General features: G+C 38.4%; 4 protein-coding genes and 1 long non-coding RNA gene across 5 annotated transcripts; 2 read left to right on the top strand and 3 right to left on the bottom strand.

The window, feature by feature from the left end:
- Positions 1-17,649: 17,649 nt before the first annotated feature.
- Positions 17,650-19,009, bottom strand: foxi3b (forkhead box I3b). Its single transcript, XM_041798123.1, has 2 exons — positions 18,409-19,009; positions 17,650-18,230 (listed from the first exon to the last, which is right to left on the bottom strand). The coding sequence occupies exons 1-2, from the start codon at positions 19,007-19,009 to the stop codon at positions 17,650-17,652; spliced, it is 1,182 nt and encodes a 393-aa protein (XP_041654057.1).
- Positions 19,010-22,119: 3,110 nt separating this feature from the next.
- Positions 22,120-23,270, top strand: syce3 (synaptonemal complex central element protein 3). Its single transcript, XM_041797914.1, has 3 exons — positions 22,120-22,248; positions 22,545-22,644; positions 22,784-23,270. The coding sequence occupies exons 2-3, from the start codon at positions 22,545-22,547 to the stop codon at positions 22,936-22,938; spliced, it is 255 nt and encodes an 84-aa protein (XP_041653848.1). The 5' UTR covers positions 22,120-22,248; the 3' UTR covers positions 22,939-23,270.
- Positions 23,271-23,465: 195 nt separating this feature from the next.
- On the top strand, positions 23,466-27,716 carry LOC121516566. Its single transcript, XR_005992490.1, has 3 exons — positions 23,466-23,571; positions 26,336-26,475; positions 27,293-27,716. It is a non-coding gene; the product is annotated as an uncharacterized LOC121516566 (long non-coding RNA).
- Positions 27,717-41,601: 13,885 nt separating this feature from the next.
- LOC121516632 (protein Wnt-8-like) lies at positions 41,602-45,615 on the bottom strand. Its single transcript, XM_041798004.1, has 6 exons — positions 45,548-45,615; positions 45,431-45,464; positions 45,206-45,335; positions 44,788-44,913; positions 42,238-42,380; positions 41,602-42,156 (listed from the first exon to the last, which is right to left on the bottom strand). The coding sequence occupies exons 1-6, from the start codon at positions 45,613-45,615 to the stop codon at positions 41,602-41,604; spliced, it is 1,056 nt and encodes a 351-aa protein (XP_041653938.1).
- A 350-nt stretch (positions 45,616-45,965) lies between these two features.
- LOC121516538 (protein Wnt-8a-like) lies at positions 45,966-49,845 on the bottom strand. The gene is made up of 7 exons (XM_041797878.1): positions 49,787-49,845; positions 47,893-48,143; positions 47,760-47,793; positions 47,485-47,623; positions 47,101-47,226; positions 46,866-47,008; positions 45,966-46,746 (listed from the first exon to the last, which is right to left on the bottom strand). The coding sequence occupies exons 2-7, from the start codon at positions 47,961-47,963 to the stop codon at positions 46,180-46,182; spliced, it is 1,080 nt and encodes a 359-aa protein (XP_041653812.1). The 5' UTR covers positions 47,964-48,143; positions 49,787-49,845; the 3' UTR covers positions 45,966-46,179.
- Between the last annotated feature and the right edge of the window lie 22,244 nt (positions 49,846-72,089).

Here is a 72,089-nt window from a genome sequence, read left to right as displayed (position 1 = left end):
TTGACCAAACAGATACAGTTCTCAGAATGCATGCTTAAATATAGCCTCATAAAGTCGGTGCAATTTAGCTGGCATCCAGAGGAACTGAATGTAATCAGCTGGGTTTAAACACAGGCCATAACAAGATTTGTTTTTAATCCAGAAGGAATAATATTCAATTATGCTGCCTGAGAACAATAATGATGCCACTTCTTATTAAATATTCTGCCGTGTCTTTTCTCAGGGAAGTCACCAGGTAATACAGGGGAGCCACAGTATATTATCATAAGCAATAACTCAAGATACTGAATATAAAACCAGCTCACTTTGATGTAATCTCATACTGTATTACGTCCACAAAAATCTTCATCTGGATTACACTCTACAGGAATGATTTAGGAGATCTGCTGAGACTACTCGATGTTCTCACTCTCAGTTCTTATTGTCATTCATGATGTAGTGACAAAATTTCACTTTTTCCGACACATCTCTCAGACTCTGTCTACACTCAGGCAGGAAAGTTCCCTTTTTGGAAAACTATGGGAAAACCGGTTTCACCTGTTTCATTCCACTGTAATGCACTTTTGTTTAAATGGAGAAGGCATCCAAGCGTGTGCTGGTGTCAGTGATGCTAACTTGACTTTTGACAAACTTAAACACAAACACATAGAGCTGCTCTCCCACTATGCTGACGAACAGTGACACCTAAATGGACTATAGAGGTCACTGCTGCTTCATACAACACTCTCAAGACACAAACCCAAATTCAAGACAACAAATGGTCATTGTAGAGGAACAGTTTTTTTGCATGTCAAGGACATCTTTTCTGAGTGAGCTTCTTGGCCCAAACAGTGAAGGATGAACTAGACAGTGCATTCTTGAGTCTTCATGTGGACAAAGATGCTTTTGAGAATGTAATGTGTGAGGATGGGATTATTTTTGGAAACTTTAAAGTGACTGACCTAATTCAACAGAGGTCCAGCCAATTGGTGCTAGTACTAGTCACCTGAGTGCAGTGAATGTGTCTCAAGAGATTGTAGTATTAAGACACGTGAAAAGTCTGGTCACAGGAGAATCAATATTCCTGGCTATCATTACACCGTGAAACAAAAGAACACTCCAAGCAATTAAGAGACAAGGTTATAGAAAAGTATAAGTCAGAGGATGGAATAGAAAATGTTTTCCAAGGCACCGAACACCCCCCCGGAGTTTTGAAGGAGCAAGAAGGATGTGCAAGAAGGAGACTAGTGAGAGAGGCCACCAAGACACCTATGACTACTCTGAAAGAGTTACAAGCTTCAGCAGCTGAGATGGGAGAAACTCTGCAAGCAACAACTGTTGCCCGGGGTTTTCAGCAGTCAAAGCTTTACGGGAGAGAGGCAAAGAGAAAGCCACAGTTGAAGAAAACTCAGATAAATCTCAACAAGAGTTTGCCAAAAGGCATGTGGGAGACTCCATGGTCAAGTGGAAGAAACTTCCTTGGTCTGATAAGACCAAAATGGTGCTTTTTGGCCATCAGACAAGACGCTATATTTTGCGGACACCAAACACTGCACATAACCACAAACACACCATCCCCACTGTGAAGCACAGTGGTGGCAGCATTATGATGGAGGGATGCTTCTTGGCAGCTGGCCTGGAAGGCTCATAAAGGTAGAGGATAAAATAAATGTGGCAAAATGTAGGAAAATGCTGGAGGACAAACTTATCCAGTCTGCATGGGAACTACAGCTTGGGAGAAGATTTATTTTCCAGCAAGATAATGACCCGAAGTATACAGCAAAAGCTACACAGAAACAGTTTAAAGACAGCAAGGTGACGTCCTAGAGTGGCTGAGTAAGTCAAGACCTCAATCCAATAGAAAATTTGTGGATGGTCTTGAAAAGGGCTGTTTATGCACAATCCTTGTACAACCTGAGAGAACTTTTGCAAAGAAGAATGGAGTAAAATTACAGTTACCAGGTGTGACAGCCTGACTGAGACCAATCCACATGGACTCAGTGCTGTGATTGCAGCCAGAGGTGCTTCTACTAAATACTGACTTAAAGGGGGTGAAAATGTATGCAATCACTTATTTCACTTTACATATTTTTATTTAATTGACAACCTTGTAGAAATCTGTTTTCACTTTAGATTGTTAAAGACTTTTTGGGAAAAAAAAACCTTTGTCCAAAAATTCATATTATACCGACCATGGTTGATTTATAGATTCAGTAAAAGGATAAAACATCCAATGGGGTGAATACTTTTCATAGGACCTGTAGATGTTATGATGGAAAATGGAGGTAAATAAAAAGCACATCATAACAGAAGCCCTGGGATGACCCGATGCATACATTTTGAACATGCTTGTTGAGATCCATGCTGCAGCATTTTTCATCAAAGACACTGGGTGGATGAACAATTTCAGAAATCTGGGTCATGAGTTTTCATGAAAGAGGTGGTAGTGAGTCCTGAGGGTAGACCAGTAAACACAGTTCTGGAGCTAGTGACTCAAAATGTTATGGCAATCTGATGCTTGGAGCCAAATGCTGAAGTCAGAATGCAAACCCATTCACACTTCTAATCCTATTTCCAGTACAATGTTTAACATTTTTATATGTGACCAGCATGTTAAGTTTGCTTTTTTCTTTACATATTAGCTAACTAATGTTCCCTATTAGTACTTAACGCACAAAGTTTTGAACTAATCAAAACTAAACCATGCCTTTACAAAATGTTATGGTAACCCACTCAGTAGTTTTTGAGACATGCTCTAAAGCAGAGTTGTCAAAACTTTTTTCAGTGAGTGCCACATTCAGAAAAATATAAGGCAGACTGGACCACTTTAATAAACCTCACCTTTAGTTTGTTAAAATTAGTCAAACCAATATAATGTGCCAGTAGTTTAAGGTGTGCATGGTAGTTGAATATGCTTGAAGAAGAATAACAATCACATCAAAGGTTGACAAAAGAGCTTACCATCGTCAAGGATTTTGGGCCAGCTGATCAGGTTTCAGGGGGGCCTTAGTTGGCCCTGGCTACCGCTGGATTTGCCTCTGGTCAAGAAGAAAATGAGGCTTCATGCAGCAGGGAGGGAAGACGCTGACAGTTCATCTCCACACACAGACTAAAAAGTATAGTAGAGTCCAGCACAAACTTCATGGTCTACTGTGGACCTTATTACCGCCGCCAAGGAGGTTATGTGATCTGGAGGGTTTGTTCGTTTGTTTGTTAGCAACATAACTTAAAAAGTTAAGGACGGATTTTGATGAAATTTTCAGGAAATGTCAGAAATGGCCTAAGGAAGAACTGATTAGATTTTGGGAGTGATCCAGATCATCGTCTGGTTTCAGGAATTTTTTAAGGATTCTGTACTATTGGGAGATAGGGCTAATGGTGGAGGTCTGCGCTCTCCGAGTGCTTTTCTAGTTTCATTTTATGTCTAGACATTGCTCCAGGCCAATAAAAAGTGGACTGTTGGCCACATTTGGCAACTGGCCATAGTTTGGACACTAGGGGTGCACCGATTGCAATTTTCTGGCCGATCACTGATCACCGATCTTTAAAAAGCCTGACCTGCCAATTCCGATTTTGGCCGATACAGATTTTTTTTTTTATAACTGACAGCATATACCTTCAATGTTCCAATCTTATTTTATTGAAAAACACTGAACAATACCCATGAAACAACACAAACTTGTTGTTATAACTGCACTTGAGGTAGTTCTCTCAAATATAAATGAAAAGTTTAAAGCATTGCTGTCAAAACTACTAAATTATATCAGTTCCTTTAGTCTTTCATTTTTCCCATTTTAGTAGGTAGAGGTACATATGAAACCAATCTTATCCACCAATCTTATCTAAGTATCGGCCAATCACTGATCCCCCAAAATTAAGGAAATCTGCACCGACTCTGATTTTGGCCAATCAATCGGTGCACCCCTATTGGACACCCATCCTCTAAAGTCATAGCCACAGGGATATCTGTTTGAAATCTGATGGCTACCCATTTTGAACAAAACCTCCCCCATTTACATGCAGGAATTTACAAGAAACTCTGAGATTCTTAATCTCAATTAGGTTTTTCTGGTTAAATAGATTTAAGTTAAAAAAGTCTTTATTTGTCATGTGAATATTTCAGAAAATAAGAAGGCAAACATTTTATTTGTAACTAATAACTAACCTATTACTATTATCATTATTAAACAGTTCCAAAAAGGCAGTGTATCTCAGAATTCGAGTCATAGAGGACAAAAGACTAGTTCCTACCACAGCTCAGCAGTATGACCTAAAAATCAACACCAAACTCAACTTACAATTTCAATTATTTACTTTCATGTTTAATATTGCAACATGTAAAAAATGGATGTCAACTAAAATATTGATGAATCAGTAATCAGGAATATTAAATGTGTCAGGAAAATCAAAATGCTTAATTGGTCAGCAGATTGAGTGATCACCCAGCTGTGGTCTGTGAGGGAAGCTCCATGTAGTCAGAGAATTGCCTCTGCTCTTCACTGCACACCTGCTCAAATACATGCCTGTATTTACATGTAAGTTAAGGAGAAGAAAATAAGTGAGCTGGTGCACAAACGATCCAAATGTTGCTTATTCTGACAAGGCTTTCCAACCAGTCTGTCTGTATTCAACCCCAAGGGGGTAATGGTGGAAGTTATTGAAAAAAAAATCCAGATTATATTTTTCTAAATATCTATTTTTACAATGCTACTGATCTCTGATCTCTAAGTATCTCTGCCTGCTAACATATCCAGCATCTAATGTAATGCACATCACTGTGATTAACAATAGGGCTGAACAATCTGGAAACCCCCCCACACACAAACACACACACACAAATATTATGACTGTGATTTAGTATGTGACTATTTTTAAGTTGCTCATTTTATATATTTTTCAACAATCACAAGCAATCAATCAGTCTTCATAAAAACCAACACAATACTGGCTAGATTAAACTAACGAGTGAAAAAAATCAAATTCTGATTATTTTGATGAATGTTGCAAGTAAGATGTGCAGAAAATGGAAGTCCATTTTTATGTCATTCTCAAATTGATTGAGAAAAACATAAAAAAAATATGAGTAAGCAGGAATTTTTGTAAACGATCATAAAAAATGAATGATTGCATGATGTGTAGAGCATAACGTCTGTGCTGCAAAAAGTAAAGAAATATGCGCCTCTTGCAATTTGAAAATTGCTGCAGGCCATATTGTGTTTAAATCTACATTCTGATTAATTGTCCAGCTCTTATTGTCATTGTTTGAATTGTTGATTGTCTATATGTGGCTTACAAAAGTGATTAAGGGCCATATCAGGCCCCCCAAAGCTCCTCATCCAGCCTGCAAAACATGATTACATTTAGAAAATGTGAGGAAGACAATCAATATGTTTTGTGTTTTTAATCCAAACAGCCATTAAATCAACACCCAAACGATCAAGACTGCAACAGTTTGATCAGGAGTGGCTTAATGTTTGATGTTTTTGTTTCTTTTACAGAAATCTACCTGTCAGCCAGTATCAGTAAATATGATGCATGATAAACACATACTCAGCAGTTTAGTCCTGATTAAATCTGCAGTTTTCTGTGTCAACTTTCCACTTCTGGCTCATTTTTTTTTTTTGCCAGATAATCAAAACAAAACACGTGTTTCCTGCATGTGTGTTTTCACCTATCAGGATGCAGGATATTAGCTCCTAGCCCCGTGATGGACAACATAGCAGTCCTAGAATTATGTAGGTTAAATATTTCAATCACCCCCTTGTGGCTGGCTGCAGTATAGGTGATAGGGGCTGATCTCACAGTTAACGCCTAAACATTATTTACATTTTTAAAAGAAATTTAAATAAACAAAATACTTTACTTGTACCAAAATATTTATTTTATTTCAGTTAAGTTGAAAGTCTGGCCCTCAAAGTGTCTATCAGTATAAAATCCGTCCCTTATAAAAACGTAGTTGATGATACAAGTATAGGCAACCCATTCAAGTTTAGCAGATAATCACTTTAATGTGTACAGTTTATCCCCCCTCTTTCCTTCCTCTCCCTCCCTCACTGCTAAGCCCTGCTCATATCACAATGTTTACTTCATGTTGACATGGAAAATATTTTAGGGTGAAATAGTAATGATTCATATATACACACAGTCTCACTGCTCTCTCTGTTTGTCTTTAAACTTCTCTTTTCCCCAATTCGTGTATATAAGCCATGTTTAGGAAGGGAAGATCACTCACTGCTTTGACTTCTGGAGTTGAAACCACAGGGATTTGCCTGTTTTACAAAGAAGGAGCTACTTGTTTTTAACTTTTTCATCAAGAGAAGGAGATGGGTTGAGTTGAGTTGGACTGTGAAGCCAAACTGAGACTTCTGCTATGGACTAAATATGATGGACATTGAAGATGGCGAGTAAATACAGGAATTGCGTTATACTGTTTAAATGTTAATGAGATTTCTGGCATCCTTTAGAGCAATTCTCATGCTGAAAACAAGACTTTTCAAAGAAAGAGTGTTGTATGCCTCTTGACTGCACTTGGATTCAACTGAGAGTCAAATTTAACAATTGTAGTGTTTTCAATTGACCTCTAAAGAGCACAAAAAAGATTGTTCAATGACTTCCAGGATGAAGGGCAAGGTACATGGATCCTGTCATCACCTGTCTGCGTGTGTCTGGAGTGTGTGGATGTTTACACATAACAGCAGGCTGCTAATGCCGAGCTGAAGCACTGGGCATGACGACATGGCTCCAGGCTTGACGTTCTCTGCTGCCGTTTACTAAACAGCCTTGATAGGACATGACTGTTTTAGTAAATACAGAAGGTGTGTGTCTCTCTGTGTGTGTGTGCTTCTTAGTGTGTGTTTTGGGTTGATTTGGTACCAGGACAGTTAGCTTTCCGTTCAGGTAGCATTTATCCTAAGTGAAGTGGAGCATCCCCTCACTAAAGCTGAACAGATTTACTACCTGTCAGTCTTTATAAACCACAGCTGTGAAAGACGTGTGTAATCTTTTTTTTTCCAGTGCAGGAATAAGGACAGTTTCTTACAAACAAAACCCTCTCATGCATAGCAGCTCACATATAATCTTCTCAGTCTAAGTTTATAATATAAACACCACACATACTGTAAGTCCCGCGCCGCACAAACGCGCACACACACGCACGTATCAACAATGTAAGAGTGTGTGAGCGCGTTCCGTTAGATCGACAGGTGTGTGGAAGACTGCCACGAGCCAGGCGGCAGGTGGAGATGAGGATTTATAGATTTTAATCGTATCACTCTGTTGAGCAATAATTCTACTGCCTAAGGGGAGGAAGGTCCATAGCTACAGTAACACTTGATTGATGGATGCTGTGCTGAGTATCCCTGAATCATGGAGGATCTACTGAGTTTCATAATGCATGGATAATGGTGCGGGCTCAAACATAGCATGGCTTAATTGTGGATGTATATGATATAGGGAAAGCAAGCTTTCAGTCTTCTTTCCTACTACACGAACTGGCCACTTTATTAGGTACACCTGTTCAACCACACAGTAAAAAACATGTTATCAGTGGAATGGCAGCAACGCATGCGTTTAGGCATGTAGACATCCTCGAAATTCAGATCAAGCATCAGAACAGGGAAGAAAGGGAATATAAATGACTGTTGTAGTTGCTGCTGGTCTGGCAGGCTTTCATATTCACACTAAATTAAGACCATTTGAATGTCACAGCAGAAATCAAGACTCGTCCAACCAGGCAATGTTCTCCAGACTTCTGCTGCTTAATCATAGAGAGCCTTGTGAATTATATTCTCAGGCCATGTTCACACTGCAGTTAAAAGTGTCCCAGATCTGATTTTTTTGGCCAATATGAGACTTATATCTGTTTTTTTTTTCTGTCAGTGTAAACAGAACAAGTAACTCTGAGTCTGACATTTTTGTAAGAGAATCAGGCCACTTCCATATGAGATGTTAAATCAGATACGTATCTGATCTTTTGGAATTAAACTGCACACTGTAAAACCACACAAGTTGAAACTGCTCACAATCTTTTTACTGGTTACATCAAAGTTTTCAAGAAGTGGAAATACTTTTTTTAGTAATCATTACTTGTACATTTATGTTGGGTTGGTTTTTAAAAGTGCATGTATTTATCAACTCAGTTTTACTTGTACACTTGTGTGATTGTAATGTTCCCTTGTTTCTATCACATACTTTAATCTTGAAATTGAACCCAAAGCAGTCCAACTTAAGTGACAATAAGTGAAAAGTGCACACTGAACCAGGAAGTCCTCTCCCAAACAAACAAATCAAACATTAAGCTATTCCTGACAAAAAATTTCGCGGTTTTAATGTGGTGTGGGGTTGATTTAATAGCTGTAGGGATTAAAAACAATAAAGATACCCTAAAAACAAAGACAATTATTTTTTATCTATTCATCATTTTAAATATTTTTCTGAGTTGAATGAAAACATTTCTAGATGTAAGTAAAAAGTATTCAATCACTTTAAGTGTTTTTTGCAGTGTTAATTTTGGCAGCTAGTGTTAATTTTAGTCTTAATCTTTTGATTACATGTCTTTTAGTTTTAGTCACATTTTAATAATTTCTACCATTTTTAGTTCTAGTCTAATTTCAATCACAAAAAACGTAAGACATTTTGGTCTAGCTTTAGTCCATCAAAAGTCCTGACATTTCAGTCCTTGCTTTTAGTCCATGCAGTTATTCTCTTGCCTAAATCTGATACCAAGTCATGATAATGCGTTCTATGCACGCTTCCAAACCAGGGGTCCCTGCTTTCTACTGCTAAGAGGCAGAAGAGATACAGATGCATTGTGTTTTGACAGATTTACCCACAGCGGAAAATTATCATGGATTTTGAAAATCAGGCGAAAACCAAAATACATTTTAGTCTAGTTTTAGTCATCTCAACAAAAACTTATTTTTTGTCAGCGTTAGTCATCACAGATCAGTTTTGTTAATCTTAGTCTAATTTTTGTCACGGAAACAAGGCTGCCAATTAACATTTTTAGTCATGTTCATTAGACACTTTTGCACCAATGTTGAAGTTACTGACTCAGCGAGAGAAGTCCCACCAGGGGGCAACTATAATATACAATGGATGGTGTACTGACCTTGATGGAAGAGGACTTCCTGGTTAAGTATGTACTTTTCACTAGTGATGGTGAAATGAAGTTTCATGAAGCGTTGAAGCTTTCCAGCAAATCGGTTCAGAAAAGGGTTCATTTCTCGAGGCTTCATGTGCACACGAAACCACCTGCAGGCCAAAGTGTGTAAAATAGGCAGCTGAGATCTTTACCGTGTGTTCTGTGATATACTGTATTATGTGTCAGTATCAGCTGTTTGGGAATTACTTTAAATAACAAAAAAATGTATGACTATAATTTGTTTATATCAATAAAGTGTATTTTCTAGTGAGTTTATAATGACTATGCTATATCATATGCATGTATCATAATAAACATGGGTAGCATCATATAATACATATTGAAGACAGTAGGGGTATTATTCATGTTCTGTGTCACCTTTGACACACTATCCAAAATATACAAACTCAAAACTAACAAAAAATCTCCTCTGTCATAATCACACATTTTGATTGGAATGCATGGGGTTTATATTGCTCTCAAATCTCGCGCAAAGTTCTGAACCACTTGCCGAACCAGTCACGTGGTACAGCCGGGCAGCGAGGCTTTGGACGTCACCAATCACACATCTGAAACGATACAAGCCTCGGTACGCACTTTGCAGAAGGACTTCCTATACTACTCTACTCATGCTTCAAAGCATCAGCACAGCGTGTAATATCACTATTTTTCACTCATTGTCACTTAACGTCCTGAAAGTTGGACTATTTTGGGTCGCATTAATGTTCAAGATTAAAGTGTGTGATAGAAATAAGGGATCCATTTCTAAATAAAATAAAGTAAAAATACAGATAATATGAGGTACAGATACAAGAGAGTAGATCAATCCAATAATTTTGAGCATGAGGTGTTGAAAAACAGGTGATCTGCTATTGTACTTCTTCTATGGCAAATTTTCAGTAGATTTGACCGGTTGGACGATACTCGGCATGTCAGAGCAGTTCTACTCAGATCAAATGTACGATGCATGAGCACGCACATCTGAGTCGGATCACATCTTTCAGTGTCTGTGAAATTTAAAATCTTCAATCAGAATTCATTTATGTGTACATGTGGATGTGCACTGGTTGCTGCAATATGACTGGCTGATTAGACATTTGAGTTAACAAGCAGGTGAACAGGTGTACCTAATGAAGTGGTTGGCGAGTGGAGATAAAAGCAGATAAAAAGATATGCTAGGAGGGACACCAGTTTGTGGTCTTTGTATGATGTAACAGGTAAAAAAATGTAATTATCTTTTACAAGGAACAAACAAACAGACATGGGAAGTTCCACAACACTGAGTGTGTATCAAGTTATGAGTTTCCATTACAGCTCCTTGAAGTTGGTCAGGTACATCCCTCAGGTTTTTACCGTTTCTTATCTGGAAAGCTCCATCTGAAACAGCACCTTTTTCCCTCTGACCCTGTCATCCTCATCCGTGGCGTGATTAACGGCAGCAAATTTGCATCAATTTGAAACTGTCTCAAGAAGACAGCAGAAGGTGATGTGTCTGCTGTTAATGAAGTGACTGACACTAAAGCCCTATAATGTTTCTGTTGGCAGATACACTCAAAGGGAGCTCATGCCACATCGAGGAGGCAAAAGGCCACCCTGGTTTCTTGATGCTACATCTTTCACCTGTCAGTGTAAAGTCTGAGCAAGATAAGGAGAGAAAAACAAACAAAATTGGCAGCACAATCTACTCAAAGTGCCAAGGTGATTAGGGATAGCAGAGTGACATGTTAGGACAGTTAAACTTCTCATATTCACAGTGCTGTGCTCCTTTGTCTTCTCTCTCCCACAGAGTTTCATAAGGAGCTCCTGATCCATTCGGCAGTATCTGCAGGAGAGGATGATCTATTTGCATACAAGTTTGGCAGAGTCATAATTCCCAGAATGAGTGCTGAGGTTTATGGCGCACTCTGAGGCAGGACATTCCACACAGTTAAATCAGATATGTTTCATAAAGCAGGACTTTGTGATCCAAATGCAACCTCATCGCTTGTTTAAATTCAGTTATGCAAATTTTTAACAGGCTGACCTGTTAACCTCCAACCACTAATGCACTTTGCCACTTGTGCCAGATTGTTAAATTCCACTTAATCTAGGTTTGAAGTATGTGCTCTTGCTTTCTTTGTGTTCTTGTGTGTTTCTTTCTCTTCTTGTGTTTAGTGTAAATTACTGTCATGCTGCCTGTGTTTCAGGGTAAATAAAAGCCTGAGGGTGACAATGATCAAAGACCTTTATATTTATTCAAATCACATTTCATAGGACAGCTTCATAAAAAAATAAAACCGAAGTTAATGTCTGGAAATTTCCATTAATGACAGTGTCAACTATCCTTGGATATTTATGTTAGAAATGTTAAAGAAAATGTGCGTTTTATATACTGATAATTCAGAGATTATTAAGTGAACCATGTACTGTAATGGTCATGTGCTTAGTCTAATGTGTTGCAAGTTTTAAATGTTTCATGCAGTCTATATTATTATTGCATTGACATAAACTTCTGTACTGATAAATTTAATCTACTGTATTTAGAAGTTTCATACTGGAATGTCTACTGTAATTTAAAAAAATGACATTTATACTTCCTTTGTTATCTAGACTTGGCACAAAAATTAAGTGATTTAGTGTTTGGTAGATTATTTCTTTGCTGTGCTTCTTGGCAATACATCTTATAAAATGAAATTGTTGTTGCTGTGGATGTGCAGGATGTCACATGAAAAATGCACAGGGATACATGACCTTCTTTTGGAAGATGCTCTGTGCTGGACCATGACTTCCTCTGCCATCAGCTTCAAGTCTATCACCCAAGACCCCAGTACCCTCAACCACCCCACTAACTGATCCCATAATATCATGGCCCGTCTTGACATTTCCATGTCTAGTAGACACACTGCTCAGATTGTCCTCAACTGATGCAAGCAATCCCAGGATGCTCTGTGACCAGTTCGCATCATTAACCAGGAGGGCCACTTTAAACACCTTTTCTCCGTGGTTATGTTAAATTCATTCATGAAACAAAAACAGTGGTTTAGTATATACACAGTATGGAGGGCAGATTTTTTGAACAGAGTTTTCAGTTTTAAAAAGAAAAGCAATGGAAGTGGACAAAGCTGAGCAGTACATCTCTACTTGACATCTTTCATTTTGATTGAGAAGCCCCTGGCAGCAAAATATACATACTGTGCAATTCACAAAAAGTATTTCATGTCATATGTTTATTTTCATTTCACCTAAGGCTACACATTGGACGATTCAAGTACATCACCCATTCACATTAAAATTTTCAAAATAGCTTTGAAATTTTAATTATCTTTTATTTCTGCACACTACTTTAAAGTCATTTTTTAAAGGTTTATTTTGGGCATATTTGTGCCTTTATTTGATAGAGGAGGATAGTGGATAGAGTTGGAAACAGGGACAAGAGTGGGAGAGAGAAATGCGGTAAAGGGCCTCAGGCCGGATTCAAACCCAGGCCGTCCGAGTACATGGGGCGCGCCTTAAACACTCTAATGCTAAAGTCATTTTTTTAGGGGGTGATATAATTATTTTATGGATAGATATGAGCATAGAAGTGAGTAATCATATTAATAGATATGAACATTTCTGCCAGTAGTTAAAGCCAATATTTAGCTCCAGAAATCTGTCTTTATCAGCAGTAATTAAAAAAGGGACCAACGTCAGATGAAGTATTTTCCTTTCCTTTTTTTTTTATCACCACTCCTTATACTTTAAAGTTTGTTTTAACAACTGAAATTTGTTAATTTGTTCATCTTCATCTTAATGCTTTTTTGGCTGAATTTTGATACACAAAATATATTTTGATTTTCTTCAGTAAATACACTGCAATTATATACACTGTTAAAAGTAAATTGGGGAAAAACTTTATAAAATTGCTTTAAGAGGTAACAGCAATAGAATTAAGTTTATTTAACTTAAGTTAACAAGTTGAAACTCAAGTTACCTTTTGCAACTTGCTAACTTGAGTTGAGTGAACTTAAGTCAATCGCTTGTTACCAATTATTTAAAGTTTTGCCCCAAATTCCTCTTTAATTTTTAGCCTTAGACAGCAGTACACTGACTGACATGTACGCCAGAGCCTGGGGAGTAAAATGGCCTGATTTGCTTGAGGAGATGACACATGACAGTTAATCTTAGGTCTTGAGTTGTCTGTTGTGTTTAAGTATCACAAATAAATAAAATGAAAAGGAAAGAGTGGCCTGTTTGAATGTATTTTTTAAAATTGGATGATGTTAGTTTTTCTGGCATTTATGGGTCTAACTGACAAGTATCCCTTATTGCTGAAAAACTCAAAACGAACACTAAAATGTATACATTGCCACAACTGCCCCACAATTCCACTACAGCAGTGTGTGACCAGGATGGTGACCAGCATGAGAAGGAGGTGCCAGGCTGTTGTGGCTCTGTATGGTTCCTCCACACACTACTGAGGCTCCTCTTTGTTAAATGAATACATTTTTAAATTGCTTATAAGTCTGGTTTCTTCAGACTACAATCATCCAATCCAGATAACAACAACAAACAACAGTCAGTGGCTGAATAAGGTGTTTGGCATTGGAAGAGAAGAATTGGCAAATTTTTCATGGGCACAACCAGCATACTCAGCTCTGCTGTTCATCCTACAAATGCAGGTTCCTTACAAATGTGCCTCCATTAAAAGGGAAAAAAAGGTTTCCAACAATGTAAGATATACTGCCAAGAAGCATTGCTACAAAGAAATAATCCACCAAACACAAATATCCTTACTTTTTTTTTGCTTTTTTATATTTGTAGTTTGAATTTTAACATAGCCCTATGAATCATACTGTCTCACACCATATTAGTGTAAAAATGGATTGGTGTTCCACATAGTTCCTAACCATTACTGAAACTACAACAGAAATACACACATAGTAGTGTGATTGTGAATCAACAAGCCATGAATGGTGTCGAGTGATTTTGTTTTCTTTCTATAGTTCATGCTTCAGCGTTTTTCGAGCTTTTAATGGTTTGTCCCTCTCCCCCACTGAGCCAGCGTTGCATCCAGTCAGCAGTATCTGTGCACAGACGAGGTGACAGACAAGGATTTTAGTCTCAAACGTAGCAGAGAGGGGCTGCATGGGAATGTGGATTTTCACCGTTTAGGAGAATCAGTTAACTATCCATCACACAAAGATCAGGTTTCACCGACATGCAGGTTCTACTCGACTGGTCATCGCTTTTCTGACAGGACTGTTTTCTGTCAGTACCTGCTTACTGTCTTGCTTTCACCTTCTGTGTTTACAAGATGGGGTGGGCTGTTTGAGAGAAATCACTAAACAAATCACTCTTTTGAGTGATAATTATTTACAAAAAAAAAAGGACGAAGCAACACTGGAAAAATTCAGACATCTTTTCTGTCTGCGACATATTCTGCAATATGAAAAATACTTAAAGTTACTTAAAATGAATACAGACTCAATTAATATTTGCACCTTGTAATTCTAGTTTAATTCTTTGAATTTAAGAAGCTGCACAGTGGTATAATGGTTAGCTCTGTCACTTCCCAGCATGAAGGTTCCTAAATCATATCTGGTTGGACAGGTACCTTTCTGTGTGGAGTCTATATGTCCCTCCTGTATGCATGCGTTCTCTTAAAGTGCCCTGGCTTCCTCCCACAGTCAAACACATACTCATTTTAGTAAATTGGTGACTCTAAATTCTCTGTAAGAGTACATGTGAGTGCGCCCTGTTGTTTCTCTTTGTATTTCAGCCCTGTGATTGAATGGGAAACAGTCCAGGGTGTACCCCGTCTTTTGCCCAAAGGACAAGCAACTAATGATAATGATGATGGATGAACTTTTAGAGATTTTATCTCAGGCCCACACCCTGAAGAAATAAGAGTGATGTGCATCAATATGTTTGGATATTGTGATAATGATGATCATTAAAGTAGGAACTACATGTTTGATTAGTTTCAATTTTAAAAAGTTAGTTTTCAGATTGTCTTCACTTTTTAAGTAGACTAAACATGAAATGATATGTTCACATAACATTGTATATTTTTAAAAGTACTTCCTGTTCACACCTGTACTGATACAAAAAAAAAATCGCTTATAGATTTAAGGCACTGGCAGTATTGACTGTACAAGGCAGTCATTTTTAATGGCTTATTTTTGTTAGTTGGAAAACTTAACACAAGTCAACTGAAATATTTATTTTTCTTCCTATTTATTCTAAAGGGATGGGGCACATTAATGAACATTATGCCGGCTTTGGCCCAAAACCTCCTATCTTCATTTTTCATATATATATATATTTTTTTTAATCAGTGCATTTGGTTACTTTTTCCATTCATCAGTGTATTTTACAAATTTTAAGCCAATAAAAAGTCTCAAAAAAAATATGTTGATTATGGCCATTAAGTGTTAAGTTGTTTGCAAAATACTGCGTTCTTTTCCCCTTCCCTGAAAAGCGGTGATTTTGGAGATATGAGGTTCTTGCCCGACACCAATTGTAAGTATAAAAGACAACTGTAAACATGCCATACAGGTAAGACATAGAGACAGGACAGCAATACTTACAGTGTGCAAACACCCAATAACAAGATTAATGTAAACTTCTGAAAAAGTGCACAGTATAAAGTGCATGTTCTTCCATGTGTGTGTTGCAGACACAGGGCAAGTGAGAAGAAATCTTTCCACTTTTTGCGAAGTTAAGTGTCAAAAATGAGAGGCATGAGATTTCTGGCTTCACCAGACCAGGACTGAATTTTTCTATTTAATGATCTTTTCATTAAATGTCAAGTGGTGTAAGGAAAAATAAATTTTCTTGGTTATAAATGCTCAAATTTGATTGTTTTTGGTGTAATTAATGCCACTCTTTTATCAATATACAGTGTTTTGATATTTATCACATTTTTGATGCTGCACAGGTGTGCTGAGCTTCTTCTACAGAGTTTAACTATTAAAAAGCAAGTTTATATGTTTTGTCAGGGAAGACTTGTTAAAATAAAGGTGGGCTGCAAGATTCATTCATCCATAGTAGGTCAGGAAAATTAGAGAAAGTTCTGGGGTCCTCCTCCAGGATATTTAGAACACTGAATTCCCTGAATTATGGAGAATATTTATGCAACAATTTGTTGAGGAAGATGATTAAAATCATACAAGGTTGGCTAGAAAACAAAGAATGGATAATAACATGACTTTTTATGGCCTTAAATTTCAAATGTGCAATTTAAGACTATTTAAGACTTTTCAACGATCTGTAGGCATGTGAAAAAGAAGCTTAAAGTAATCATAGATTATAGTAGTTCCCTGAATATGTGTCAAAAGACATGATAGAGTTGACACAGACATAACCATTTAACAATGAAAAAACAAATGAATGAACAATCTAGTGCAGTGTTTACTGCAAGAGCCTTTCAATTAGGAGTTCTCTGGTTCTTTACCAGGTTTGGTCAGGAAGGAAGCTGGACCAGGACAGCTTTTTTGAATAAATATAGAGGTTATTATTTTAAGTTCAGTCAATTTTTAATTTCAAGGCAGCCTGAAAACTAACCTCTTTAAGTAAAAACTGGATTTTCTTCACAATGTAAAGAATCTCTATTAGCTTTAACTAGAGGTTTTTGCAACATGTTTATAGAGAATCCAGAACTAGTAAGCATTTCCTAGCCAATACATTTGCAACAGTTTCCCTGAGGATAGCTGGTAGCTAGCCTTAGTTTCATCTGACTGCATGAAAATGATGTAAGACTGTGTAAAATGTACACACACTGAGTGGGAAAGAAGTGCTTGTTTCTATTAAATAATTTTTCCTGTTTACTGTGATAGATTATGAAATTTGCAATGAGTTTATTGCAAACCCTAAATGATTATTGTGAGGACTCAAAAGACAGGCAACTGTAGGATTCTAAAAGCTTTTATTCATATCAAAAACACATCATACATAGATTAACCATACATTAAAAATCCATTTTGTACAACCAACACCATGATGTAAATGTATAACATTAAAATCCACATTGACATATTTACATAGAACCACTTGTGCATCAGAATGTAAGTGTAACAAATGGATGACTTTTAGCAGACATTTTGCTTTAATTCTTTCAGGACATTGTCTTCACACCTGATGCAGTGTAATTTAACTACTCTTCTAAATGTGCTGTCTGAGCGCTGGAAAGTTGATACCATCAAAGAATCACAGATAGCCGTGTGGAATGACCTGATGTCAGCAGATCAGACCCTGGATCTGTTAATAATGAGTCAGATCTGATAGAGACGAGCTTTACTTAGAATAAAAGCTGACTGAGGATCTGATAGCGTGCCTGACTGCAGTTTCAGGGAGGGACACTTGTAGTCTATAGCTGCTGACTCAGCTGTTCCTGTGGGAATCAAAGCCTTTTTACTCAGCTGTCACACGCTATAGTGACCTCAACTGTCCCAGTCAGCGCAAACAAACTGTGTGTGTGTTTGTGTGTGTCTTCAGGACAAAGCTTCTTTAAAACAAAAGTGACACAACCGGTAGAAAGTCTTCAAACCCTTCCCCTTAATGTCTTACTAAACCTCTGTGCCCTCACGGTGGTAGATGATTCCTGTTGAGCCCAGAGGGGGGTAGAAATGCCCGCTGGAGGTGGAGTACTGACTGAGGATGGGGCTGGAGTAACCAAGAGAAGAATGGGTGGGAGAGGAGGAGAGCACAGGTGGAGCTGGCACTTGTGGCACCCACTCTGGGCCGCCTGAGTTGGGGGAGTAGCTGCTGAAGCTTCCAGGCTGCGGGGGTCGATGAGGCCCATCTAAAGGGAGATTGATCTGCAGGGGTCGGCTTAAACCATCACCCCCAACATCATTAGCTGCCCCGGCTGTCACTCCAGACATTTCCGATAAGAAGCTGCTGAGACACGGTGCAGGACCTGATGATGAAGGGGAGGGGATCCTGTCCGCTGTGGGGGAGATGTTAAGGGAGGAAGGGTTGCCTGAGTGTTTGGGGCTGCCCCTCTCGCTGTCACCTGACTCTACAGCCCCTGGACCGCCATCACCACCAGAGAGGGAATCAGACTTCCTCTTTCTTTTGCGGCGGAAGTTTCCATTGTCAAACATCTTTTCACAGTTTGGGTCAAGTGTCCAGTAGTTGCCTTTGCCTGTAAATCAAAAATAAAGAATTAGGGAAACTAGAACTGACTAGAAAAGATGAAAAATATAGCTTTAAAACATTACAACAAATAAAGAAAAAAAATAAGCACATTCTAGTGGCAAACACTTAGACTGAAAGTGTGATTGAAATTAATTGAATGGATGAATAAACAAACTTAGCCTTACCTGGATCATCCTCATCTCTTGGTACTTTCTTGAAGCAGTCATTGAGTGAAAGGTTGTGTCTGATGGAGTTCTGCCATCCTGCTTTACTCTTGTTATAGAAAGGGAAATTGTCAGCGACGTATTGGTAAATCTGACTCAAGGTCAGTCTCTTGTCCGGCGCTCCGTGGATAGCCATGGCGATGAGAGCGGAGTAGGAGTACGGTGGCCTGACCAGCTTCATAAGGTCTTCCTGTGAGGGCAGAGAGAACCAGCTCAGCTCCCCTCCAGGACCTCCACCCCCAGCAGGACCCAGATATGGCCTCTGCATGCCGTAATGCTGGGGGACAAAAGGAGGGCCGGGGTTGCCAGGCGGGCCGGTGGAGGCCAGGTACGGCGGTGTGTTGAGACCAGAGCCATTGAACCAGAGATAAGGGTTCGGAGAGGAGGTGGTGTAGTCGCTCAGGTCATAGGAGGTTGGCGTGGTGCGCTGAGGACTCGGCAGGGAGGGAGGAGGGTAGTAGCAGTCACTGTACATGCTAAGCTCGGGGGGCTCCTGGCCCAGACTGGGGAACTGCGGGCCACAGCGAGGAGGAGACTGGCCTTGGGCGTCAAAAGAAGACATTGTCAAAGTTTCCCTTCACCTGTGATTGTCTCCTCTTGTCCTCCCTTTCTTTGCCAAACTCTTTTGTTCTCCAAGGCGATTTTGTCAGCCAAGAAAAGCCCTCTTCTTGTTCAGACCTCTCCAGGTATTTGAATGTGAGCAGCTGATCCAAATGATGGTCTCTCTGCTTCCAAGTACTGCTCTCCACCCCTTTCTTGTCCGTTTGCCCTTGCTGTATGTCAAGATGTCACCTGTCATACCTGCTTTATCTGTTTCCCTGGAAACTCCCCCTTGCTTGTGTGATTGGTTGTTGTCTCAGGTGAGTATTCTGCTCGTGCTCTTTCAGTGTTTTTCCTGCTGTCAGCTAATTCAGTTCCTCCAGGGGGTTTAGTTCACCCTCAATTAAATAATTTTCCAGTCAAGCTGTGTCTTCAACATTAATGGAGGCAGGCATTTGTATTTTTGGATGATAATAAAGCAAGTTAAAGCAAACTAATATAATGTTGCTTTCCCCTTCAGAATACACTTTTTATTACTTCTGCATACCATGATGGTTTGCTGACAATGTGAAAACGAATATGTTTCTTTGGCAATAACAAGAAAGAAAAACTTATAATCATTGTGGCTGATGTTTTCTGTCCATAGTATTTTGGATATTGTAATAAAAATATGACATTTAAATAAGCCTTCATCATTGTAATATTTTCAATAAAGCCTGGGTACTTTTAGCCATTTATACAAAGGTTCATATTTTAAATTAGACAATTAAAACACAGCTTTTTAACATAAAAAGGAAAAAAGCAGTACATTTACAAATCAAATGTTCACACTGTAAAACAACAAAGGGGTGTTTAATTAAAATCCTACCTGTATCTTCCTCTCCTCTTTGTACTTCTCAAAGCAGTCAAAGCTGAAGGCAGCGTCTGCTGGAGTCCTGCCTGGCTGCTTTACTCCTGTTGTAGAGACAGAAGTTGTCAGTGGGGTTAGTACTTTTCAGTCTTCTTTGTGGTGCTCCTGAGATAGCCAGGTTGAGCAAAACAACACCAATATTGCAATATCCTCTTTATACAACAGTGTAAGCAGGCTACGGCACAACTTGGCTGTGGATTGCCATAAAAACTACAGGCTGTGTAACTTTTATGAGTTTTAGAATATATTCAGTGGCGGACAGTAACAAAGTACATTTACATCAGTACTATGCTTAAGTATATTTTGTACTTTGAGCATTTTTGGGGAGGAACTTTTTACACATACAGTAATCATCTACATTTCATATGTAAATGCAGTAGGGGAGACCAGGGTGTGTCTTGTGAATTGTTTATCACATTAGGCTGTGTTTCATCATTTTCATTAGGGGTGCACGGATCGATCGGCCAAAATCGGTATTGGCGCCGATTTCCTTAATTTTAGGAGATCGGTGATCGGCCGATTCTTGTAAATAAGATCGGTGGATAAGATCGGCTTCATATGCCTCTATCTAGTAAAATGTGAAAAATGAAAGACTAAAGTAACTGATATAATTTAGAAGTTTGGATAGTAATGCTTTAAACTTTTCATTTATATTTGAGAGAACTACCTCATGTGCAGTTAAAACAACAAGTTTATATTGTTTCACGGGTATTGTTCAAGGTTATTCAATAAAATAAGATTGGAACATTGAAGGTGTATGCTGTCAGTTATAAAAAAAAATCGGTATCGGCCAAAATCGGAATCGGCAGGTCAGGCTTTTTAAAGATCGGTGATCGGCCAGAAAATTGCAATTGGTGCACCCCTAATTTTCATATCAAATATTTGGCCTAATGTCATGCATATTTCTATCTATAATTTTGCAGATAAAACATAAAACACTAAGGTGATAGGACAGATGAAGCTAGTTGTGATTAGTCTCTTAGCTAGAAAAAGTTACATTTTTTCATGTATTTATTTTTCTACTCAAACCCCACTCTTAACTAAAGGAACAATTAACCTCAATCATTGTGACAGTTGCCACACTAGGACAAAGGCTCTTTGATGGGCAGTATCTTGCAGTTACAATAATTTACATAAATGAAAGGGAAAGTCATTTCACCACAAGACCTTAAGCCTCAATCTAATTTAGGCACAATAACTGCCAGGTGTATTAATTTTGTGCCCTAGTGTAGAAAGTAAATCAACTTACCCTGGCCTCCTCTTTTATCTGTACTACAATGTTCCCAAAGCGTGGTCAGGAGCCCCAGAGGACCTGCAGGTGGGCCGCAAGAGGTCAGTCACAACTATAAATGCTAGAAATGTTTTCAAAAATTAAACCACATTTTAAATGTTCATAAAATACAAGTCTGAGAAATGACAAAAGGCTGTCTGAAGTTTTAACTCATGCCACCTTTTTTTTTTATAATTATTTTCTCTGAACCGCTGTCATGATTTAAATGGTATTGGATTAGTTGGTGACACTGTTTAAAATTCTTCTATGCCACTAACTGTATTTTGTTGTCCTCAAACATATTCCAAGTATGTGCATCTCTCTAACAGCCAAGCATTTGCAGTTAATTCTGTTTGTTAAATAGAAATATGAAGGAAAATACTTTTGAATCTCATGTTTTGGTTAACGAGGGTTTTTGTGGGTAGCAGAAGATTTCTAGGTCTCAAACTGGGCTGCAGCATACTTAAGGTTTGGAAAGGCTGCACAAAGTATTTAGATGAATGTTCTCGTTTCTCACTATTTCTGTTCTGAAGACAGAGAGGCATTTGGCTGTAGACCTCAAGTAGACCTCTACACTGGGGCGTTCGGGGTTTATTTGTCAAAGTGGAATGTCATATTTTAAGGTAATCATGTATAACCCCCCCCCCCCCCAGTGTGCAAACAAGCATGCCCACTTCACCACTTTAACTAAAGTAATAGTTTGACTCAGCAATTTGCACTTGTAATGGCGTAAATTCGACCAGGTGATGACGTGTTGTACTTTGTCAACCACTTGTAACATTTTGATATTTTAGCCATATTGAACTTTTGGATAGAGGAGGAGTATTTTTTCCGTTTAACATAGCTTTATTAGTACCTCAGATCTATTATTAAAATATGAAATAATCTAGCCAATATTTTATAATTGTATTAATATTATTGTAATCACAGTATAGAGGTGTGATGTGTTAAACTCACCTGAAATTCGCTGAACGTTGCATCGTCCATTGTTGTACTGAGTCTGCGCGTAACGTCGCCTTTAACTGTCAAGCTAGCCAGCGCGAGACTTTAAAACTGATACACAAAAGGGAGTCTTTCTGTCGTAAGTTTCGAACATTTTAAATAAGATGTTGCCTTTAACTATTGTCAGTTTTTGACAATAAACACAAAATACTTGTAGAAGGCGCTTAAAGCCGTTTAAATACTGCAGTTATTTCAATTTCTACCACTAACTCCGTGACGCTATCAAGCTATTTGTTTCGAACGACACCTAGCTTACTGACGTTACTAGCAACGGACAACATACGTAACCTCAACATCTACGCCACTTACGAAAATTAGTCTATCTAGTATATTTACCGCCTACTAATATAGTGGATATTCTGGGTTTTGATTTAGATGGCTGAGTCATCTCCGCTCCGCAGTCTCCTACGGGACGACAGATTGGAGCTCAACAAGAATTTGGAGAGACTGATAGAAAACGTTGAGAATATGTCAGGTATGTGACGTTGTTTATTTCTGAGCATAACAATTGTGTTCGATATTTTTTACATTTAATATTGAAGTAACTGGAGACTCAGGCGTGCAGCTGCAGTAATAAATTTCACTTTAATCCATATTATTGTGTGCACCTGTAGTTCAGCTGACTTGGATGGCTTATGACATGGTGACACTGCGGACCATACCAGAGCTGGTGTCTTCAATGCAGCAGCTGGAAGAAGCCTATAATAGATGCAGAGCCGCTGTGTGGGGAGACCAGGAGCCAGAGCAAGATCCTGCTCAGACTGCTTAAATATTTCCTCATCAGACTTATTTAATCTACCAGAGTTCTCAGTTCATAAGAGTATTACACTGAAAGGGAGAGGCTTGTTGATACAGTTTATGATGGATACTGCAGTTTTGCTCACTCATGTTCAAGGTACTTTTCACACTATTACAATGGTATTTTATGCAGACGCTAGGTTTTGGACCTCCTTGAGCTGCCTTTACATTAACAAGTATGTTTCTTTCAACTAAGATTGTAAGCTTGTTGATGGTTTGTTTACACAGGCTTGCCGTTTTCTTAGCAGTTTGTAATGTGCCAGACCTGATTTATTGAATAAACTTTGAAGTTACACATGAAAACATTGTGTTGTGTAGTTTTATTTATAGACACGTGCTGACACCTTTTACTTATTGATCATTTTATCACATATTTTCTATTTCAACTATTAAACCAGTATAGAAAGTTGCATTTCGAGTTTGCTAGATTTTAACTGTTGAGTATAATCATGGTTAATGCAGCATGCTTTGTTGTTATGTTCATGATCTTAGATGGAGAACACAGAAAACTACACGGTGCAAGATGCCTCATCTGCCTGCATTGATCTCGATAGCATGCTGAGAGAGCTGGGCTCCCTGTCAAGCTGCATGGATCAACTTTTACGTATGTATGACTGTTTATCCACATCAACTGCCTTTAGAATCCCTATAATGTGTCAGGAAGCATCAACTTTGCCAGCAAATGACCTTGATGATCGATTTGCAAATATGCAAAGCGCATGATGTAACTGTTACGCTAGATCTGAAATAGGATAGGCTTAAGTAGAATTTTTTTCTCACCAACTGTTGTGCACCTTAGCCTTGCTTGTAGATGTCAGTGGAGAAGAGTAACATGATGCTACATGATGTCTGTCAGATCACACTTTGCTGATGGGTAGATAGGAGTAACTGAAGGATTTCACACACAGATGTCCATCAGGTGATTTGATTTGAAGCATGATGTTTCAACTTCTTTTTTGCCAAGGGGGACAGTTGTGGGTAAAGAAGCAGTCAAATCCGCTTGTTGTGCTGTCTTACCTAATCAGAGCTATCTGCTTACTTCAATAGTTCAAAGCCTGAAAGCAATCAAGCGTTGTCTATAATGTGGTTATCATTATGAGACATAATGTTTTATGGTACTTTGACATTTGATATAGTGTTACTGCTTTATTGTATAGTGTTTTAGTGTACACATGCACCGCAGTGCTGCAGGGATGATGTGTTTTCGTAGGCCAACCCAGAAGATTTGAATTGATTTTTGGATAAAAACTGTTGTGGAAAAAATGAGTTAATGACACTTGCACATTGTTCATCAAGATAATCTTCACAAATTAACACTACTTTAACTGTCCTTTCTTGTATTTTTTGTGCTTATATGCCTTTATTCAGATAGGACAGTGGATAGAGTCAGAAACCAGGGAGACAGAATGTGAGGAATGACGTACTGTAAGGAGCCACTGGCCTGATTCGCACCCAGGCCGTCCACTTTGAGGGCAGCAGCTTATTTCTATAGGATGCACGGACATGATTGCTAGGCTACTGACTTCATGTTTTCACAACTTCATAATTGTGTTTCTAGAAGATTAATTTACACTTTCCCCGTAGTGTATAATGTCCCTGAAAAACTCTTTAGTCCTACTTAGCCACTTAATAGCAACTTTATTTTGCAAGACATAAAAATGCTTTAAAATTCAGAAGTTAGGCACTTGCTGGTGTTTTACATCCTAACAAATGAATTAAACAAGTAGCACTAAAGTTATGCAATAAATCAGTGATATTTAACGTGTGGTTCTTTTACGTCTAAATTTGAGACATTATTCACCCAGAAAACCTTAACAAAGGCAAACTTTGACCTCAAGTCACATTAGCCAGTTTGTTTCCTACACTTACACAGTTGACTTTAATTGTCACCCTTATTTTTTGTCTGCATATTTCCATTGCCCTGATTTGCAATTTTTTTTGCCCTTTTTTTCAATTTTGTGCCACTTTCAATGAATTTTGACCGCTTTAAGCCCTCTTTGCCACTTATTTTTGCAACTTCTTTTTTCAACTTTTATCCCGTTTTTGCCATTTTTCACCAGGTCTTCCCTCTTTTATCCTGCATATTGCTATTTTTTCCCCCTTTCTTGCATTTTTTTTTTTGCCCATTTAAGATGCCTTTTGCCATTGAATGACACTTTATCCCCTTTTTTGCCACTCTTTGCTGCTTTTTGCCCATTGATTCCCACCTTTTTGCTGCTGGTTTTAGTCACTTTTTACTCATTTTTTACCACGTTTTGACACTTTTTTGCCCCTTTTTGGACAGTTTTGCCACCTTTTACTAATTTTTTTGTCACTTTTCACCCATTTTTGACACTTTTCTCTCAGTTTTTGCCTCTTTCCTCACAGATTTTGCCCTTTCATGCATACGTTTTACCCATTATTGCCATTTTTCTCCCAGTCTTTGACAATTTTTGTCATCTTTAACAAACTCTTTGTGCCACTTAAACCCATTTTTGCCACTTTTCACCACTATGGCTCTTGCAAAGGTGTTTTTCAACATTTTGGCTCTTTGGGTGAGCAGGGTTGAGTAACACTGCAATAAATAATGACTTAAAAAAACACACCTGACAGATTTCAAACTGATTTTAAGGAGTTATTGCAGAAAAACTACTACAAATAAAGATAATTTCAGATTTTATGTGCTGTCATATAGGTTTTATCTTCTGTCTCACCCTTGTCTTCTAATTGTTTAATTATCTGAGCTGTGAGTCGCCCCTCTGTTTTCATTTTGCATTGATTTGGTAAGCAATAACACCCACATAGACTCACATACTCAAAATCAATTTAAGTAGTCTGCATGCTGACTCTTTCTGAGCAATTTAATCTAAGTCTGCACAGTTCAATAAACATGAAGAGCTTTTCATGGTATAACTGCTCAACCCACTGGACATGATGGCAGGTGCATATGAGTAATGAAACAGAGTGATTAGAAACCAAAAACAAGCAGGAATATGATCCTTGACTTTACAAGCACAACCACGACTCTCCTCACATAATCTCATATACTTTTGTTACAACAAATGAAGCTGTTTATTTGCAGTTAGATCAGTGTTTTAATACAGAGCTGCTGTGGGGAGTCTAACCAGCCTCAAAATAATAAGATAAACAGAATAGATGTGTTTTTTCCTCTGGACGAGGGTAGGTTTTTTAATCCTCCAGCCATAGTGGCAGGGAGATGAAGAAGTTAATTTCCAACCCTGGTTTATATTAATAAGTTAATTATTCAGCTAATTTCTTTATATAGCCAATCATACTTTGCATAGAGCCTTGTACCTGCACTGCAAAGCAATTTCTGTCATTTTGGACCTACAGTATTTTTAAAGGAAGTTGTTTGTTTTTTGCTGCAGTGCAAACCCAGATGAAGCTCTGTGATCTGATTGTTAATGTTGGACACCCTGATAAGCTGGCGATTTTGAAGGTCCAAGAGGAGGAACTGAAGCAGCAGCCGCCTCCAGCTTGGGCTGAAAGTGAAGCACAAAGAACAAAGGTAATGTTGTGTGTCTGCAACAACACAGTTTAATATTACACACAAAATGATTTGTTCTCTATACAACAATTCTCTCTGCTACTCTAATTACAGAAAATTCAGTTACATAAGGACCTTTGCAATAGTGAAAACTGTGACATATGTTCCTTTAAAGTCTTCATAATAAGCCATAGGTATGTATGCACACATATGAGTAGAGTGAATCACCCACATTAAGCTTGATGCTGGTACTGGTCAGAATCCCGCAGGGTGCAGCAGACAGCACTGACTCTGAGCTTCAGAGCACGGGTCTGCAGCATCAATGAGTAGCAGCGGGGTGTGTGCGTGATGGGTAATCATTTCCTTCACCCCGGGGAAACTCTAAAGCACAGCAGCAGACAGAAAGATGACAAGGACCTAATGACGCAGTGCAGCACAAGTCTGCATCTGATGCCCCCAGAGGCGATGCAAGATGTGAACTTTTCTGTTTACTTGAACTGAACACAGGCGTGATTTTTTTCTCATTCTAACATCTTAGATAATGGTATCATCATTTTCACTTTACCTTGTTGTTGAGACCATTGCCCAAGAAGTAGGAGTTGCCTTGGTTACGGATCTTAATGTTGAAAACTTTGTCTTGGTTCAGCAGCATCAGGGTGTAAGGATGTTCGTCAGAGCCTTTTGAGCTGTCCCTTATAATAAATGCTCCATCCTAAAGATAAAAAGGACAAATCCATACATAAACTCACTCAGTTTAACATGAAATAATTAACAATCCTGGGGAGATTTTAGTTTCATGTTTGTATATATGTGTGTATATGTGTGTATGTCTGCTCAGGTTCAGGAGGATAAGATGGTGAAACTGTGAGAGTCAGCGCCTGACCTTGTTCACCTCTCTGAGAGCATCTTCAGCTTGATGTCTGGTCATCTGTCCTCCATACCAGCTGGATTCCAAATCCTGGATGCACTAGATAAACAAGTACAGTAAGGACTAAAGCCCTCTTCACACAGGAGTAGTATTACCTGTGAACCTCTGATCATCTGCAAGAACTGATGAGGAAGTCTGTTTAAATTTACCTCCTTTCAGTTTTATCCACAGACATGCACAAACACCTCTCCTCTCTCAACATGCACAGTGCTTATCCAGCTGCTCCTCTTTACTTGTGGCCTGTGTGTCTGAGCTTTATTCAATACTTACTGGTCTGGGTTTTACTAGTTTTCCCAAGTAACAATACCATTGTTTCGAAATGTGACCCTGAATATTCGGTTACCACATCAGGTGATACGTGTGTGTGGATGAGGGCTGTAGATGATCCATAAGGGCCTGTGTCCACAGCTGCTGTATTTTGCTCTGGCAGTACTCATTTTCAAAACAAAACCAATGCATTCCAATGTTTTTAGCTCTCAGCGACATGAGCACTAAAACGTCTTTGGTGTCAGAGTTTTTTGTTGCAGTTTTTCTCCCTTTCTAACCTGTGAAACCAAGAAGGGGTTGAACTTCCTGAATAAACAGGAAATACTGATCTGACTTGTCTTTTCGAGGGTGTTATTTCCAGATCTACAGCTGCTGCAAATGCAAGGACATGTTATCCATACCTTTTTTCAGTTTCCTAGTTATGCTCTTGAATAACGGGAAACATTAAACACAGAATTATTTATTATGTTGTGTAAGTGAAAGTCAACTTTTATAACCAAGAAACTATAAATGCTCTGAAATGGAGGTTATGGGCTCTGCTCAGGCCCTAAATAACACAGTGCAGAGTAACATTGGCAGCATCAGCTGCAAAACAATGATTGAATGGATTGCTTAAGAAAGTTCATATTTGACATCTGACCTACCTTAATATTTTAGTGGGAGGGATGTAACAGTGGACATCTTTCTCTTAGGTGTGAGTGTGAGGTGCACTTTTGTGCTACTGTGTTATGTGTTTCACAGTGATTTTTTAAATGTGACCCAGTTAGGGACTGAAAACGTAGATTTGCTTTTAGCTAACAATGGTACAGTGCATCAGATGGCAACATTCATGTATCAGGTGTCAGATGCTACCTCAACACGTAAGCTTAGAGGAGAGTGTGGGAGATTGTTGGCTAGTTTGCCAATGGCAGCAAGGGTTTAAAAGAGATAAAAAAAAAAAAAAGATAAATGTAAAATGTTGTCAGCAAATACACTTGGGCACAGCTATCTTCTAATGGAAAGACTAGTCATTAGTATATGTATGTAAAAGCAAGGTCACTTTGAAGATTTTAGTTCACTCCATTGCTTTTTTGTGAAGAATTTCAAAAGAAAGAGTATTTCAGTCACTCAATTTAAGTCAACTCCACACTTCAATTAAAAAGTACAAAAGCGGCAAATCAAACACTGATATGGAGTTAATACACATATCATCAGAGGTCACCAGGTTATACTAATCCCATGTGAATAGTTTTTTCAAGTAAACAAACTCTTGCTTCGGTTTATCTACTGCACAGACAGAAAGGTGCTTCATCTCTGTTCTTCTTAACAACACTGCCATCTGCTGTTGATGTTCTGAATGTACTCACAGTTCCAAGTATATGTTTGATTGTCAGGCTTAATTGTGATTCCTTTTATTTTCTCACCGTTCTTGGTTCAGGCACTGGACTGTTAACTTTAGCAGGCTGTGTTGGCAATGGAGGGATAGGCGGGATGGGTTTACATGTTCTGGGAAGGAGACATGAAAGGACAAATCATTAAAAACTTTACCAAATGCGTTACACAGAGTCATGGTCTTGCTAGTCTTTGAAACTGTTTAGGTTTACTTACTTGTTAGGTACATCTGAGGATTTAGGGGGTCTTTGTTTAGAAGCCTTAGTAAGCCTCAGTGAAGCCTTGGTAGTGCTGCCCTCTTGTGGACAAGGAATGGAAATGTGTTGAAATTAAACTGATGAAACCACTTTAAACAAAGTAAGTAGCAGGACTAAACAACATATTGAGATGTTAAGATGTATTGATTTATTTTCAACTGAAATATAAGGTTAGACAGTATTTGAATATTGATCCATCTATTTGAAATGCTTAGTCTAAATGCGAATTTATATGATTAATTTTTTGTTTTTTTGTTTAGGAGCTTTGGTGTTTTTAGTAAAAAACAACCAATATTGAAAGATGTTTGATAGCATGGCAACAAAAATAGAAGACCTATGATATTGTTTTTAATAATTACAATTGCAGGCAAGCACCTGCACACAACCTAAAGTTTAAACACGTTGGAGACATTTGTTTTAATGATCATCTGTATGAGAAAGTACAGAAACCTAATAATTGGTCAAATTATGAGAATAAGGGGAGAGAGCACTTTCTACTTTGCATAAATCTGTGAGGGAAACCCTCACTTCTTCCCAATCCCACCCATTCTTAAAAATGTTGCCAAGATGTTTTAGCAATTTAGCAAACGATCTCTCTCTTTTGGTTAAAAATGGCTAACGATCATTATTTTTTGTACTTTGTCATATCACTAAATATTGCTTTATCATCCCACTGATCATTAAAACAACAGAGATTTTTTTCATCATTTTTAAGTAGGCATGCACAATATTAGATTTTTGCCGATACTTGATATGCCGATATTTACAGATTCTTTTTAGCCAATACCGATATTGATACTGATATTTAGATATGTTTTACATTACTAAAAATGCAGTCCTTTGAACCCAATTTAAGGTTTGAGGATGAACAAAGAAACAAACTTTTTTACTTAAAACACACTTTAAAGGTTAAAGAATGAGGATGAATAAAGAAAAAGCTCTCAACTGACAAGGAGGTCTGTTGGGTCAGGCTAAAACTCCACTCATTTATTAGTATATATGGCCAAGTTTTACAGTCAATACATGCTGACATCCAAGGCCAAAATATCAGATGTAAATATCCAGAAATTATGATATCTGCAGATACTGATATCAGGCCAATAATATTGCGGATCCCTATTGTTAGGCACATGGTATTTAAGAGTTTACCATTTTTGACAATTTCAAAATATGGATTTATATTGCCAAAGTTTTTCTTTAGTGACTGTGTGCAGGAGGTTGTTTACATCCCCAGTACTGAGTGTCAAGGACTTAAATGTTGTAGCTGTTTTTCCTAGAATCATATTAAGTTTATAATTCTGGTCTTGCAAAAGCCATTTATTATTTCTTTACAGGAAAAATAGCATTGAGATGTATATTGCGTAATCTCAATCAGTTTATAAAAGTATGAAATAAGACTTTTAGTCCATATTGTTTATCCCTACTTCAGTACATACTTGGTTTTTCATTGTCTTTCTTGAATGGATCAGACTTTCCAGGCTTCTTGCTCCGGTCAATATGCATACTGGGATGTGCTGCTGCTGCCACCAAAGGGAAAGCATGCATTATACAAGGTATACAAACCATCACTATCATCATCAATGAGTCAGGTGTTTGTAAGGTAGTTAAAGTCAACCTGGTGCTTTTGGTGGTCTCTGAGGAACATTATTTCCTGCTGGTAGAGGAGGAGGAGGGGATTTTAAGGTCCTTGCAGCAGACAGCATGTCATTAACAGGGTCTGTTCATAAACACATACATTTATAAGCTACCCCTTCAGAATACACAAGTACCAGTTTCTCTCAAATCAGATGAAACAGGATGCATCAGACAAACTGTTTTGTTCTTCTGAATTGCTATGCATGCTGGGGGGTTGTTTGTAGTTGAGTCTGTAGGTACCTTCTTGATGTTTAGCCAGTCTTGTATGTGGAGGTGTTGTCATTGGGACTTCATCGGAAGGCACTTCATATTCATCTGAACTGGTTTCCTCAATGTCCTGAGGCTCAGGCAGGGCACTGATGTAATCACCCCCCCATCTCTTCTGGTGTGGACCCTCATTTTCATGATCACTGTCATTGTCCTGTCAAAAGGGACACGAGAAAGGAGAGACAGCATGCAGAATTTACTTCAGATCATTATGTGTATTGTCAGTTTCAACATTTTAATAATCTACATTGAGACATACGTTTTTTTTCATTTAGTGTTTTATTTTCCCACTTACAAACTCATCTGAGTCCCAAACCTCTTCCTCCACCTCCTGCACTACTGTGAAAAAATAAGAAGTGGTTGAAGGCCGTTAAACACATTGCTTTTTTATGTCAGTGCTATTATTCTGTTACTCATTTGGACAGCACTGGTATTACATCACAAAGTCTGCCATGGTCCTAGTTTGTTTGATGTTTGGTTGCTTTCAGAGGCTCATGAATATGAGGACTTAGCAGCATAGGCTCTTTCAGCTTATCCATCCATCCATCCATCCATCCATCCATCCATCCATCCATCCATCCATCGGCCCAGTCTTCCTTCCATCCATCTATCCGCTCATCCATCAAATTGTCTACTCATACAGGTACTGCTTGTGGTGGCAGCAACCTCTTCCCAGTCAAAGAAATATTTATATTGATAAAATAGAGAATTTGAACCCTTTCAGATATCTTATTTTTATCAAAGAAAACAAAATAACATCTAAGTAAAACTGCCGAATTTTAATGTTATATTTGTATTATTATGCAGGCCATTTTTTTCAGTTCTCTGAAATATTTATCGTATAATGACAGTTTCTGCAGATGGCTCAGGCTTTCTCTGTTAACCATTTTTCTATGAAACCTAAAATGTTTTTGCACTTGTTTAATCCAGAAGTAGGCAGTGTATCAAAGCACAGCTGATAGAACAGTTGGAGGATATTATCTGGCTTTTCTTTGGTTTGACAAACAGATTGTCTGAGGGCGAAAATTAAAAAAAAAAAAAAAAAAGCACACATTTCCCTCTATGAGTGCTGGATCTAGAATTAACAAGCATTACGAAACATGAAGATGTGCACACCAGGAATCTCCTGTTAAGGGTTTATTTAGTAATCAGTGATTTGAGCCAACATACTCTTCCTTCAGACCAGCAGATGTCAGTTTTCATGCTTCATATGGTACCAACAAACACAGCTAAACAAAAAACATAACTGATATGATGTTGAAAAGACAACAAAAACATGTACATATCAGCCCTTTTTCTTACCTTGTCGAAACTTTTGTGCCTTTGATCTACAGAGAAAAGAAATAATCTCAAAGTTAACTGTGATAGTTTGGTTACAGCCACATTCAGTGAAAGCTGTAAAATAAAATGATTTTCCTTACTTTTGCCCAAAAGCCTTCTTCTGGTCTCCTTTGCTGATTTCACTTTGGATTTTAGAAAGTATGCTACAACAGCACAAAAACAGAGAAATAAAATAAGAGTCAAACTGCCACCAGATAATGAAATGGGAAAAGATGAAACATATTTCGTCTTATAATGCATACATGACAACATTAAAACGATAGAAGCAGGCATTGTTGGGAAATTCTTTGTCACCAGAAATATATTGGTCAGACTTACGGGGCATAGAGGCTTGGGAATACCTTGAGGTCACTTTCAGTCATTTGCTGAATTATGATTTGATCATAGCCAAAATTTAAAAAATAAAAAATAAAAAGAGTTTAAAAAATGATTAGTGTTTAAAAGATAAAGTTATAAAGTGTTCCAAAGATTTAGACACACTTACCATGAACTGTGCTCCACTTATGCCTCCCTTTATCACTGCTTTCTCACAGCCTGATAGTTTAAGCTGAGAAAATGTCACACTATTAAAGCAACAGAGTATTAACCATACATTTAAAGTTATAAAATAAAAAAGATATCTAAATCTTATTTGTCTTATGAAATAATATGCAGGAAATACTAATGTAAAAAATGTACAATACGATTTTAACAAAAGATTACATTAAATGAGCAATGTTTAATATCTAGTTTTTATTTCTGTATGCATTTATTTATCCTTTATTTTAGCAAGGATGACCCACTGAGACAGAGGTCCCTTTCCAGGTTTGCTCTACAGCAAAGCATTAAAAGACAGAATAGCAAAATGTATATGGAACAGTTGAATAATTACAAATGCATTCTTGAACACGCACTTGCTCTTGAAAAACGCTGCCCAGCCCGATAAGTTACATTTTAAAGTAATTGTAATCACTTTTCTTATGTATATCAGAAACAAGCTCTTTTAAGTGGAAAAAGACACCAGAGATTTGGATATTATTCTGCATAATTGGTGCAGCAACACAAGCAGTGGTGTTACCCTGCTGCACCTCTTTATTATCCCCCTATGAAGAATCCATTTATTTTTAAGTATTTCCTAAGTCGAAGTGTTGTTAAACAGAGCAAGGATTTTATAATATAGCTTGTCCAAACATCCGAGTTATATTTTGGATGTTATTATTTTACTTTGCACTAAAAAACAAAATAATTTCACAAAAACTACCGGGGTCTGTATTATTAGCCCCCCTGGCGCTAATGGTAAATTTTGTATCCTTTTTGCTGGTTAACAGCAAAGTCATTGGCTGTAGTTTTCAACAAGTCTCAGACACATATCCTGAAGAATCCCTGCCTAGTCGTCTTTGGCCAGTTTCTCAAGCTCCTCCAGATTTGGAGGTCTTCTGCCGTGGACCTCGGTCTTCAGTTCACCCCACAGATTTTCAATGTGATTTAAGTCAGGGCTTTGTGCCAGCCGATCAGTAGCGTTCACTTTGGTCTGCTGGAGGTAGGTCTTTAACAGGAGCCACGTCCAGTTCTTAAGGGTCTAACAATTTAGACCCCTTTTTTTGTTTTTTGTGAAATCATTTTGTTTCTGTGTGCAAAGTAAAATAATGTTAACATGTAAAATAAAACTAGGATGAAAAAATTCCTTGCTCTGTTTAACAGCACTTTGGGAAATCCTTTGAAAAAAATGAAATTTTGAAAGGGGGGCTCATAATTTTGTCCCCATTTGTTGATGAGGTCTTATTTTTCCAAAAAGATTTTAAAAATGTGTGACTTTAAAGACAAGTCATTCGTCACTTTAGTTGAAGGACAAGAGTATCAAGAACTGCCGCATGCTAGCAGTTCTGTACCTGAAAACCAAACCCAGGCATTATCAGTTGTATGAGTTTATTTGTTGTTATCATTATTATTATTAGTCTTTTTTTTTAAAGGGTAAAGTAAGGTTATAAACGCACTTACTGTCATAGTAACGTACCTATATTAATAAAGTGCCATACATCTGCAGGTATGTTTGCATAAATCTCTGGTGTATGAGCATGATCTGTCTCTGACATACCAGCTACACTGTCTAGAAAAGTCCTGGAAAATGATTTCCAGAAAAGAGTGGGAACTCACCTTCTTCATGTAGTCAGCTAGACTCTTTGGATTCCATCCCATCATCTCCTTTTTAGAAGGAACGCTGTTAAAATTCATGTCTGTCTCTCGTCAGAATCACATCCACTGTAATCAGTGAGATTTATGACAGTAAAACTTTGCTGTTTGCTGTAGCCTCACCACACTGTTGCTCTTGAGTCTTCGGCCTACCTCCTAAAATGAAAGTTAAGCGATACAGCGCTGACTTTTTTTTAAGAATCAAACTTGTGGTGTCAGTTTCCTTCCCACATATTGCATAAAGGACCAAAGCAGAAAGTTTCAGATGTTAAATAAAACACTTGAGAAGTACATTATAAGTGCACACATGCATTGTGGACTTTAGCTACCTCTCAGAAAAGAAGCTGCTTCTTTCCTTTCACACACATTGAAAACCTGACACATGCGTCTAAATGCAGTGCTCACTATTTTAGTTTGTTCTAAAAGTGACCGATGTTTTTAGATGTAAATTACTGAAACATTTTTAAAACTTAATAGACTGTTGGGGCTCTTAACTTTGGCTTTATTTACCTACAAAGATAGAAGTTACTGTTCTGAGACATTTACATGATTACATTAATCTGATAACTGGGAACCACGGGGTAATAGTAATAAGCTGATGCGTTCATTTTAATTTACATTTACTTTAATAATGCAGCATCAGAAAGAAAAGATTTACATGAAAATATTGATCGTTAGATTTCTTTCCACATTTACCAAACGGGGACCAAATGAGGTACATAACACTGGCCTACCTGGTGATTACATAATGACATGAACAAGGTTGCACCTATTATTTTGCAGCAACTGTAATATTTTGCAGAAGCTGTAACATTTTACAGCACCTATAAAATTTGGCAGGTGTAATATTTAGCAGAAGGTGTAATGTTTCGCATAGGATTAAATATTTTGCAGTTAACCCTCAGGTCTTACCTTAGGAGTAAGACACAAAACTACACAAACTGCACCATACCTAATCAACGCTTACAGCTAATGTTGCTAATATTAGCACAGTAGCTGATGAGTCAGGACAGGCATAATCCTTGCAACATCAGCCTGCCAAACTTGCATGTATCTCATGTAGTATGAAAAGAATCCAACTATCAACAGAATCAATGTTAAAAAAGTTTATATTTTATCTTTGCTGAAGTTCAAGCAAACATGTCAAGTCAGATTATTACCATTAACTCATTATTCTAAGTTTATAGATTAATCGTATTTAAATGTACTTGTTGAGTATGTTTACATGATGGCTGGGGCAAACCTGGATTTCTTCACATGCTTGACCCCTTGGCCCTTCAGTAGCTGTCTAGTCTGGGACAATGCATTTCTTTTTTATTAGCCAAGCATCAGTATCTGTGACTTTGCCTCTTTTCCCATCCAGTGGTTGGCAGAGCCTTGTTTAGTGTTTTATTATTGTGGAGAGGGTTAGTGTTATAGGGCAGAGCCCCCATGTGGCTATAATGTGCACTGCTGACATAAAGATCCCATCAAATACTGTTGTAAAGATGTTTTGAAAACACATTTGGCGACCAAAAATAAAAAAAAATCACCTGCAAAAATATATAAACACAACTAGTTTTGCCCAACAATCAGTTTCATTTGGAGCATTTTAACAATTTAATCTGATTCTTTCATTCAATTACATCCAAGCATGTCATACAAATAATCTACAAGCAAAAGAAGACAGCAAACATGAAGAAGTTTTGGAAGGCAGCATTTTTGAGTGAGGCTGACAGGAATTTCATGATCAAAAAACATAAAGGATGTGAATATCCTTAACCTCCTAGATGTGAAGAAGTACAGAATCACATGAACAAGTTTTTTTTTTTCAATAATGCATGATGCCAGTGGGTCAAATCAGTTTTCCCTTATAGTTCTGTTATTAATCAGTGTGCTCATTCATGATTTGACAACTTTTTCTTCTTCCTTTGCATCGTCTAGGGCTGATCAGATCCCATGTCCCAGCCTGTTCTGTGTCAGCCCTCTTGGTATCTCACACCCAGGTGAGAGAGGAGGGCAGCAGAGAGGAGGAATGATCAATCACGCTAAGATCCCCCAGGCATGTCTGGGTGAATACATGAGTGCTCTTGGGGGGTCCTTGTGGGAGATTCACCCCCTCCTGTGTTTTCCTCTTCTGTCCTGATTGGGAAACACTCACCCCTTGTGAAAAACATGATTCTGCTGCTGTGGAGGAGGTTAGAAACAGTGTGACTGTAAAACAGAAGATTCAACACTTTAAGCTATGTGTCAAAGAAGTAGAAGGCAATTTTCAGAAACAATGAAGTCTAGCAAATGGTAAAAAAATGCTGCAGGAAATATTACTCACCCTATAAAAACTACTTTTGGTAAATAGAGGGTACCAAAATTAATAGATGAACTAAGCAGCATGAAAATGTGGGACCAATATGGAAACAATAATATACTCAGTGGAGAGTAGAGATAAGGGGCTGGTCAGTGAGGACTTCCAGTGGGGCGAAACCTTCATTAACACACAGCAGGGCAGCATGGGAAATAGAAGACATCCCCACAAGCAAACAGACAAATGGGAACTATGGGAGGGAGCAGTTTGTTAAGTGTTTTGGTTGCATTACTGTCCATGTAGAGGTAGTTTCTCACTTCTTCTGTTATTTCTTTAGAGTAATTTCCCATGCAAGAAAGCAACTTTGTGCCTGTATGACCACATTTAATCAAATACCATTGATATATGTTGAGTATTCCAGTGGTTCTGAAGTAGTTGAGGTGTGCTCTGCTGTCTGCACCCTAAATTAGAATGCCAAACTTTGCAGTGTTAGCTCAAATGGAAAGAGACGACTCCATTAACGCAGCATTTTTTTTGTGTTCTCGGGAATCTGAAGTGACAGAAGTTGATCTAGCGTGAAGATAACCAGACTATAATTTCTCACTTATCTTGTTATTTACAGCTTCCACAGTGACTGGCCTGTAAAGTTCCTGAAACAGACCTCTTTCTGTTACACTCCCACCCCCCCCCCTTGAACCCCCAGGCATTATGAAGGTAATATCCACTCCATCACTCATTGAGCTGAGACTGCGGCAGATTTATGACACGTCCAGCTGAGAGGAAGATTTTTGGAGATACAGGGGGTAGAGGAAAGAAAGAGGGGATGGATGGCTCTTAAGACACAGATAGGCCTGTGGGCGGAGAACAGGCTCCATTCAGACCTAATTACTTGCAAATTATGAGATTAGAAATTAACTGATGTCCAAGGTGGAATGGAAGTCATGCTTATTAATAACTTCCCTGGATTTACAGTGCAATATCAGATTTCTAAATGACCCACTTTTCTAAGAAACTAACTTGAGTCAGATTGTACTGTTACAATCTGTCAGTGTTTCCCCTCCAAGGCTTTGATGTATTGTGGGAAATTTGCATTGCCTGTGGGATGTGACAAAGACGAGGATAGGCAGTGTTGTCCCGGATTAACAGAGCTAAATACCTGGAAATACTTCCCTAATTTGTCTTTCAAAGCCCCACAGCTCTTTGAATGAAATCAATACACGTTGACATCAAAGTGATAGTGGATCAACTGCTGGATCAACATCTTGGTTAGGTGTGAAGTGCACCATGTTATCCATGTAATCCTCTGTTAAGTGTATTCACTCCATTCTTATTCTAATAGATGCTTGCCCTGTCATAAAACACAACAACACCCTGGGTTTATTAAGTAAAACAACCAAATGTTTTATAGCAGTGGCTCTCTAGCCACCACCAACTCTGTAATGAGAAATCACAACCTATATGTCTGATAGTTTTCAACTAATCACACATTTATGGAAAAAAAATGTTGCAGATTGGACCTCAGATTAATTAAAACATGCTTTAAAAGCAAACTTAGGCCTAGTCCACATGTTAATGGCTGTTTTTTGGCCTTTCACACACATGCAAACAACATTCAGATCACTGAAAACACACCCTTTAGAAACTCTGTGTACATTTACTGTATGTGTCAACTGGACTTTTGACATGCCTCCACACAGAAATGGTTGGGCCCCTGAAAAGCCTGCTGAATGGGCCCTTACCAGAAGCATATCAATGCATGTGCGTTGGATCAGCGGTGTTGGTGAAAGCCTCAGGGTCAGCCTTAATCTCCTCTAGGTGCTGAAAAATATGTTAACTTTGTTTTGGGTAGAGATGTTCCCTTTAAGTTGCTGGAGTCTCTGTTTCTTTGTTTTCTGGCACTTTTCCTGTCTTAAGTGCAGGTCATTGCTTAGCTATGAAGTCTTTCAGTACTAGCCATTTTTTAAATTCTGTGAGCTCATGTTAGCATTACCAATAGAAGTCTCATTGTGGTTTAAGAGAAGGGGTTAATATTTTAAAACAGGCTACATTTACTAAAGCAAGAATAAATGAAATGTGTATTAGCCATAATTTATGTTAAAAATAAAATATGTTTTCCACAGCTTATCTTTAAGCTGATCATGTTTTCCATGGGCTTCCATGTGACTCAGCCCCTGAAAGCCCGCCCCCATTATGGGCAGCTTTACCTTAATTTAACAATCAAGATTACATGAAAAAAAGCTTTTGTAGCTCTATGTTTAAATTTTACAGCTGCTTTTTGAACATTGTGATTAATTGTGTGTTTTATTGACCCTTCCTATACACTTTGGTTAAGGCATGTCACCACCACTGTTCTTCAATATCTCATTTCACTTTTGAAAAGTTATAGACAGCTCAAACTCATCTGTCCTCTTTTTTTCAATTTATAGCAAGTTCCTTTTTCTGTTTTCATGTTAAAGTCTTCGATGTAACAATAAAAGTCTGTATCTAAACAGTCATTTAGATACCCCCAGTTTAAGATTGTAGAAAAAACAAAAATGACACCAAAACAGATTATTTCAATTTTAAAATGTGATAGTGTAAATATGAAAAGGTCAGATTAATACCGATTAATTACAGAAATTCTGAAATTACTCACTATTACAATTTTTAAACCATTTGACAGCCCTAGTTTAAAATTAACACTACCCAATCATTCTTAGTATTTTTATGTCATTGTACTCATAGTTTTTGAAAATCATCTCTTAATATGCATAATTTCCCAGAATGCATTTGGGTATTAGACACTTTTGCACCATGAGTGAAGTTGTTGACTTAGTTGGACAAGTCCCACCTTTGGGAACCATCTTCACCATGACAAGGACAACGTACAGAACTCTGTGAAAGAGCACTTTCTGGGTCAAAGTGCACCATTCAGTCCATTACTGTAAGACTGAACAGGTAAGGGGGTTAAAACAGGCAGATACTTAGTTTTAGGCAAGGCAAGTTTATTTTTATAGCACATTTTAGCAACAAGGCAATTCAAAGTGCTTCACGCAGGATGTTAAAATACAATGACAAAGGGAAAAAGAAACACAATAGAAACATTTTAAAAGAAAAATGTAAAAAGTGAAAATAAAACCCACAAAAGATAAAAACAAAGATATCAAAGTAAAAGTTTCAGTGCAGAGTTTGAGTGAAAATAGAAAATTTATAAAGTGATACAGTGTTTTAGTCAAAGACTGCAGTGAACAGGTGTAACTTCAACCTTGATTTAAAAGAGCTCAGACTCTCAGCAGACCTGATGTTTCCTGGGAGTTTTTCCAGAGCATAGAAGCTGAACGCTGATTCTCCATGTTTGGTTCTGACTCTGGGGACACAGTTTTTTAAGTAAACAATACGCAGTCATTTTAAGTATTTTATGCCATTGTACTCATTTTTTTTTTTCACAAGCATCTCTTAATCTGCAGTTTCCCTAGAATACCATTTGGCATTAGACACTTTTGCACCATGAGTGACGTAACTGACTCAGTTAGACAAGCCTTGCCTGTGGGGAGCGACCACAATATTCAATGAATGGTATACTGGATGTGATGGAAGACAAATTCCTGTTTTAGTGTGTACCTTTCAGTTGTTGTCACTTCTGTTTGCTCACCTTTAGCAGTGTAACTATTCAAGTCTAGTAGAGTATTTTTAACTTTTTAGTGTTATAGTGCAGGTGCTTCCCACTATTTTGATAAACAGAAACATCTAAATAGACAAAGGAGGTAACTGCTGCGTTATACAGCACTACAGTATCAGCAATTTGGGGTTGGAAGGATTACTTTGAAAATTAGATTTTGCAAAGGAATGGCAAGAATTGTATGTGTGAAAGAGATCGTTGCTGTCTTTGAGTGAGCTGTTTCACCTGCACAATGAAGAACAGACAACTGTTTAAATGACGTACACCTCTAATGTGCATTTCTGTGTTTTCTTGTGGACAGAGACGTTTTTGAGAAAGAAGCAGATGGATATATTTTGAAAACAGAGGAAACCCTCCTGCTTAAATGTGGACCAGGCCTTACACAAACGTATATGCCCTGTGCACAGCAACACCAGTCCTTAAAATCTGTTGTAGCTGATCAGCTTGACAGAGGATACACTGCACACAAAAGGGAGGAATTGTCTTATGTAATCTTGTTTAATATTTATTTTCAACAACCCATTTCGCTCATGATAAAGCCATGAGTGAGACACACTTTTTGCTGAAAATAAATTATATAGGAAAGACAAAATTCTCCCCTCTAGTGTGCAGTTATTATCCTCTTGTTTTTATCATGTTTAGAAATTGCTTGGTGGACTTAAGACACTTTTTTGGCACACATTCATGACCCACTGAAAACAACTCTGTTACCCCTTTTGGGACCTTACCAACATGGATAGAACCCTTTTTTTTTAAGTTACTGAATGTTAAGAAAGATGGCTCCCAGGAATCTTTTATTTGTATTTTATTTTATTTCAATTTAGAAAACAAAAATCATAAATAGATACTCAATATTTATACATAGAGACATGAAAAGTGCAGACATTGAACATCTTTATATGGGCCCTTATTGAACAAATATATTGTTATTTAAACAGGGAACAAATGGATGAAATAACCAGAAAAAAATCTTTTATCTGGGTCCTCGGTATCTTCGTCTGAATCCGTGTCCATCCCCGTCCTTTCTGGCACACACATGCTTTACAATAACCTGGGAGCAATCCTCACAGTTCACCGTGCAGCACCAGTGGAATTTGCAGTTGCAGCTGCTCTTTACCTCTGTGCGCCTCTCCTCCACCCTCAGGCCACATTCATGGCACAACCTGCGGCAGCTACGCCTCTCCCACTGACTCAGGCCCTCCCCGTGTTGCACACACTCCCGGCCCTCTGTGCCATGCAGCCCCAGGCTGGTGTTCCTCCTGCAGTAATCTGGGGAATCCTCCAAGTAGATGAGCTCTGTGGGGGCGATGCTCCTGAACGCATCCACAATGGCAGCTCGGTTGTCTGCACTGTTTCCTGCACGCATGCGCTTTTTATCGATGTCCAGCTTCTGTGCTTGACCGTGCTTGAGCTTCAAGAAGTTTCCGATTTCTCTGAAATCAGACAGCTGGGTCCAGCAGGTTTGGACACTGCAACTTTCAGACATGCCATGGCATCTGCAGATGCGCTTCATGGTTGTCTTCACTGCCTGTTGGAATCCAGGAAAATGTTAATTATAGCCTGATGTTGTGCTTTTTAAACAAATGTGTGCTGTGTAAGTATAACTTACCAAGCGTCCAGCTGCGTTGTTGTGTAAGTTTACAGCAGCTCTGGAGTCTTGACCAGTCTCCTGCGCATCCACAAACTGTTTGGAAACCCTTTCTCCAAAATCCACATTATCACTGCAGCCACCCCACAACCAGCCACGACCACCTGCACACAACAAATCAGATTTAACTACATGACCAATTCTATCCCCTCTACATTTGAGATTCACTTTAAGTTAGCAGGAAGCTACAGTTTGTTTGGGAGAAGTTTGCCTGAAGTGCTTTCTGCTGGAAGGCTCCAGATGGCTGTTTATTGTTGAAAATACTCATTTAGTAAAGGAAATAATCACATTAGGTATAAATGAATCCACTAGTGTTTACTGTAAGACTAAACTGTGAGAGGTTGTAAAGAACATGAGGTGTTAACTTAAAGGGATACTTCAACATTTTGGCAAATTCGTCCATTGCCATCATCCCTATAGTCTCAGTAATAGGTTCGTTACCTTCAGTTGTTGGTGCAAGCTGTTTTTAGATCGGCCGCTGCCGAGTTCGGACCTGCTGTGCCAACTCAATGTAAGCAGACAGTATTCCGGCTTTCCCTCATCAAACTCATCAAATACTCAATCCAACAACTCCAAAACGCTCTCATTGACAAGTTGTGACCTGTACATTCACCACGCACCATGCTGAAGTATCACTTTAAAAATCCAAATTATATTTTTCAGCTCTATTTTTCTGAGTTGACAGAACATTTTAGTTTTAAGTGAACAGCTAAGTATTTTTGTCAGTCTTCTTAAATTATTTGACTGTTCTTTAATCTGCATACTTTTCCCAGAATTCCGTTGGGAATTAGAAACTTTTGCACTATGAGTGAAGTAACTGTCTCAGTTAGGGAAGTCCGACTGTTGGAACCATCTTCAGCATAGTAAGGATGATGTACTGAACTCTGGAAGAGCTCTTGCTGGGTCAAAGTGCACCTTTCAGTCTTTGTTACTTGCAGTCAGTCAAATTTGCTGACTTTGGGTGGCATTATTGTTCAACATGAAAATATGTGAAGCCATAAGGGAAAATCAGTGGATGAGACACATGTGAGTTATAAATTTATACCTGAGTCACACTCTAAAAATGTTTTCCATTACTTTAAAACTTTGACGTAATCAGTAACGATTTATACAGTCAGCTGTCAGTATTGTGTTTTACTCCGCCTAACCAAACATTCCTGTCAGGATTTTTGTTGCACCTCATTCAACAAAAGAAGCCTGAAGAAAAGGTCTCCCATACCCATAAAGTCCTTATTTGGGGTTTATGACCCCCAAATGGATCAGTACAAATTCAGAGACTCACTTGAGCACTTTCAGACTGATTATGGATTTAATTTACATTGTTACCTGTCAAAGGACTGCAGATGTAAATGAGCTTTAAGCTAACTCTGGTAAATGCATTAAATGGCATCATTTATGTACCTACTCTGTTATACCAAACTAGTTGAAAACACTAAAAGCTTTTGTTGAAACCTCAACGTTTTCAAGTAGTGGAAATATGTTTAGAGTAATCCTTTATGAGTCAATAAGACTCCAAAAATTGGAGGAAACTGATTATGTAAAAAATTAAGTAACTGAAAAAGGTTAGCCCTTAGCCCTTTTATATCATATCGACTCAATTTTACTTGTACATTTATATGGATCTAATTTAACTTCTTTAATTTTAACTACGCCTAAAGTTCTGTTTAATTCCAGCTCAAAATAACACGTTTAAGTACTTTTCATAAAGCTACACATTCTTCACCCACTTTCTTCTATCACATACAGATTTCAAATGTTTATGCCACTCAAGATAGTCCAGCTTAAGTGACAATAACTGGTGTACAGTGTAATAGGAAGTCTTCTTCACATTCAGTGTGTACTGGAACTTGTCTAACTAAGTCAGTAGCTTCATTCATGGTGCAAAGGTGTCTAATGTTCAAAGGCATTCTGGGAAAACCTTGCAGATTAAGGGGTGATTATTGGAAATTTGAAATCAATTTAGAAAATACTTAGCGTGAATGATTCAGTACTTTCTTACTTAAAACTGAAAATGTGTTATATCAACTTCAGAAAATAGAGTTGAAGTTGCTGTTTATGATTTTTAGGACTTTGGAAAATAAACATCAAGTGTCTGCCTTTTTTAAGGAGGGTAGGAGTGAAAATCATATACTGTGTGTATATCTGTGTATATCTTTTAAAAAAGTATGTATTGTGGTTGCAGAATGAGTATACTTCTTTGAGATCAATTAGACAATACATAGACAATGATGCTGGCTCCAGATACTGTCTTTTAGGGGGAACTGTTTCATTTTTGCTATGACGAGGTCAAGATTTGCTGACATTTTCTTTTTTTTTTTCTTCTTTTACTTCAAATTGCTTGGAAAATGTGCATATAACTTCCTGATAAGCAAAGATGGAAAAACAACATAGGGGAGCATTTCCTGAATCCTAAACTTGGGTTAGGAGCCGGGTATTTGACTCGTATGGCTCCATCCGTAGTTATAAATGAAAAGAAAAAGAAAAACAATCGAAATATTCTAGAAATCTTACCAATTTTTCCGTTCTTGGAAACATCACAGCCACAGTTATCGAAGTCTCCCAGACTGCAGTTCCTGGTCAGAGTGTACATGACTCCTGCTGCGCTGATGGCGTGGACGAAAGAAGACTCTCGTGTGGCTGTGGAAGAAAAACGACGTTAATATTAACGAAGCACTCTCGAAAACATGCGCAGATGGGCGTTTATTCTTGCGAGTGACGTAAGAGATTTTTCTGCACATACATGAAAAGAATGAATGGGAAACTACTCCGAAAACATTCTGCCTCATCAAAAATAAATAGCCTATTTTTTCCCGTTTTTACCACATTATATTCTGTTTTGGTCCCGTTTTACGCACTAATACCACACCTTCACCATGGTAGACTTGCATATACCTCAACATATTTTGTGTGTGTGTGCTTTCATTCCTACCTCGTCTCAGGCCTTTGAGCTGAGTTGCGCTATCAGGACAGTTCCATCTGTCCCATGCAAACTGCTGCTTACACTCCTCTATCCCGCTCTGCACTCCGACCTGCACGCTCCGTGCGTAGGTGAGATAGGCCTGCAGGAGAGGCAGAGTCATTATTTGCCTTCACTCACATTTGCAAATGTTCCTCTTTCTTTAAATCTCATCAGTAAAAACAGAATATAATCTACCTTTGGTCCTGTCATGAGTAAGTTGTTTGCCAACCTGAGAAGAAGAATGAGGATCAACATGAGTTCAGCTTAGATCTGGAGACAAAATACAGCCAAACAGTGTGCTTCATCTCTTACCAGGCATGTCCCGGGCACATTTTGTGCAGAAGAGCCAGGAGCCAAAATAGCGCGTGCATCACATGCATGTCTTCTGTTAGCCCCTGATGCAAAGAGGCGCTTCTTTCGGACCCGTGCGCTGCAACTTTCTCTTTTATTTTGGATGGAGAACAAACGGAACTCTTTTTCTTTGTCCCCGAGGCCCGAGGCAGCTGATTGGTTGACGGGATCAGGAAACGCCTATATGCGCACTTCAAAGGGTGGCATTAAGCAGTAGTTTATCCTCTCCTCCCTGAGGCAGTGTGAATTCAGGGAACCAATATACAAAAAGCTGCAGCAGGATTAAACTGTACTGACATATCAGGCTGAGACATCCATATTTTAGAAAAATATTTATTTAGAAAATTTACACACATAAAATATTCAGACTTCACAGAAGACAAACAATAAATCAGACCTCCCATCTCTAAACATCAAGATCAGCCCTCTAAGTCCTAAAGTGATTTTTAAAGAATGAATTCCATCAAATAAAGTGCATGGACGGCTTAAGGCGATAAAACAAAATGAATGAGAGGATTCACGTTCAGTAATGTCCACACTGTAATGAGAAGTGATGAGGATGCTGATCAAATAGTCTTTGTAGCGAAAGGCAATCATTGCCGGCGCGCACGGTGTCTGCGCCTTATTTTATTATGCGGTTTTCTTCCGCCCTCTCTGCGTGCGCAGTAATATTTAGTTACAACCTGCATGCATTTATCACACTTGACTGTGCAGCACCAGTGAAACTTGCAGTTGCAGCTACTGACAACCTCAATGCGCTTCTCCACCACTCGGAGTCCGCACTCATGGCACAGCCTACGGCAGCTCTTTTTCTCCCGATGCCCCATACTCTTATCACCCTTCAAACACTCCCGGCCCTCCGTGCCTTGATACCCCAGGCTCTGGTTCTTGACGCAGTAATCCGGAGAATCCTCCAGGTAAATGAGCTCCGTCCGGGCGATGCTGCGTAAAGTGTGCGCAATGGCTCCTCTGTTGTCCGCGCTGTTCCCGGCTCTTGCTGGCTTCTTGTCCATCTCCAGCTTCTTTGCGTGCTCGTGCTTAACCTTCAGGTAGTTTCCCACCTCCCTGAAGTCTGCCAGCTGCATCCAGCAAGTCTGGATGCTGCAGCTCCCAGATACTCCGTGACACTTGCAGGCTCTCCTCATGGTTGCTTTAATCGCCTGACAAGAAAGTAAAATGTTTCAATTTCAAACTTTTTACCTTGTTGAATTTGAGCATGCGCAAATGTCACTGAAAAGGCCTCAGATTTTATTCCTGCAATAATTTCAGCATAACTTACCAGTCTGCCTGCTTCATTGTTATGCAGATTGACTGCTGCGCGCGAGTCGTGCCCACCTTCCAGTGCGTCCACGAACTGTTTGGAAATCTTCTCTCCAAACGCCACATTATCACTACAGCCACCCCAGATCCACCCTCTTCCACCTGTGGATCAAAATAATTATCAATCAACTATTCCCTTCTACAAATTAAAGGCACATCTCACAGTTAAGTCTATAATAAATCTAGAAATGTACCTGTCTGTCCAATTCTGGAGTCATCGCAGCCACAGTTGTCAAAGTCTCCCATACTGCAGTTCTTGGTGAGTGTGTACATCACCCCGGCTGCACTAATGGCATGGACAAAGGATGTTTCTCTTGTGGCTACAGAAAGGGACAAAAAGAAAAACAAAAGATTATTCATTTAGATCAGCTTGGACTACAAAAATGCGTGCTGGCTACTGTCACAAGTCGTGCGTAAAAGTCGTGAAAACCGTGCGTAAGGAACATGTGTCGTGGTTTATCAGCTATGGAAAACAGAACGCATCATCCACAGCTGCCTCCTCACGTGGAAGCATTCAGTTTTACGCACGAGTCCTTTACTAATCGGTGCAAAGCTGTTATATCCATTTAGATCCTTACCACTTCTCAGGCCGTTGTGTGTGGATAACTGGAGTGTGTTCTCTGGACAGTTCCATCTCTCCCACGCGAACTGGTGTTTACACTCATGAATTCCACTTTGTGCGCCCAACTGCACACTGCTTGCATAGGTCAGAAAAGCCTGGGGAGAGAGAAAGCAAAGCAAAGTTAGGTGCGTAATGTAGTAAAACAGGATGAGATATCTTTACATGATAGCCCAGGATCATTTTTACGCACAACAGCAATGTACCAAATGCGTAAAGTCAAAATATATTTACCTTAGGCCCAGTCATGAGGAAATTATTCACTGTCCTGTAGAGGAAAAACAAACGCAAAACAGTCACGTTAATACCTGGGCATCATCCAACAAAAACGAAACATTTTAAAATCTTCCACAACTAGGCGACATACCAAGCCAATGCACACGGAATATGACAGCACACGAACAGAACCAAGGCTGGAAGGAGATCCAAAGGTGCCATAGCTGCTGTAATCCACACAGGAGCCTGTTAGTCCTATCTGAGATGTGAAGGCGACTGAGGCTGGGGTCGGACTCCACGCTGATGATATTTATATGGCCATGCCCCTTTGATTGACAGATTTGTCCTGCAGGTAGCGTTTCACTGTGAAAAAGCTTCAACGACGACATTGATTGCTGCGTCCTATAGAGACAAACAGGGGCCGTCGGTGCATAAGTGCACTTCAAAGAAGTGACGCAGACGTTAAACAGCCCCTCATTCTTTCACCTGTCGTTCTCAGGCCTTGATCCTTATGCTCTTTTCCCACAAATCAAAACATACAAATTTGAAATTACAAACAGGAATGCAACATGTGTCAGTAATAAAACATGCTGGTTCAATTTTTTTGTTGTAAATAATGTTAATGGTAGATGGATGCTACTTTTACGCATGGAAATGAGAGTTGGATTACGTGCAGTAGGGTCATTGTAAACGCGATGATACATTTTAAAGGGGCAATACTGAAATAGGAAGACTGACAGGATTTATTTCAAGGTGTTTCAACAATCAAACGCAGTGACAAATCAAACGAGCAATAACAAAATGTGCCCTGATATAGAAATGGACTTTAGAGTGAAATGCAGTTCAGTAAAATATTCTGCTGAATTTTGCCCCGGGGCTTCATGTGTAGTTTGACTTTGGGAAATGGCACCAGTGTCCCAGTGGGAAAGACAGTGACTACAAAGCTATAAAGTCTTTCAGGAGCTGATGGTACATAGTCATGTAAATACCGCCTCACACTACGGCGACATTGGCATCGCCGTGATAATAGGATAATAGATGTTTCCCTGGGAAGCAACTTGGTGTGAAAACAGTCTGGAATTTACACAAATAAACAAATAAGACGTTTTAAAGTTTTACAATTTTATTTTTACAGGGTTGGTGAATTCAGGGTGACTGAGGCATAAGATTTGGAACAGTAAAAACTTTTATTTTCTCACCCCATGAATGATTTTCCCTATCCACACTGGTGTGATGCCACTTAAATGGGAGGGGCAAGAATCTAATAGGAGGTTAAGCTTACAATGCAGTAACTGAGAAAAATGAGAAGTTTTTGCAAGAGTTCATCTTGAATTCATAAAAAATAGATTTCAAGAACTTTGGATACAAGCTTTAAAGTGGTGGAAACTGCAACCAAATAAAGATGCTTTCCTTTTTTCCTAAGGCTGTTGTAATGCTGCCCCATCCATCTAAAGAGAGTTTGGGATGGGACAGCATAAATTGGGTGACTGGGAGTGTGCTTAGAAATGAGTAAACTGTTAAACCTTGTGGCTGAAAACATTTGTGCATGCTCTGTTTGCTCCATAAAAGTGTGAAGACCCTAAAACAAGCACAAACATATTTATGCATAACCAGCCTTGTGCAAAGTGTTAATATTTTCCTGCAAATAATCCTCAGTAAATCCGTGTTGTCTACTTTGAGCTAATATCCTACAGCAGGGCTCTTCAATTAACAAGGAATGGGGGGCAGTTCCTGAGAAATGATCCACATGAAGAGCCTCAGAGATGCTTCACAACATAAACTACGTGAAAAAATTCTAAACCTTCAATCGATCAATCAAACTGTTTTGGATTTTCTCAAATGGAAAAAACCCGTCCTTTGATATCTTAACCATCTTTGCAGTTTTCAGTGGCTTTCTTTTTTAGCCTAAAATCACAACACTATGCTGATTTAGCTTCCTCTTGTTTTGCATGAGCCTGGAAACAGATGCCATGTCTTTTCTTCAACTTAAAGTTAGCCCTAAAATCTTCTGAGCAAAAATTTGAGATGATCAGTGTCAAAGTTACCATGAGTCGTCTTTAAATGCCTTCTCAAGTTGAATTCCTTGCACATCAATTTACAGTCACTGAAGGGGAGCAGGGCATGTAGGCAGGAATGAGAGGAAATGCATTAATAGGATAACTGCAACAGTGTGAGATGGTACAAACATATTGGGAAATAAATGCCATCAATGACCATATAACTATTATAAACTTACATCAGCGTATTAAATAACTTGTGCACATCATCTTCAAGCATAAGTAGTCTACTTAAAGGGCCACTTCTTGGGGATAAGGGCCTGTTGTGGCCCAAGGGCCTCCGATTGAACCACCTGGTCCAACAGTAACCTTGCCATAACTCCAAAAAAAATAAAAAATAAAAATAAAAAATAAATATTTTATTTCAAGCAATATTCAAACTCAGTCAAACCTTAGAAGTCTACAATCACACTAATGTGACATCATGCACTTTTTGTGTCACTTGAAAGCATAAAAACAGACATATTTTGCATTACAACCACTTTGTGTAGAAAGTGTGATTTTATATCTCTTTCAGTTTTAACAAAAAAAAATCTCCTTATATTTTCAACATCTGCTTATCATTGATTCTTTTAAAATCCAGGCCATGTAATTTAATTGTCCTTGTAAATGTGATTATAACATATTGCACAGTGGCACAGTTAGAAATGGAAAAATCATATATTTATATAATTGTTTTTATTGATTTTTTAATTTATTTTGCATTGACCTTTAATTTTGCCTCAATAATATATATTTGTGTTTTCAGTTTGCACTGCTTGGGAATCCCTTGGATTGCAAAGAATGCCATATTGTCATCTATTTTCTTAAGTGCAAATATGATTTTAAACTTTGGAATGTGTAGTGGACATAAAACACATTTAGATACATTTTTATTCTGTGTAAAAAAATAATTTTCATCTTGATGCACGCCATTTTACCACCTTTATGTGAGAGTTTACAACATTTTTTTTGGATTAGGAATTCTTGAAATGACAACCTCATTAAAATTTGATCATTTAAAATGGCAGTTTTTAGAATCCCATATTTTTGTGTGTGTTTTTGGAGGTCCTATATCAAGTACAGTAAGCTAGATTAAAAAAAAAATAAGTTTTCATTTCATAAAGTTAAATTTGTGCTGAAAAAATGATACCAAACATAAGCATGGTAAACAGTTCCTGGGTGGTTTAAATTGTCAACTGAAAAGAATTAACAAATGGTAAAAATAGTCTGTGGACTTTTTTGCTTTAAAGCGAGTATTATGAAGAAGCATCCACAAAAATGTCCAAAGATAATCTGGATTTTGCAGCCAGCAAAATAACGCCTGATTAATCATGCTTGCTCTTTGTAACTGATAGTGACAGCTGCTTAACTTTGCAGCAAATTTTGGTTTACAGCTGTTTTAACTCAGTTAAACCCAAAACATGCTTAAAATAGCCTTAATTAGAAATAGGCCAAAATGTCAGTGTTAATTTTAATAGCTTTTTAAAATTTAAGTCTTAGTCTTTAGATCAGTGGATCTCAAATGGTATGGCTAGACACAATGGTGTGCCTTAAGGTACACCTAGGTAGTTATGTAACATGTTTTAGGGAGGGTGATTGGGACACTTCCTGATCACCAAAAGGCTGACAGAAAAATGGTTTAAGACTAAAGTGTTGACCGTTCCTGCTTAGAAAATCATAAAAAGTTCTTTGTCTTGGAATGAATCAATAACATGTACTGACATTGATTAAACTCCTGTCCATCAATCATTCTAGAGTTGTAGGATTATCCAGTGCTGATCATCCTTATTGATTTGCCTCCATCATCAACACTCATCACTGCAGTTTCTGTCATCTCATACCGTGATTTGATGCGAGAGGAGTTGGTGACAAACATTAGAGTTTTTCTCGCTTACACTTGTCAAATCCTCTCTAAGCCACTCAAAATCCGCTAAATCAACCTTTCACTCTGCGGGGCAGACAAAAGCCGGACAGCTGGGCGAGGTCCTGCTCACAATGGTGCTGGAGCACAGGTGAGGATAATCCCCATTAATTAGACATAACCCACATTCACGCTGCTGTATGACTGAAACCTCGAGCCCCTCAACACCTGGTTGGCAGGTCATACAGGGCGATTAAAATGCTTCATAATTTGTCTCTTTAGCGGGTTAAATGGGTTAATAATAACAAACAATGGGGCTCTATCTAAGTGGGCGTGCTTCTGCATGGGTGCTATATCGAAACTCTCGCGAACATCTCACGTGGGCTGTTAAATATATTCGATTTACATTTTATTAGCACTGCTTATCAGAAAAGTTGCCCCCGTTAAAGTTGCAACATGCATCCTTTAAAAAATGAATTATATAGTAAAAGGGAAGGCCTGACTTTGAGGATATCCATGCATTATGGATGATGTGTATTCCACGTCATTCTTACTGTTAGAGAGGAAACTGCAGGGTCAGGATCTTTATGTTTAAAATAACATGTAGTCAAAATGCGCATTAATTAGAGACTTCTAACAGACATTTCAGACACATTAGGCCGTCCACGGAGCGCTGGAGGTTGATTTATGGCTCACCGAGGTGAGAGAAATGGAGCAATAAAGGCTCAGGAGGTGGCGACTTTGACAGTCCGAGGAAGGGTGGCAGGACTGCTGACGCCAGGCAGGCAGGCAGCGACATCAATACGGCACAGATTCACCGCCATAAAACACTGGAGGAGGCTGCTGCTGCTTTTTATTCCACTGGAGTAAAAACAGATGAGGATACGAAAAACGTAGGACGAATTCAACGTGATTGGGAGAGTTAAACAAATGGACAAATTTCTTACCTGATGAATAAAAAAATCTTACTTTTACTCAGACTAGTGAAAATTGCAGGCCTTCATTAGTGTGATGTCACGTACATGGGCGGCCTTCATGTGTTTTGCACTGAGGAGCTGTAGGGCTGCAGTGATTGTCCAGGATCTCTGGAGCTCAGAGACCATCAGGTTCTTGGTCACCTCTCTCACTTAGGCCCTTCTCCCCTGATTGCTCAGCTTGGTCAGCTGACCAGCTCTTGGTTGTGCCAAACTTCTTCCATTTGAGGATTATAGAGGCCACTGTGCTTTGGAAGGCTTCTGTGCAGCACAACTTTTTGTAGCCTTCCCCAGATCAGTGCCTTGCTGCAATCCTGTCTCTGAGCTCTGCAGGCAGTTCCTCTGACCTAATGGCTCGGTATATGCTCTGACATACAGTTTCATCTGTGAGGCCTTCTATAAACAGGTGTGTGTCTTTCAAAATCATGTCCAATCAATTTAATTTTTCACAGGACGACTTCAATTTAAGGTGTAGAAACATTTCAGCAAAGATTGAATCACCTAACCAAAATTTCAAGAGCTTTTGCCCAGGGTCTGAATACCAAAGCTATGTAAATGTGATATTTGGACAATTTCTAAAATTATGTTTTCATTTTGTCATGATGGGGTACTGAGTGTAGATTAATGAGAATAAATATGTTTTTTTTCCAACTGCAATATAATAAAAATGAAAAAGTAAAGACGGTCTGAATACTTTCTGAATTTAATTATATATAATATACATATATAATGTATATATCATGACTTTTAAATCACTAAAGGGTCTGACTCCTTGCTGTAAAGCAAAATTATTGATCTCTTATGAGCCCGCAACCTCAGATCCTCAGGTGGGGGATTTGTGGTCATTCCAAAGTCGAGCCCCGTCAGGCCTCCTCAACTTTGGAACAACCTGCCTGAGGTGATAAGGTATGCAGAATCAGTGACAGGTTTTAGATTACTCCTTAAAACTCTTTCTAAGGACATGCTTTTATGTGATGTCACCTTCTTGTTTGGTTTTATCTTCTCACAGATTTCTCACCTTCCTTCTTAGTTTTAAGACTATTAGATTTCCTCTTATTCCTCTGCTTGCGTTTATTCCCTGTAAACCTCAATTTATTGTATCGCCCTTTTGGCTTTTCAAAACTTTTCATTGCCTTCCTCTCTTTAAAGCATGGATCTCTGGTTTTCTTTTTTATACCTTTGCCAATGTGATTTTTCATCTTACTGTTTTTATATTTATAAAACTTATTTTATCTTGATTTTACCCTTTATGTTTATTCATTTATTTATTTTATTTTAAGTTTGACTGTTTTATTGGCTCTTGTTCTATTTCTCTTATCACATTTGACCACATTTACCCTCCTGTTATTGCTTTTTTTAATCTCTCATTGTACTCATTCTTCTTTACTCTCTCTTATATTTGTTTAAATCTTTGGTTCTCTTGGTCTCCACTTATGTAGCAGGGTTCCTGTGTTGCCTGAATTCCTATGGTTTTTATGGTACCTATGGTATATCTAATGTTGTCTATGATGCCTTGGTTCCTATGGTATTTTATGACCCTTGGGTTCTTGATGTCTTATGAAGTCTTCAGCATTTTTATAGGTCAGGTTTTTGTTCAGCTTCTTGAACTGTTTGGGTTCTTTAGTTATTGGGTGAAATTTTTTTGTTGTGTCTGTCTTTTGTTTGGGTTCTGTTGCTTTTTCTTGTTTTTCTCTGCACATGTCAAAGCACTTTTTAAACTCTTGTCTTTAAAAGTGCTATACAAATAAAGTTATTATTATTATTATTATTATTATTATTATTTATCATAACCATATACTCCATTACTTTTTAAATGCTGTGTAAGCCTTTACAAGCCTCAAATATGAGGTATATCCTTAAAACTACTTTAAGTGATTAAGGCCCATATTTTGATCTAAATAGGGAGCCACAGGTGAATAAAGTTGCATCTAAGATAGATTTTGATTATCCAAAATATTCCCTGGGGAGGACCTCAGCCCCAAAAGCAAAGTCAAAGCCCCAAAACGTCTTCATATCAAGTAAATTCTAGTGAGGAAGATCCCTGTAGACAGCTAACAAAACACAACACTGCTGCTGCCACCTTATGGCAAAAGATTCAGGATCTGAAATGGGTAGTGTGTCATCAGTGATGGTAGCTTATTATAAAAGAAGGATGGCAAATACCCTTCGTTTTGTTTGTACTTATAAATGTTGTTTCCTGCGAGGTGTGGTGACTATAAAGCATTGTTCTGGTTACATCAATGCCTAATCTTTATAGAAAAATTGGATCAACAAATTGTTGGATTACAGTGTGGTTAAAGATATAGGATTTGTTGCATTAGGGTAGATGTTGCACCAATAGTAAGCATGCATTTTTTACTTTTTATAACTTACATCTTTCCTTGAAATGTGTTGAAACATTACAGTGTGTTGAGTTAGAGTTATGATGCTCTTATGAGCTGGTGTTGGGTGTTTGGGGTTCAGGTTTGGGTATGTCCTGTTATATTCTGCTTTGCAAACTGGAAAAAGATGCTCCGAAATACTTTGTTCTCTTGCTATGATTCCTTTTAGTTGTACTGAGATGGGCCTCAGTCTGGGGCCTTAATGACTCGTTAAACTACCCATTCTGGTAATTTCAGTTTTACTGTGTATGATGAAGCCACGCCCCCTAATTTTATAACCAAATACAGGAGAAAAGAAATATGCAGAAGAATCTGGTTGAATGTCTTCATATTTATTTCATAAAGAAAAGTAAAAAGTTTTTTTTTAAGAAAACATCCCACATGATTAGACTCCAAATGCTCCCATGTCCTTTTACCCCCCTCTTCCCCATCTCCCCCCTAGCCTGGATGCCTGCCTACCTACCTATCTGTGCTACACCCCTACACCACTCCCCAGTTTGGCAACAATTGGGACATTCTAACTACAGGCTAACAAACACAGACTCAAGACAGGCACCCAGGCTAAAGTTTTTCCACCCAAGTGGTTCAAGAGCCCCCATGTGAGGATGCCATATACCCCTTACAGCACCCCAGGGAGCTTAAGAGCACCCTTTTTCTGAAGACAAAGCAAGAGATTGAAATACTGTGATAATCAAAGGAAAGTGCTTTTTTTTTTTTGCTGTGGCATGTCAGCTTCTTTTCTTCATGTGCTCTGAAGTCAAGGTGTGGCATCGCCTTTCCTCTCTTGCTCGATTGCTGGTGGAGAAAAAAGAAGCAGACGGATTAGGCCGGCAGCTTTTGTTTCAGTGAATACATGAGACAGATGCGGCTTTTGGATTTCTCTGAACATCAGTGGTGTGCTGATGTTGCAGCAAATTTGCTGCTATGCTTGCTGAGCGTGTGCTCTTCTGCCGGTGCACAGGAGGTGATGAGTATTTTCCAACTGATGGGGAAATTGTTGCAGGGAACTGAGGCTTTAATTCTGCCCAGATACACACACACACACACACACGCTTTAGACACAAGGGACACTCACTCTCTTTGGTGGGCAGAGGATTTTTTTCTTTTGTCTCTGTCTTCTTCAGCTTTGTCTTGTCGAAGCGGGCGATCTCGGTCATGTCAGGCTTGTCAGACATTTCGGCTAGAAGAGATAAGAAAAGATCTGAGCATGCAGGTTTGACCTTTCCTGCCAGTCATTATAGCAATGATACAGTTGGACATAAAAGATAATTTTCACATTTTTGATGGTAAATTCTACCATGCAAGAGCCATGTTTTACAAGAATCTTATTGCCTGACGTGCCATATGATTTTTGCATCTTTGAATCAGACTCAGCAGCACATGTCCTAGCCACTCCCTTTCTGTGCAGGCACGTTCTTGTGCACGCTTGTGAGTGGTGGCCGCCTCCCACACATGCTATGCCTTCATTTTCTCCCCAACAAAATGCCTATGAAGCTGCCATGTTCCTATTTTTACCCATCTGTCTGATCTTCTTTGTCTCTACCTATTTCCCTCTCTTCCAGGCTCAAGTCTTTGTTCTTTCCCTCTGCATCCTCTCCCTCTCTCTCCCTCTCTCACTGTCTCTCCTCCTCTCTCTGCATCCACCCCTGCAGCCTGCTGGATCCAGGCAGAGGCAGTGCTAAGTCACAGGCTCCACTGCAGTCATATTCCTGACCTAGCCTCAGGTCTGACTGATCTGTCTTGCACAGTCGGGCCCAGTCACGCCTCTTTAAAGCACAGAGACGAGCCCACCAGCCTGCAGCCATCCATCTGCACACCAAGCCACTGTAAAATTAAATAATCTCACTTGTCTGAATGTGCATGAGGCCTAATAGAATCAGAGCAACTGAGACAATGATATGCTGGCCAGAATTTCAAATATGCAGTTTCCTTAACCGAGGCACACTGGATCATTTCTCAAAGGTGTGCACCAGCATCTCTGCCAAGCCTTCACAATAACATTAACAGCTACAATCTCAGCCTAATTCCTCAAGCGTGTGCTCTATTGTTCTTTAATCATCACCACCATCATCCTGTTTTTACATCATTTCATAGCTGACATCAGCATCCAGCTTCTTTTCACCCAGCCACACCCCAATCCTTTGTTAGCCATCAGTAAAAAGAACCAGGAAAGACACAAAAGCAAAGAGAAATCTAAAAACCTGCTGGAAGGAGAGATGATTCATTCTTACCGGTGTGTTAGCAGTGGGCTAAAATCCACCAGCGGAGAGAGCAGGGAGGGATAGAGACACAGAGATGGAGCAGGGAGAGCGATACGGAAGCTGAGTCAATCTGCCGGTGTGTGCATCCAGGGTGTGGGTATAAGAGGGAGGGAGGGGGAGAGAGAGAGAGAGAGAGAGAAAGTGACTGAGAGCTTGGTCAGCCTCCCTTCTCGGCATCAATATTAATGCTCTCGAGGGAAAGATTGGAGGAAAACCAACCACTGATAGGAAGCTGCTGCTCTGTTAAGCTTATCCCAGACTGGCGTTGTGTGTAACGTTGTATTATTAAGGATTTTTGCTGAGCATGGCAGAGTGATGCTGTGTAAGATGGAGCAAAAAAATGATTTCATCTTTTTGTATAAGTCTAAAAAGAATCCTGTGTCTCCTCTTACCCCTAATATATTCACGGCATGCTGAGGGTGTCAGTTATGAATATTTAAGACATTGCACTGAGTCATGTAATGACCTGTGTCTTTTAATAGGCTCATGTTTTCATTTAAGCATTCTTTATGTCATGTTTATTTTTACTGGGACCAGTTTAAGGCACGGGCCAGTGCTGCATGCCTCCGCATTAATGGCCTAAGATGGTCTGCAGTGCCCATCTCTGGATGGGCATTTATACACACATAGAGCTCAACAGGAAGACACATACACTCACCGACCACTTTATTAGGTACACCTGTTCAACTGGTTTAAAACAGCAATGTCAAATGAAGCCAATGAAATTTAAAAACCAATGCATTTAGGCATGTGGACATGTTCAAGACGACGTGCTGAAACTCAAACGGAGCATTAGAATGGGGAGAAAAGTCATTTATTGAACATGTCATGGCGGTTGGTGTGAGACAGGCTGGTCTGTGTGTTTCATAAACTGCTGATCTACTGGATTTTTATGCAATCACAATAACTGATAACACTTTATTCTAGTGGGCACTAATTACATAGTAATTTTACAGTAAAAAGTGTAAATTTCTAGTCATTTCTAAAGAATACGATGGTAATTTTTACACACAATAATAAAAAAGAGAATGGGAGGGAGTTGTATGTTCACAAAAACAAAGAGCAGAACTAATGTTGAACTAAGATGTGTTTCAGTATATGGAGTTAGTCTGTGGAATGGTTTAGACACAGAAACGAAAGAATGTCAAACATATGGTAGGTTTAAAAAATTATTTAAACAAAAGATGATTGTGAAGTACAGAACTGTGGTGTGAACACATAATGTGCTTGAGACATGATGTGCTTTGATAGACAAAGGGTCTATGTATGATGAATAAGTATTTAGTCATGTTTATCTTATTGTGTTATATAAATCTAAAGGAAGCTGAGTAAAAGATGAATTTCAAAAGGGTAGGTGAAATAAGCGAAGGCTTCAGCCTACACCTTTTCGGCCCTGTTTTGTTATTCGTTTTGTTGGTTTTATAATTTTTTGGTTGTTGATTTTTTGGTGTTAATGCAGAAATAGCATTCACCCAACATTCGTTCACTTGTAAATTTTCACTTTATGTTGTGTAACTGAGTCTTCATGTTTAAGTCACTGAAATAAACTAAACTAAAAATAATAATAATTATAATGATAATAATAATAATAATAAATAAACCTTGCCACCAAACAATATAATCATGAATCAAAAATTTTGACTTCTGCCAAATACCATCCAGGATTGTTTTTTTCATATGAATTTATTCTTCTCCTAATATCAATATAGTCCATGAAACCATGAGTATTTTTACCACTGACTTTATTTTTAATACATTGTATACTGCAAATATGCCTATTATTTTACTGTAAAACCCAGTGGATGGCTTCATAGGCTTTTTGTTTGACATAAAGGCTTTTATTTTGAAATGTTCCCCTCTCCCATTGTGTCAAATGATTTCCTTTTGCTTTATACTTTAATTAAAACAAGAAAACAAACTAACAGAATAGAAAAGAACAAAAATTGGACCAATTTTAAAACATTTTCCAAGTTTTTTTTTTTTTTTTTTTTTCTTTTTTGGGCCACTAAAACAAAATAATTCAAAATTGGCTCTGTTTTTTTTTCTATGTCTTTTTCCCCCCAATGGCAAAAGACAATACAAAACTAAACTAAACAAAACTAAACAACAACAACAACAACAAAAAACAACCAAACAAAAACAAAAAATAAAAGTTTCTCCCAATTTCTGAGGCTGGTTTAAACCAGGACATGGAACTGCCAGAAAATACACTGACCATTTTGCTAATTATTTATGAGTTACAAACTAATTATAAGTAATTTGCCATCATAATGACGCAGTGTTTTATAAACAGGCGGCATTTTACCAAATAATTCCAGGGTAATTTTTAAATCTTGGACCACTCAATTAAAGTAAATCCTCCCTGAATAATTTTCAAGTAAACTTTGTGTTATTTCTGAATATCTCCATCTATAATTTCTTTAAAATGTTCATAATTCATGAGTCATTTTTTCAGTAACATCTATATCATATCAGCCCATTAAATTAAAGTGATGCCTTACCCATAATTCCCATGTAATTTCAATTACAATTTAATTGTAATTAAGTTTTTATTGTCTCCCTTAAAAATATGAGGTAATTTTTAGGCCATTTCTGAATGCATTCCTTCACAACACTTTCCAAGTTTTTATAACCTTATCCTTTAGAAATTACTAGTTAATTATACCTATCACTATAAAATTACGATGTAGTTTCTCTGATATTACAAGGTAATAACTAGGTAATTAGGGCCCACTAAAATAAAGTGTAACCCAATCATTTCCGAAAATGGTAGAAGGTATGTATAAGATCATCTTTGGCACAGGTGAATCAAAATTGGTCAATAGAAGATTGAAAAAACTTGACTAGGTCTGTTGAGTCTCGATCCCTGCTACAACATTCAAATGGTAGCATCAGAATTTGGTTTTAATGCCATGGCATGTTAAAAGCCACTTAAATCATCTTCCTTTCCTACTCTGATGCTCGTTTTGAACATCAGCTTCTTTATCTTTACCATGTTTACATGCATAAATTGATTGTCTGCTGCCATATTGGCTGATTAGATATTTTTGTTGATGAGCAGTTGAACGGGTGTACCTAATAAAGTGATCAATGAGTGTGAAACAGCTGAAAACACAAACAATGGTGCCATCTTGTAGCAAATGTATTCAGCTGAGTTAATTATGAAGGTCTTTGAGACATTACATGTTTTAGAACCTTTTTTACTAAAGCTCTGTATTATTCATAACTAGCTGCAGAAGCTGTGAGTATTCATAGAAACACAGCTAGTTTAACTGCTTATACCTTTTCTTGTTTAAAGGAAAAATTTTGAGTACAAATGACTTGCAATTAGTCCAGATGATTGTCTAAATCTTGTCCTGGAGGTACTACCAGTGGCCCTCAAGTGGTCATTTAACAAAAATAAGAAGCATAAACATATATTAAGAAATTGAAAGCATGTTTGAAATGATAAAATTCTTGATAAGATGTTTACAATTCTTTAAAAAAAAGTCCCAGAAATAACAAAACACCACTGGATGGTTAAGATGATTGAACTGGTGCCTTAAAATAGAGGATGTAAAACAAAAAATGGCTCATGTTTAAAAATATCAGGATTCCCCTTCAAGTCAAAGCCCAAAAGGGAACACTATTTATACAGAGATCAGTACGTAGCTAGCAGGCTAGTTTCAAATAGCATGGCATTTGTGGTTCATTTTCATTAGCAATACACACCATTGAGCATGCACAAAAACATACAAAGCATTAACAATGCCGTGAAGAATAACCATCAAAATTATATATAAAAAATATCTTCTTTTTTAACGCCTGGTGATGAACACCAAAGACATAGCTTTTTTCCTATAGTATATATTGTGAATGATCAAGCCCCTCCTGATTAGATCAGCCTCTAATAAAGCCATGATTCTGAGAGCTCAGGTCCCTCTGCTGACATCATGAAACCTGCAGGTCTCTCCTCTTAAATTCTCTAACAGGTTCAGTTACAGCCTGCCGATGCAGCCATGGAGGGCATTTCTCTGAGCGCTCGTCTCAGAATAGCAAAGTGACGATGAGTCAACATGACCTCAAACACTGAAATGATCCAGTGATTCCCACTGAGGTTCTGGTAAGTGCTGTGTTAATGTGTGACATCACGTTAGTGGATGACTGTGGGCTTTCTGGATTACAATGCGGTCAGGAATCCCTCTGAGGGCTCTCGGCGAAGGCTGTGGCACCATCTGCTGGCCAATATTCGGAACTGCTGCATATAACAAAGCAGGGGCATGGAGGTCAGTAAAACCATTGTTCATTTCAATGTTGAGCTGTAGACATATTGTTTTCACCTGAATAATAACCACTCCTATCAAAGCAACACACAGTTTTGTATTAATTCATTAATTTATGCCATAGTATATAGCTATCTAAAAAATAAAAACCACTATTCTTAAAACAATGACAATAGGTGAAAAGTGGCAAAAAAAGGCTAAAAGATTGTAGAGCGTAAATGAATTGTGAAATTTGGTTAAGATTGGCAAAACATAAAAAGTAGTTAAAAAGGGTTAAAAACTGGTTTTACAAAAACAAATGGTAGAAAGTTGCAAAAATGGGTTAATAGTGAAAGAAACAGGCAGAGAAATATGAGCGAAAGGATTTAAAAGGTGGCAAAATGGGTTAAAAGAGGCATAAAAAAGAAGAAAGCAGCAAAAATTGGTTAAAAGATGCCCGAACAGGCATCAAAAGTGGTGAAAATGGGTTTGAACGTGACAAGGGGCAAAAACTGGGTCTAGTAAATTGTGAAATGTCATTAAAACTTGCACAAATGGGCATAAAAAAGGTGGAAAGTCGCAAAAAAGGGGATAAATAGTTGCAGACACAAGCAGAAAAAGGGTTTAAAAGTGTCAAAATGGCTAAAAATTGGCAACAATTGGTCAAAAGTAGTAATGATGGATTAAAAGAGGTAAAAGAAATACCAGAAAGTGACAAATATGTAGCAGAAGGAAAAATATGGGCAGCAAAATGGCATATTTTGTCTGTAAAAGAAACAAAAATAGTTTAAAAGTGGCTTATAATGCAGCGGTGGGAAAGAAAGTGAATGGGATTTTAAAAGTAGCGAATATGGGGCTGAGAGTGGCAAAAAAATTGGGTTAAACCGGCAAAAATGGGTATAATAAATTGTAAAACTTGGCTAAAATTGGCAAAATTGGACATAACAAATTGTAAAATCTGGCTAAAATTGGCAAAAATTGGCATGAAGTAGTGAAAAGTGGGTTGATAGAGGCAAAGAATGGTTTAACAGAGACAACAATAGATGGAAAGTGGCAAAAATGGGTAAATAGTGGCAGAAACAGAAAAAGTAGTGGGAAGAGTTTAAAGTAGCAAAATGGCTTAAAAGTAGTAATAATGGGTTAACAGAGGGAAAGAAAATAGAAAGTGTCAAAAATGGGTTGAAAGATGCAAAAACAGGCAGCAAAAGTGACAAAAACAGGCTTAAAAGTGCTTAAAAAACAGGTTAAAACTGGAAAAAATTGGAGTAAAAGGTTGTGAATGTGATTTTAAAAGTAGCTGATATGGGTTGAAAGTGTGAGCATCAATGTTACTGATCCAACACACATTGATATCATCAATAAATTACTACTGGATAGGGCCCATTCTCAGGGGTTTTTGGGGAGCTAGTCAAATCTGTGGGCAGGCGTGGTCAGAGGTGAATGACCAGAGAAGGGTGACAATAACCAACTTTAACAAATAATATACGATAGACCATCTCTGAACACATCACACCTAGACACAGATGGGCTACAGCAGCAGAAGACCACGTCTGGTGCCACACCTGGCAGCTAAGAACAGGAAACTGAGGTTACGACTCACAAAGACCAAAACCGGACAGTAGTAGATGGGAAAACTGCTTGGAACACAGCTTATCAGACCACCTTTCTTCCTCATTCTGATGCTCGGTTTGAACTTCAGCATATCATCTTGACAATATCTACATGCCTAAACATTGGTTGCTTCCATGTGATTGGCTAATGAGACATTGCCATTAATGAGCAGTTGAACAAGTGTATCTAATAAAGTGATCAGTGAGTACAGAGTCAGCCTTTCAGATGGATGTTTCTATCGAGTTGTTTGTTTCTTTGTGATATTCAGTGTGGGAGGGAGCGATCTTTGACCTTCGCTGAATTTGCCCCGGCCCTCCTATTAACCTTTCTGTTTGAAATGTTATCATATTTGATGCTTGGAGAAGTGATGCGTTCTGACAAAGGTCAGACTACGCAGCCTAATGACCTGTCAAACAGCAATAGTTGGTAAACCTTTTAGGCATAAAACAGACAAGAAGGTAACTCAGTTTAGTTTGAGATATTATAAAGCTTATCATTTCCAAATATGAACCATCCTACTTTTTTAAAACCTAATGTCTAGTTGTTGCTTTTAGACTCTTTTGTAATTTTTTTTATTATTCTATTACTGTTCATGCTGATTGTTGTCTGTAAGGTGACCTTGAGTGTCAGAAAGGCGCCCACAAATAAAATGTTTTTTTATCATGATCATTTATTTAAAAAGGTTGAACATACATTCAAAGAAGTCATCCATTATATTTGTTATGTACAGGCTTAACACTTGATGGCAGCACAACACTGACTGTTTTTCCTGCAGCGCTGAGCTGCACAGTCAACGTGGCGCCACCAGGGTGCACTCAACCCTCAGCACACCCACATGGCTGCTTGTAACAGCTTGAGTCCTCATGTTACTAATGTGATTAAAAAAAGACTCTCTTCACACTCTTTCCAACACACTCTCTTCTGTTCTTGTGGGTTAATAGGAGTACAGCTTCACACCCGTTAGCTCAGTAGTTTAGTGTGGGGCCAAGAGACAGCAGGAGATTCAGAGGAGGGCAAAAATACACACCGAGCACCTCATTAGATTTATCTTTTCAACTACTCATTAACACAAATCAGCCAATCACATGGCAGCGACCAATGCATGTAGACATGGCAAAGTGCTGAAGTCCAACCCGAGGATCAGAAAGCTAAAATTAAAAAACTTTATTTATAAAGAAAAAAGGGGAAAGGATTTTTGCTGTCAGAGAATTTGAGATGTAGGATGACTTTTATTCATATATTGACTTCTGACTACTCTCTACCAACGTTATGAAAATAATTAGAAAACCATTAAAACATCTTTAAGTCATACATATGAACTAAATATTGTGATGAATCATCCTGAGTGTGTCTACATGGACTTGAGCATCCTGGCCATGACCATTTTCATTGTTTCAGACTGTGTGCGTAAATACCAGATACACATGTTAGAGCGGAGAAATTAGAGAATAGAACACGCACTAATTTTGTTGTGTGTTGCGTGCAGCTTTTGGCCAAAGTAGACAGGAAAATTATAAATACAGAGCCATAATTACATTGTTTTAGCCATTATGTATGTCCACATTGGAACAGGTAAAATTAACAGTAGGGTTACACTTACAGTGTGTAGTTTTCAAAATCTTATTGAGGTTTACTCTATGCAAACTCACCCCGTTTGTAGAAAATGCTTTTACATGTTCCAGGCTCAGTTTACAGTCCCTATAGGAATATTCACCCCATTGGATGCTTCACCCTTTTATTGATTTTATAAATCAATCATGGGCAATATAATTTGGCTTTTTGACAAAAAAATTACAAATAAACGCTTTAATGTCAAAGTGAAAACAGATTTCTGCAAATTTATATCGATTAGATAAAAAATATGTAATTCAAAGTTAGTGAGTGCATAAATATTCAGCCCTTTTTTCTAGTTATTATTTAAAAGATGCACCTTTGGCTGCAATCACAGCACTGAGTCTGTGTGGATAGGTCTCAATCAGGCTTTCACATCTGGACCAAGGTTATTACAGGTAACTCAAACTAACTAAATAACTAAAACTAAAATGTGAAAATCATTTTAGTTAACTGAAACTAAATAAAAACTAAGCTTCAAAAAAAAAAAAAAAAAACTAAAACTGTATAGTGCGCTCACAAAACTAACTAAAATAAAAAAGAGACAAATATCCTTAGTTTTAGTCTTTGACACAGCCATATTGACTGGCACTGACATCCAAGCCATGGGCATGTAAAATTGTATGATTTAACTGGTTAAGACTACATACGGTGGTAGTTTTATGTCTGGAGTTGTATTCTGATATCAACTTTAAATCAGTAAAGTGATAAGTGAAGTGAGGCCTGTTTGACAATGTTTTTAAAAATGTATGAATTTCACTCAGCCCTGGTATCTATCCCAAAAACTAACACTAAAACTAATAAAACCTAAACTAAAACAGAGCATTTTTGCAAAATTAAAACTAAACTAACAAGCCAGCAGTAAAAAACAATTAAAACTAAACCAAACTTGAGCACAGAGAGTAAGGAAGTGAAATAGGAAACAAAAACAAAACAAAACAAAACAAACAAACAAACAACAACAAAAAATAAATAAATAAATAAAAAAAATTTAAAAAAAATCCAAAATCTGGACACTGCAATTTTGCTTGATTCTTCTTTGCAAAACTGCTCAAGCTCTGTCAGGTTGCAGGTTGGTTTTCAAACTTTTTTTCCTCAATCAAACCAAAATTCCAAGGCACACCAAATCCATATCTACATAAAACTGCCTATTAAAAATATGTTAGAGTAAAATGAACCTATAGTGTTAGTTCAGCCAGGCCACGGAGTCCAGCAGATCTTATGCAAGACCTCATCAGCTGACAGCCATTTGATTTGCTTTTAAGTACGCTATTGACTAATCACACTCATGCTGCCATATTTAAACTGCTCTAACCTGGCTATGCTTTGCTGCTCCCTCTGCAGGCCACTTTTAATAACCCTCCTCCACCCCAGCTCCTCTTTCCTAGAACAGTCACATTTGAATAACAGCAATACGTGCAAATTTACAACTGCTAATAAAGAAAAGCTATTTATGAATACAAATCATGTGTGTTTTTGACAAAGTGGTCCTGACTGAGCTTAAGTTATTGTGTAGTTGCAGGAATTATGTATGGTTGTACAGATTGCCACAGCGCATCAAGACTTGGCTCAAGGCACACCAGTGTGTCTCGCCACACCATTTGAGAACTACTGCTCTATTGGATTGAGGTCTGGGCTTCGACTCAGCCAATACTTTCTGAATGCATTGTATGAGCATAAAGGACCTTGTCTCTATGCTAATTACCAGGATGTGCACAAACTTCTCTCTTAAGAACTTTCTGGAGAACACATTTTTAGAAAAATCTCTACTGGTAGACAAGGCCCATTGTTTTTTTTTTTTTCTTAGACGAACAGATGCATACGCAAATCAATTCACACTTACAAAGTTATTTTTCATTATTCAAGTTGGGAGAAAATGAGTACAAGTGTTGGCAATGAGGGGAGTGTAATTAACAATCAGATTCACAAAAATGAAACCCTGCCAGGGATTTTTATCAGCTTTTAACTGACAAATTAAAGAAACTCAGATATAAAGTGGCCTTAGGAGGGCTCCTAAACATATCAGGTTGTTCAAACGGGAGATAGACTACATGGAACTAATGTGCAGACCTGAGTGCATCCCAGGACGGTAAGGGGTTTCTAAGATTGTTCAGGATGGTTTAGGATCACTCACAGCAGATAAAGGTACAGCCTCATCTCATGATCTCCACAACTAATGATGCTGCATTTGATTGGTGCCTCGTGTTCCACCACGCAGCCAATGAGCTGCAAGTATCTCGCTGTGTAGGAGTTATCTCACTTAGCCAGCTGGGGGACAGTGACAGAGATGAAAAGAGAAGAGCACAGATAGGAGGAGAGAGATGGAGGCAGAGATGAGGGATGAGGAAAGGAGAGAGATGGATGGAAGATATTAGCTCTGATATAAGCAGCAGAAACACGTTTGTAATGCACCTTTTCAGGTATCAGGGAGGAAGGGCAGACTTAGAATTTAGTCAGTGTTTGTGTGCATGACACAATTCCTCCTGAAATATCTTTACTTAAAGGGTGAGCTTAAATATTATTTACAAAGCTTAAGACATCAAAGTAAATATCCTCCGTGCATCTTCTCCTCTCTTTCAACTTCACTCCCTCGTCTCCTCCTCTTGTGTTTTCTCCCCTTTCTCTCCGGGATAAATGCAAAACATTTAGAACACAAACACACAAATTGGAGCTGGGGCGGATTAAATTCTGTCCTTTAAATCCACACATCAGTGAATTAAATGAGCAAATGAGTGACAAAAAAACTCAAAAACAACAAAAAGTTAGAGTAGGAAGGGTTTAGAAAAACATCATTGCTGCAAGGAATAGAAAACAAAGCACATTGTTATGTTTTATTTTTTATCATGGTAATTAAACAACAATTAGACAGGAAATGCTATTTTAGCAAGGCAGCCTTTGTCTGCTCCATCAGAGGAATTTCTTTTCTGTGTCACATTAAGACCCCTGCAAAAAAGGAAAGATTAGCATTTTTAAACTTACTATCAGTGCTGTCAGTTCTTAACACCTGTCTCCTCAGCCTAGACCATACATTAGCAGACATTTTTGAAAATGATGATTTTTTATTTTTATTTATTTTTTTTTTTTGTGCATTCTGGTCTTTCAAGCACACATTCATGTTGCTGAAAACACACCTTTTGGAAAAATTCTTCCGGGGAAAAACTGGGCAAAACTGAGTTTTTACCTTACAAGGTCACACTGTGCAGCGGTTTCTCCTCTGTTTGATGTCACTGCTTTTCACTTTCATTTCCATGGTAACAGTGGGCAAATTTGAGCATGTGTTTTGATGTGCTTACACATACATGTGCAGTTGCTCTTATCTTGCAAAGCTTATGGATTAATAAGCTTCCTTGTCTGTTGTAGGATGGATCAATTTTCCAAAGCTTCATGCAGATACACTACATCACTGATCATCAACTGGTGGCCATATAAGGCCCCCCCAAAGCTTCCTGTCCAGCCCCAAAAAGATCAATAAATTCAGGAATGGAGGAAAAGAAGATGTTGTGGTTTTAAGAGTTTCCTTTGGCTTTAAATGTCTGCAGCTGTTAAATCCATTACAAAAATGATGAATATTGAAACAGTTTTGGACTGACTTAACATTTGATTTGTTTTTATGGTAAATATAAAAGCCATTTTAGTAAATATTTAAAAAAGGGGGTTAAGGTTTGCAGAAATGTTGCCAAAATGGCCAGATTTAGTGATGAAAAGGAGTTAGAGAGTATCAAAAATGGATGCTAAGTGGCAAAATGGGTTGTGGATTGACATAAACAGACTAAAATTTGTAGTAAAGTGTGCAGGAATGTGCCAAAAATTGGTTAAAGAGGGAAAAAAGAGCAAAGAGTAACAAAAACGGGTAAAAAGTGGCAAAAAATATGCAAAAAGTAATAAAAAGGGGTCAAAAAGTTGCAAAAATTGATAAAAGCATGCCACAAAAGGGATAAAAATGCAGGGAAAGTGGTTTAAAGGTTAACAAATAGCAAAAATTGGGTTAAAGAGGTGAAAATGGGAAAAAGTATCAAAAATTGGTTAAAAGTGGCAAAAAATATAGCTAAAATTAGTAGTGAAAAGGTGCAAAAGAGTGGCACAAAGGGGCAATAACTGGCAGGAATGATGCAGAAAGGGTTAGAAGAGCGGTGAAAGGGGTTGAAAAGTGGCAAAATTAGAAGAAAAGTGGCAAAAATTGAAATAAGAGTGACACAAAGGGGTTAAACATGTAGGATAAGTGGTTAAAAAGGGGTTAAAGAATGGCAATAAATTGGTTAAAGGGGAAAGAAGTATCAAAAGGGGTTGAAAGTGTAAAACTGAGTTAATATTAGTACTAAATCACAACTGGGGAGGGCCCAGCCAGTTCTGTTGTCAGGCCTGTCTCTGTGGCCTGCTGCATTATAGATAATAGGGATAGATCTCACTGGTAATGACCAAAAATGTCCTGCATTATGAAAGAAAATCCAAACACTACTGCAATAATATTTCAATCAGACCAAAATATTTATTTAATTTTTGTTGATGTGAAAGCCCGGCCCGCAGAGTTTCTGTCAAGACTAAATCTGGCCCTTGTGCAGATGTACTCGATGACCCCTGCTACATGCACAACCATATTTTGCCACATTTTGTATTCAGGTGTTTCAATCAGACCTGTTGCCACAGGTGTATAAAATCAAGCACCTAGACATGCAGTCTCCATTTGCAAACATTTGTGACACTACACCACATTCCAAATTATTATGCAAATGATATTTTTCTCTGATTTTCCTAAATAGTTGATGCAAATGACAGTAAGCATATTTTCAAGTAACCAACCGTTAGGGCATAATTCAAATTTCATTGAACAAACCTCCCAATGATAACTTAAAAAAATAAAGAAAAATAAAAAAAACCCCTCAAAATGCACTGTTCCAAATTATTAGGCACAGCAGAGTTTCATAACATTTTACAGGTTGTAAAGAACTAAAAATGTTCATTTGTTGAATTTGCAGCATTAGGAGGTCATATTTACTGAAATCAAAAGCTATTTCAATCAAAAACATCTTGACAGGCAAAGTTACATGTCAACATAGGAGCCCTTCTCTGATATCACCATCACAATTCATGCATCCATTGAACTTGTGAGTTTTTGGAGTTTCTGCTTGATTTTTTTTTTTTTGCAAGATGTCAGAATATCCTCCCAGAGCTTTTGTTTTGATGTGAACTGCCTTCAACCCTCATAGATCTTTTGCCTGAGGATGCTCCAAAGGTTCTCAACAGGGTTGAGGTCAGGGGAGGATGGGGGCCACACCATGAGTTTCATTTTATGCCCATAGCAGCCAATGACACAGAGGTATTCTTTGCAGCATGAAATGGTGCATTGTCATGCATGAAGATCATTTTGCTACGGAAGATACAGTTCTTCTTTTTGTACCATGGAAGTAAGTTGTCAGTCAGAAACTCTATATACTTTGCGGAGGTCATTGTCACACCTTCAGGGACCCTAAAGGGACCTACCAGTTCTTTCCCCATGACTCCAGCCCAAAACATGACTCCGCCCCCTCTTTGCTGATGTCACAGCCTTGATGGAACATGGTGGCCAGCCACCAACCATCCATCCACTACTCCTCCATCTGGACCATCCAGGGTTGCATGGCACTCATCAGTAATCAACACTGTTTGAAAATTAGTCTTCATGAATTTCTGGATCCACTGCAACCATTTCTGCTTCTGAGTATTGGTTAGGGGTGGCCGAATAATGGGTTTGTACACAACTGCAAGCCTCTGAAGGATCCTACACCTTGAGGTTGGTGGGACTCCAGGGGTACCAGCATATTGCTAGTTTACCCTAACCCACCTCTGCCAACCTCATCAACCAGCATCATCAAGTGGACAGAAAAGCAACTTATGCTATTTTTCCAGTATCATGGACATCAGTTCATACACTATATTGCCAAAAGTATTCACTCACCCATCCAAATATTTGAAATCAGGTGTTCCAATCACTTCCATGGCCACAGGTGCATAAAATCAAGCACCTAGACTTGCAGACTGTTTCTGCAAACGTTTGTGAAAGAATGGGTCGCTCTCAGGAGCTCAGTGAATTCCTGCATGGTACTGTGATAGGATGCCACCTGTGCAACAAGTCCAGTGGTGAAATTCCCTCACTCCTAAATATTCCACAGTCAACTGTCGGTGGTATTATAACAAAGTGGAAGCGATTGGCAACTACAGCAACTCAGCCACAAAGTGGTAGGCCACGTACAATAACAGAGCAGAGTCAGCAGATGCCGAGGCACATAGTGCACAGAGGTCGCCAACTTTCTGCAGAGTCAGTCGCTACAGACCTCCAAACTTCATGTGACCTTCAGATTAGCTCAAGAACAGTTACAGAGCTTCATGGAATAGGTTTCCATGGCCGAGCAGCTGCATCCAAGCCATACATCACCAAGTGCAATGCAAAGCGCCAGATGCAGTGGTGTAAAGCACGCCACCACTGGACTCTAGAGCAGTGGAGACACGTTCTCTGGAGTGACCAATCGCGCTTCTCCATCTGGCAATCTGATGGACAAGTTCGATTTTGGTGGTTGCCAGGAGAACGGTTCTTGTCTGACTGCATTGTGCCAAGTAAAGTAAAGTTTGGTGGGGGGGGATTATGGTGTGGGGGTGTTTTTCAGGAGCTGGGCTTGGCCCCTTAGTTCCAGTGAAAGGAACTCTGAATGCTTCAGCATACCAAGAGATTTAGGACAATTCCATGCTCCCAACTTTGTGGGAACAGTTTGGGGATGGCCCCTTCCTGTTCCAACATGACTGTGTACCAGTGCACAAAGCAAGGTCCATCAAGACATGGATGAGAGAGTTTGGTGTGGATGAACTTGACTGGCCTGCACAGAGTCCTGACCTCAACCCGATAGAACACCTTTGGGATGAATTAGAGCGGAGACTGAGAGCCAGGCCTTCTCGTCCAACATCAGTGTGTGACCTCACTAATGCGCTTCTGGAAGACTGGTGAAAAATTCCCATGAAAAACACTCCTAAACCTTGTGGAAAGCCTTCCCAGAAGAGTTGAAACTGTTATAGCTGCAAACGGTGGATCGACGTCACATTAAACCCTATGGGTTAAGAATGGGATGTCAAGGCAGGTGAGCCAATACTTTTGGCAATATTGTGAATTTGCAATTAAGTCGAAAAAAAATCAATACTTGGCATAAGATACAATACAATATATTGCTGCACACTTGAGTGTTTTAAAATTGCACTGGCTGCCGCAGTTACCACCAGAAGTGATCTGACTGTTAGACGTCACTAATATCCCCACTTTTTCCCACTGCACCTTTAAGTAAAGCTCTGTTGATTTTGTGTTACCTCTACACTTTGAGCTCTTTTAGATGGATAATCAAAACAAAAA

The sequence above is a fragment of the Cheilinus undulatus genome, linkage group 10 (assembly GCF_018320785.1).
Source record: "Cheilinus undulatus linkage group 10, ASM1832078v1, whole genome shotgun sequence".
Taxonomy (NCBI): domain Eukaryota; kingdom Metazoa; phylum Chordata; class Actinopteri; order Labriformes; family Labridae; genus Cheilinus; species Cheilinus undulatus.
Note: the sequence above shows the minus strand (reverse complement) of the source record. Positions and strands in the feature narration are given on the sequence as shown.

Excerpts from the sequence above, each read along its gene's own strand:
- LOC121516632 (XM_041798004.1), bottom strand. The coding sequence starts at position 45,615 with ATGCATGTGATGCACGCGCTATTTTGGCTCCTGGCTCTTCTGCACAAA. Across the intron at positions 45,465-45,547 it reads ATGTGCCCGGGACATGCCTG|GTTGGCAAACAACTTACTCA; the intron begins GTAAGAGATGAA and ends TCTTCTTCTCAG. Across the intron at positions 44,914-45,205 it reads GCTCAAAGGCCTGAGACGAG|CCACACGAGAGTCTTCTTTC; the intron begins GTAGGAATGAAA and ends TTTCTTCCACAG.
- syce3 (XM_041797914.1), top strand. The coding sequence starts at position 22,545 with ATGGCTGAGTCATCTCCGCTCCGCAGTCTCCTACGGGACGACAGATTG. Across the intron at positions 22,645-22,783 it reads AAACGTTGAGAATATGTCAG|TTCAGCTGACTTGGATGGCT; the intron begins GTATGTGACGTT and ends GTGCACCTGTAG.
- foxi3b (XM_041798123.1), bottom strand. The coding sequence starts at position 19,009 with ATGTCTTCTTTTGACGCCCAAGGCCAGTCTCCTCCTCGCTGTGGCCCG. Across the intron at positions 18,231-18,408 it reads AAGAGATGAGGATGATCCAG|GCAAAGGCAACTACTGGACA; the intron begins GTAAGGCTAAGT and ends TTTGATTTACAG.
- LOC121516538 (XM_041797878.1), bottom strand. The coding sequence starts at position 47,963 with ATGGCACCTTTGGATCTCCTTCCAGCCTTGGTTCTGTTCGTGTGCTGT. Across the intron at positions 47,624-47,759 it reads TCCTCATGACTGGGCCTAAG|GCTTTTCTGACCTATGCAAG; the intron begins GTAAATATATTT and ends CTCTCTCCCCAG. Across the intron at positions 47,227-47,484 it reads ACACAACGGCCTGAGAAGTG|CCACAAGAGAAACATCCTTT; the intron begins GTAAGGATCTAA and ends CCCTTTCTGTAG.